The sequence below is a fragment of the Manacus candei genome, unplaced genomic scaffold (genome assembly GCF_025592945.1).
Source record: "Manacus candei isolate 608988 ecotype Guabito, Panama unplaced genomic scaffold, ASM2559294v1 h1tg000113l, whole genome shotgun sequence".
In the NCBI taxonomy this organism is placed as follows: Eukaryota; Metazoa; Chordata; class Aves; order Passeriformes; family Pipridae; genus Manacus; species Manacus candei.
Window position 1 is genome coordinate 3,912,879 of NW_026138161.1, and position 71,208 is coordinate 3,984,086.

General features: G+C 45.7%; 1 protein-coding gene across 9 annotated transcripts; it reads right to left on the reverse strand.

Moving 5' to 3' along the window:
• Positions 1 to 6,580: 6,580 nt before the first annotated feature.
• INF2 (inverted formin 2) lies at positions 6,581 to 51,156 on the reverse strand. 9 transcript variants are annotated; one of them, XM_051769962.1, is made up of 23 exons: positions 51,065 to 51,156; positions 31,121 to 31,529; positions 29,679 to 29,794; positions 28,715 to 28,874; positions 27,882 to 27,915; positions 26,702 to 26,843; positions 26,457 to 26,598; positions 25,007 to 25,936; positions 23,672 to 23,817; positions 23,524 to 23,585; positions 22,806 to 22,908; positions 22,631 to 22,716; positions 21,979 to 22,079; positions 20,564 to 20,634; positions 20,346 to 20,453; positions 19,336 to 19,406; positions 18,576 to 18,696; positions 17,844 to 18,008; positions 17,372 to 17,474; positions 16,435 to 16,593; positions 14,652 to 15,425; positions 13,107 to 13,166; positions 6,581 to 10,066 (listed from the first exon to the last, which is right to left on the reverse strand). In XM_051769962.1, exons 2-22 carry the CDS (start codon positions 31,512 to 31,514, stop codon positions 13,108 to 13,110), a joined length of 4,047 nt encoding a protein of 1,348 aa, XP_051625922.1. In that variant the 5' UTR covers positions 31,515 to 31,529; positions 51,065 to 51,156; the 3' UTR covers positions 6,581 to 10,066; position 13,107. The 9 variants fall into 9 exon arrangements, with proteins under 9 accessions (XP_051625922.1, XP_051625924.1, XP_051625925.1 ...); XM_051769964.1 differs by lacking the exon at positions 51,065 to 51,156 and adding an exon at positions 50,743 to 50,828; XM_051769965.1 differs by lacking the exon at positions 51,065 to 51,156 and adding an exon at positions 49,971 to 50,262 and having other exon boundaries at positions 13,107 to 13,163.
• Positions 51,157 to 71,208: the final 20,052 nt, after the last annotated feature.

Below are 71,208 nucleotides of genomic sequence, written 5' to 3' on the forward strand. Positions count from 1 at the left end.
AAGAAATAAAACCTTTGATTTTTGTTTTCAGTCTTAATTTAGTAAGAATGGCTTACATTAAAAACATTAAATCAAGTAGAAAATAGCCCTTGATTTACTAAATAGTACCAGTTAAAATAACTAAGTGAAAGGCCTATAATAGAAAATTAATATTAACTGTGTTTGCAGTTTACTTGGATTAATTTGTTGTTGGTTTCCATAATGTTTTTTTGCACAAATAAGCACTAACACTTTCCCAAAGGTAAAACAGGCTTACATTTAATTTATGTAAACAACTTAATGTATCCCCTTTAGGACTTCACAATCTTTGTGGTAAACTTGTACAGATGTCTGTAATTACCCTAACAGGACAAGTGAGGGATTCAGCCCTATGAGAAAGCCTAATGAGAAATGAGAAAGCCTAATGAGAAATAAGCCACTTTCTGCTAGAAATATTAGGAGTAAAATGAGCTGATTAAAAAAAAATCTTATTAGAAATGCTCATGTTAAAATTCTGCTGCTTGTTTATTTTAATTAAGCTATTGGGAGAATCAGTAAGACTATTAATTAGGAAGCCTTTTTTTTTTTAAATCAGAGTGCTCATCTAAATTGCTACAGGGTTTGTGTCAAGGAAAGTCTTATTTTTAAAAAGCCTACTAACAAGTAGTACTACACAAGAAACAGCAAATATGCTTTGAATGATAAATAGGCTTATAATAATGTATCTCCAAAGATTATACTTTGGAGACTGTGTAGAGAAATCCATGCTCTTAGGAAGATTAAAGCTTTGGTATAACTTCAAGGCAGCTGTAACTTACATTGCTGATACTTTTCAAATGAGCTTGTGGGTATATTTTAAAAGGAAATCTCTGTGTGGCATTTCTCCTCAGAAAGTGCAAACCCTCCCTTCTGGTGAATACATACATAAACACACACATATCTCCATGCAGGCAGACAAGGACTATCATGCTGGGGAAAGCTCCAAAGGCTCAGTAAGTGGCTGGAACGATTTGGGCAGGGCAGGGAACAGAGACTGATTGAATACACCAGCCCAATTCTGATGATCCAGTTGAATCAATTAACTTGCAATTAACTGTGAAGCTGTTTTCAGTGCTCTGCTACTCCACCTTTTGTTTTATTGGGAAAGCTGCTGATGTTTGGGGACCAGGACAATATAGGCTTTCATTTCCATCTGCTTACTGACATGCTAAAAATAGGCACGCTTCTCATTAGCCTAGAAAGAGAAGCTGTATTTTGATGGCACAGGGTTTAGAATTTTAAGTCAGATCCAAAAACTATCTTACCTCTGTGTCTTGGGTCACATAAGAATTCTCAGTTTTTCATTTCTTTTGTTGATCGCAGGCTGCTATGGAATTATGTTAGTTTTTTAAATCTTGATTTTCTTTGTAGTTGGAATTTCATTTATTGGTCATTATTATACTGGAAACAGGGATTTCAATGAATACTCCAGAAGACCTGATATTTCCCCTTGTGTGCTCTTAATACTTAAAGGGGTTTTTTTGAGGGGGAAGCTGTTGTTTAAAAACTGTGCCCCATACACTTTCAAGGTAACCATCAAAAGTGTAAGCACAGAGTCCACGTCTGCAATACAAGATATTTTTGAAGATATGAAGATGTACTGCTTACCATGTGGCTGGAGGTGAGTGACAGGATGTATAACCCAACTGGGGAGAGGGTTAGTCACTTGTTTATGCAGACAGGTGTTCCCTGACTAGTACAAAGCTGTTGTTACCTCTCAGTGGGCTCCACTTTCTCTGGTTTGGATTCAGGGACTGGCTTGCATTGAGATGCTCCCACTGTGATATTCCTCACTGTTGACTTTTCAGGTGTAATTTATTCTTGATGATTATGATTCTTACAAGGATAAAAATAAGAAGTAGAAGAAATTAGAGATCTTAATCCTTTCTTGCACAAGCAATCTTCTTGGTATAAGGTTCACTCTCTTCCTTTGAAATACATTCCTAGGGGTTTCCAAGGTCTTTCTACAAGCTGAGTTCAGAGAGGCCTTAGGAGAACAGTAATTCCTTGAAAGTTCCCCTCTTCCTTTTGTTTTGACTCTAATATGGCTACAAACATATGTTATGATGTCAAAAAATAGAAGAAGAGCAGAATTATTTTTGTTTGTTTGTTTGTTTTGGTTTTGTTTACAGCTAACAATATTTCTTTCATGGTATTTTACATCAATTGTTGTCAAAGTGTTTCAAAGGAAGCCATTGTCCCCATTTTACAGATGTGGAAAACAAGGCACGGGAAAATGGCTTGCCTACAGCCTCTTAGGAAGCCAGTGGCAGAAAATGAGTGATCTCAGTAGCCCAAGTTCACAGCATTTCCTGCACTTCAAAGAGAGCTTTGGCTGTCAAAAATCTGTTTAGTCTTTTTACAATCCACCTCTCCCTTATTAAGATCCAGCTACTGCTGTACCTTCATTTTCTCATATCAAAAAACTGGAAGCAGTTGGAAAAGCTTGGAAACAAAGTGAAAGCACTCACTTCTCACTCTGTAACTGTTCCTGCTGCAGGCAAGAGTATGGCTGTGTGCTTAATGCCTGTGGGCTCAATCCTAGTGATGGAGTTAATGAAAAAGCCCTCTAAGGCAACTAGCTCCACTTTTTGGCAGCTGCTGGGATGGCAAGAGCCTTGGGATCTGCTGCAGGTGGAGCCTGGGCCAGCAGCAGCAGCAGTGGGTGGCAGATGTGGGTGGCAGTGCTGCTAAGACCTCTTTGCTGGTCTCTGTGCCCTGCAGCAAAACAGTGAGGCAGTTCCACCAAGGAACCATGTGAAGGTGTATGTGAAGTATGGAGATGAACTGTGAAAGGTAGGAGGCTGGGAGAAGGTGTGTCGTAGGATCAGTTTATAGAGACTAGGGGAAAAGTCCTCAAAACGGAAAGGAATTTTAAGAGTTACTTCAATTTGGGCTTGTATAGCTGAAGGGATTAGAGACAGGATATAATAGCTTTAATCTCTGGATATTTGCTAGGTTTGAGATAGGTCATGGTTGGGAAGAGATTACCGTGGTGGCTGCCATTTCATCTACATGCAGTTGTGCTGTGGTTTGCACTCAGGCCTTTGCAGGCAGCTGTAAGTACCACAGAACATGCCTTGTGGAGGTCAGGGTCCAGGTTTCTAAAAGCAAAGTAAAGCAGTTGAAAATACCTGAAGGGAGAAAACCCCCTTCTGTTCTGTTCTCCCTGGGGTCTCTTCAGTTAAAGAGATATTTTTAGAAAAACAAACCATTTGTCTGTTGTGGTAGGTTGACCTTGACTGGACGCCAAGTGCCCACCCAGCTGCTTTATTGCTCCCCTTCCCAGCTGGACAGGAGAGAGAGTAAGGTGGGTAGGGATAAGGCAGTTTATTTAAAGCAAAAAGTAAAGTGGAGCTTGCGTGCACAAAAGCGAAAGATAGCAGGGTTTATTCTCTACTTCCCACGAGCAGCGATGGTTGGCCATTCCTGAGCAGCAGGGCTTCAGCATGTGTGAGAGTTTCTCAGCAGGCAGCCACTGGAAACAATCAATGCCCTTCCTGCTCCTTGCTTCAGCTTTTATATCTGAGCTGATGTCATATGGTATGGAATATCCCTTTGGTCAGTTTGGGTCAGCTGGCCTACTTGGGTCCCCTCCCAGGATCTTGCTCTCAACTGAAGGAGGAATGTTACAGTGCTGATGCTGTGCTCAGCAGCAGCCAAAACAACGGTGTGTTATCAACATCCTTCTGGCTGCCAATGCAAAGCACAGCACTGTGAGAGCTACTGTGGGAAACGAACTCCAGCTCAGCCAGACCCAACACAACCTCTCCCAGCTTCCACCCCTGCCTCTGTGAATCCCATATTTAAGAATTTTAAATTCCACATTCATCACACAACCTTCCCTTACATAAACAAGGATAACAACCAACCAAAACAGAATATAACGAAAATTCCCCCCACCAAAAATCAAAATAACATCATCATAACACAGTGGACAATTTACAGAAAATTCACACCTTCTACCTTTACCATAATTACAGCAAAAATTCCCCACGATCATTTAATTCTCTAATATTGTTCAGTACTTATTTTGCCCATTACCTCTCCCAGTCACTATCCTTATCTCAAAATCCTCATGACTTCCCCATGTGGGCCACCAAAAAGACTGTAGTGGGTTGACCCTGGCTGGATACCAGTTACCCACTAAAGCCACTCTCTCACTCTCCCTCTGCAACTGGACAGAGGAGAGAGGAAAAAAACTAAACAGCTAAGGATTCATGAATTGAGATAAGAGCTGGGAGAAGTCAGTGACTGATTACCTTCAGGGGCAAAACAGACTCAAAGGGGGGATAATACTTAAACTTATTACTAACAGGATAAGAGCCAATGAGTGAGAAATAAAAGTCTTTAAAAAAACACCTTCCCCCCACCCCTCCTTCCTTCCATGTTCTCCCTCCTCCCCCCCAGTGGTGCAGGGGGACAGGGAATGTCTGTAATCAGGGGTTACGATCAGTTGTTATTTCTACCACTGCTCAGGGAGAGGAGTCCTTCCCCTGCTCCTGTGGGGTCCCTCCCACAGGAGACAGTCCTTGATGGACCTCTCCAGCGTGAGTCCATCCCTCGGGCAGCAGTTCTTCCCAAACTGCTGTCCCATGGCTCACTCCTCCATGGGGTGCAGTCCTTCACAAATGAGCTGTACTGACGTGGGTCCCCCACAGGGGCCACAAGTCCTACCCAGGAAAAACCTGCTTCAGCACGGGCTTCCCTCTCCAGCAGGACCCTGATCCATCTTGGGCCTCCCGCGGGGTCACAGCCTCCTTCCTGCATCCACCTGTTCCAGCATGGGCTCCCCCATGGGCTGCAGAGGCACAGCTTCTCCACCATGGTCTGCACCAGGGGCTGCAGGGCCACAGTTCCAGTGCCTGGAGCACCTCCTGCCCCTCCTTCTGCACTGACCTTGGGGTCTACTTTGTTGTTCTCACTCTGCTCTTCCTTGGCTGGAATTCTTTCTGTGCAACAACCTTCTTTTCCTAAATATGTTATCACAGAGGCATTACTATCACTCCTAATTGTCTCGGCCTTGGCCAGTGGCAGGAAGTCCATCCTGGAGCTGGCTGGCATTGGCTCTATGGGACAGGGGAAGCTTCTAACAGAAGCTACTCTTGTAGCCCTCACTCCCTCCCCCCCCCGCTACCAAAACCCAGCCACAGAAACCCACTACATTTGTGGTTCAGGATGGATTTGTAGACTGCTGGTACGGTCTGCAAAAACCTTGAGCTGTGAAAACCTGAAAGAATGGAGATTAAAAAATGTGGTGAAATGCATAGAAAAACCTGTTGGTCTCAAAGGATCACTCCTTTGTGTGCTATTGGGGGTTTCATTTAGGTTACAAAATTGAGTAGTGGGTTTCAAAGGTTTGAAAGAACCCAGACTTTGTAGAGCTATTGCCCTTTTTGCATGTGCTGCCTCTGCTTCTCCTCTTTCTCCATCTATTCTGACTGATGGATTTGGTAATTAATTGTCACCAATTCATGAGTAAACTCATAGCAGATTATGCTGTATGAAGCTGCATAAGTACTAAACAAACACATCAAGTTCTGCATGCCCAGAGCAGGGCAAATCAACCATAACTGTAATGTAGGTGTCATCAGTGAGGACTGCTGATCCTAGAAAAAACCCCCTTCTTTGACAGGCTGGGCATTTATCTAAACTGACTTGATAGGAGCTGACTGCCACAGAGTGATTCTTGTCTCCTGACTTTGAGTAATGCAAGCTGAGCCTGCTTAAAGTCTCCATTAAGGAAGCGCAGGGCTCCTGCTAATTCCTACCGACATCTGGCTCTGTATGAATTGTCACACACAGTTCTTGCAGGAGCTGTTTATGCTGCACCAAAGTGAGCATTAGAGAGTCCCTAATGTGAATTAAGTGCCAGCACAGCACGGATGAAGGGGTGAGTTACTCACAGTGCTGAATATGTTGAATAACTTCCAGTGATCAAAATCTCTGCTGCTAATTTAAGGTCTGGTACCTGCTCTGAACTAAGGACTCGGAGACCTTTTCTTGTACTATGGACCTAATTTCCATTGCAAATCCTGCAAATCATGTGGTTATTTTGCAAGATTGTCACTATGCAGTAATTGTGAACACCTAGAGAGGTCCTGTCACTATCTCTGCCCCATTTTTAACCCTCTGTAGTTACGCTTCTAGACACGGGAAAGCTGTTTATCACATCCTACCCACAGCTTGGTTGTGAGGTGACCAAACAAAATGTGGTTTGTGATGGAGCTGTTTCATGACTGTATTTGCTTTCAGATACATTATGTGGACTAACACATTCACCCATATTTTGTGGCAATGACTGTTACCACACAGACAGAGCGAGCTAGGGTTTGTACAGTGCTAATGTTTAGCATTGGTAAATTTGTATGTTGTACTTGGTTGACCACTGTGTACAACAGCAATATGATGCCATAGATCCAGGTTTGATGTTTAGACGGAATGAAAACTGGTTAATTTTGATGAAACTTTTGCATTTTTCTTTTAAATTTATCTTCTCTCTTTCTAACTGGAACAGAGAGTGTTTCTCAGCCCCCTCTGCTCTACAGAATGTAGGGGAGGACTAAATGGTATGCTCAACCCAAAAGATACTGGCATAGCTTTAAGAATTCAGCCATGCTCTAAGTACAGTCCAATGTTGTGGTGGTGCTCCATTTATATGTCTCTGTTTCACAGAATCATTAAGGTTGGAGAAGACCTTCAAGATCATTGAGTCCACCCTTTGACCAAACACCGTGTCAGCTAAACCATAGCACTAAGTGTCACACTGAGTCCTTTCTTAAACACTTCCAGAGATGGTGATGTCACGTAGAGAGAAAATTAGAAAGGTAAAATCTCAGCTAGAACTCAATCTGCTGTGAAAAATAATAAAAAAGTGTTTTTATAAATACATCAACAACAAGAGAGGGCCAAGGAAAACCTGCACCCTTTATAAGATGTGGAGGGGAACACTGTCACCATGGATGAGGAAAGTGCTGAAGTACTCAATGCCTTCTTTGCCTCAGTCTTTAACAGTAAGACTGGTTATCTTCAGGGCAATCAGGTAGACAGGGACAGAGAGCAGAACAGACCCCTGCAATCCAGAAGGAGTTAGTGACCTGCTGCACCACTTAGACACTCACAAGTCTATGGGGCTGGGTGGGATCCACCTGAGAGCGCTGAGTGAGCTGGCAGAAGAGCAAAACAATTGGTAATTTTTACTAAGTATATAGAAGAACTACATGCTTAGGTGTTCTGTATCCTGTGTGGGAAATATAGGACTTAGATGTACAAATTCTTGTGAATCACAGGTCTTCTCCATCCCCACCAGAGAAAGGAAACTCATCAAGTACTTATTTTATTCTAAACTTTGAAATATTTTCAATATTGAAATAAAAAAAAAACAAACGAAGAACCAAAAGTCCCCAAAAACTAACACTGAAAATCCATCTCATTAAACATATCTCATTTTTTATGTCAAATACTTGGAAAAGACTTTTGCTGATTCCTCTCATACTTTCATTTTATCACATAGCCAATGCTAATTAAGGAATATGCATTTATTTGGCAGCAAGAAGCTTGTGGTGGTCACAGCCTGGTTTATGTACTAGAGTCCATGTGCAGTTGTTGTAATATACCACAAGAATTCTTTTTTGAGGTCCAAACTCACTGTTGGCTTAAATGACCACAGTCCTGTTAAAGTAGCTATGAGTGATTTTTTCTTTTATGGGCAATTAATTTGGCCTTGCAACCACTGAAAAATCTTCAGGATTATGAGCTTTATTTCAAGCTCACAAATGGAGTAAAACTGCACATCTCAGTTGAGCATCAGTCTTTGGCCCGCTCTGATTCTGTTCCCCTGCTTTTCTTAAATAACCACTGTAATGGAAGCAGAGCTGCTCTGGAGTAATAAATTATAAATACTGTGCTTGAGTCTGCTTATTGGGATGTGACTGAATAGATAATTTAATATAGTTTTCACAGATGACTGTTGAACAAAGAGCCTCCAGTGGCTCAAAATTACCCATTTCTCTGTAAACTCTTAAAGCAGTGGGAAAATAATGCCAAACATTCTCTCTTTGAAGGCCAAGGTAAGAACACAGAGCAATAAAAACTGGCTGTGGAAATGAGTAGCTCTCTCTGAGTGGAAATGGGTGGGGGAAGCTGAAAGATCCAGGTGGAGAAATGGACACATGCTGCAGCATCTGAAGCAAGCAGCTTTTGAGTCCATCAGCAGGCAAGGTTCCCTAGGTAACATAGAAAACCTGTGTTGTTACATAGACCAAAAAACCTGTTTGTTACACAAAAATCTGTTTGTTCCCCAGTCCTGCATCTCCAAATGGTGTTGTTCCTGTTGATAAACCAGTGGGGTGGTGAGGAGAAGGCTGGCTGTGCACTGCTAGCCTGGGCTGCAGGCTCTTGCTGGAAACCTGGAGGTTGCAAAGCTGCTGGGAAAATGCATTTCATACTCAGATTTTTGTAGCCTGGGGTCTAGTCTGTGAGCAGAGGAGCTAGATTGAAGAGCAAAAGGATGATGCTTGAGTGATGTGCTCTGAGACTGGAAAAGAGGGGAAAAAAGTGGAAACCTGTAAATGTGATGGAGACAATCCTGCAAGTCAAACCTGGAGTGAGTGCCATGGTTCTGCAGGGAATAGTGGGAGTATGCCTGTTTCTGCCAGCAGGAGTGGGTTTTCTGCTGCAATGGGGCTGTGCTGCTCTGCAGGTTCTCCTGCACTGAACCTGCCCATGTGTCTGCTCCCAATTCATCTCTGCTTTTGTTGACCAATTCTCAGTATGCTCATAGCGATGCTTTGGTTAAAGCAAATCAGTCATTTAATTCTTGGTTTCATTTCTAAGTTTCCAGCGTTACAAGGACATTACAAGTCCTATTGAGCAAAGCCTGCACATTAGTCTAGCCACAGTGAGTTGCAATATAAAAGAATAGTTCTGAAATGTACCGAGCTCTTCCACTTGATTCATGTTTCAGCACAGTATCACACTATAGTTCAACAAACATAGATCATTTAAAATGGACAGGTATGTACAAAACTATGATACAGTGTTATTACAAAACTTGAGAAATAAAGCTCTGTATTTTGAAAACACAATACTGCACAGTCCCAGTTTTAAAGCCAAAGTAACATGACTCAAAACGTTCTGCAGTTTGGACATAGACTCTTGAGTGCAAGCAGCTGACAACAGAAGTCAAACCCAGAGACTTACTAAGGGATAAGCTGAAAATGTGTCTGGCAGAGCACTCTGGAAAACATCTTCCTGTTGCTTTAATAAGAGAAACTAGGCCCCTGGTTCTCCAAAAGTTGATGGACACATCAGTGTGTGTGACAAGACTACTTAAGACTACTGACGTGCTTCAACTCAATTGCACATAAGTATCATGTAGGAACCAGACACTGTTTATATGGCCATATGCCTACTAAAACATATCTTTTTTCTTTTACATGTTTTTTTTTTCTCGCTGTAACTGATTTCCCTTGCTTTAAATGACTGAGAGTAAAAATACATTTGTCTCATCTGGGTCTCGGACCTGATCCAATATAAATCGTCAGTGGGCGATGAGAGGAGGGAGTTAACACACTTCCACCTGTGGTGGTACAGCCACTGCTTAATTTATACCCTTAATTTAGTTGAGGCACTGCTATTTTTAACATTTCTCTGAGGGCTAAACACTGCAGTCCGTTCTTAGGCCACACTCAGCTGTCATTTCAAGAAGAGTTTGGCCTAAGAGCAGGTTGAAAGACTCAGCTTCCAGGATGGTGGATGACAGGTCTGACCCTTTCACTGCTGCCATGTGCAGAACTGTCCCCCATTTCCCAGATGCCCAGTGTAAGGCATGGGCTGAGGGGTCCAAAGTCTCTGAGGAGGCTCTTTAGGTCCTCGGGAGGGGAGGGAAAGGCTGCAGGAGGAGAAGTGGTGCATCTAGGTGGGGCAGAAGGTGTCCATGGTGGCATTTCGTTGATGCAGAACCTCGTTTCTGACAAGCTGGCAGCACTCCAGGGGCATGAGAGTGGTTCACTTGGTCCCTCTTATACCTTCTGCCTTGCTGTGACACCTGCAGGAGGAGGGGGAAATGCAAATTATTTGGAACTATGAACAGAAGCATCTTTTTGCATGCATGTGTATCTAATGGGGCACTACTAGGGAAACCAGTTTAATCTGTTCTTCAGATAACCTAAAAACACGTAGAGTTTTATGTATTTAATAAAAACCTCATGTTTCCAGAACCAATCCTAATGTTCAAGAGTTTTGGCAACTTTGCTTTCAAGCTGGGTGCTAGTTCAGTCCAACAACATATATTTTTCTAGATATTAAATCGCTGAACTTACTAAATCCAGAGGATTTAGCAGGACTGTCAGAAGGCTGGGGCAGCACACTGACACTTTTAAGAGCCTGTCTTACTCCATAACCAAACCAAATACCATTTCTAATGGCAGACATGAAGGCAAAGGCCAAACAGGAGGATGAGCATTAGCTCGATGACATCCTCGTGGTCCATTTAAAAACTGCCCACAGACAATATTGGGTCTGCAGAAGGGGAGGTGAAGCATTTGTTCCTCTAGAATTAAAGAAAGACCTTGACTCTCAAACACTTCTGTCTCTTTGCAAGGGTTGATGTGCTGCTGTGCCATGTGCATGTCAAAGCTGCCCTTCTGCCCCTTCCCTCCCTCCTCACCAAGCTGCGGTCTCTGAGTGCTGGCCTGTGCTCCTGATTTGGTTTTTCTTTTATTTTCTAGGGAATAAATCAAGTAGATTTGTGAGCAGGGAAATTGCCAAAGCCCAGTTGCTTATGGACTTATGTTTTCAAGGCTTTTCTTTCTCCTAACTTTTCCGAGTAACATACAGATAGGAGGAGAGGAATAGGGAAGCTGCACAAACAGACAAGAGCATTTGTCAGTAGGAATTCTCTAGAGTCTAAGCAAGGAAACTTAAACAGCAGCTCTCCTGAGTTCAGGCATTGTTACAGTCTCTGTTCTGTTTGACTATCACCTTTGTTAAATGGCCCTTCTTCCAGCTCTTTCTGAATTTGGTTGGAAATGAGTTCAGATGTTACCAGTGTACACACAAACACAGTATACCCACCTGTACATTGATTTCAGAGGAAAACCAACTAAACCGTTTCTTTCAGGAATATGAAGATAATGTGGGATACTAATCCTTGGGTGAAAAAGCTGACATTTAAGGAACATCAGCATTACCACAGAAATTTCTGCATAACAAGATATAGTCAAGGTGAGGCCAGAACTCAATATCTGCAATATCTTGTACCAAGATGGTGACTTGAACAGATCAGGTGTGCTTGTGCCAAAACATAGAATAAAATAAAAAAAGTCAGGTGGAACATCCTAGTTAAAAAGATTGAATGGGAGCACTCCAGGCTTGCTGAGTCTGTCATATGAAGAGGGATGGACCTGATCTGCATTTGGGAGAGGAAGCACTGTGGTGGGAGACAAAGAGAAGCAAATGGTTTTTTTTTTCCTGCTGACCTTGTTGTGTGACATAGAGATAGGAGGAGTGGAAAAAGAGAATTGTAGATTTCAAGGTGCAGCTCATCTCTGCCCTCTTGGCATTGAAGCCCATGTAGATGCTCCTGGTGTGATGCCAGGTGCTGCATTCCAAAGATGCATTGAAACTCCTGCCTCACTTGGCCACTTCATAAAGGCACTGTTTGTCCAAGCCTTCCTCTGTGTTGCATTCCTATGTCTTCTTAAGGACAAAGCAAAGCTGTCTGTGGTTTTTTTGTTCTTTTTCTTTTTTTTTTTTTTTAATTTTTCAAAGACTACGTTTTTAAGACTGCATGCTGGAACCCCAGAGCTTGAAAAGATACATAATTTGTATTATGTATTAATACATATAATTCTAATATGTATTAATAAGCTTAACTCACAGTTCCAGCTGCCCTCCCAGTGTAGCACAATCACTGGTCCTGATGTACTTCCCACCTATGCTTCACTGCTACTATTTTCTGCTCCTGCAGTAAATCTTCCTTAGGATTTTTAAATCCACAGAGCTACTTCCACTTAATGTGATCCTGTGGTACTGCACAGAAAGGGCCGAGAGGAGGGCAGGAGTAGTCAGGACTGTAACTACCCAACGCATATCCCATTTTCTTCTGCTAGAAATGATAATCCAGGTGCAGGAACAAAAGCAGTTCTGTGGGGAAATCCTGCACAGATTCCTCTGTTCTGCCATCCCAGGGGCTGGGGCTGATGGGCTGTGTGGGAGCAGGGCTCCCAGCTGGGCTCCCAGCCCCAGGGAACTGGGCATGCTGGAGAATAAATACATTCCTTTGAGGAAATGAGACAAAGAGCAATTTGACAATATTGATTTAGTTCATAAGAGATGCTCATCAGCATGGAAAGGGCAATGCGTAACTATGCAATTTCAGTACAGTGGGTGTTTTGGTTGTTTCTTTTTCTTGCTTTTCTTTCCACTTGCTGTAAAAACAGACAAAGTTTTGCAAAGGAGTCTCATCCTGAAACTGCTCTTGAGGGGCAACCATATGTTGGCAGCATCAGTGGAGGATGCAGGGAACTTGTGTGCAACTCTGGAGTCGTATTTAGCTTTGAGTGGGAGCTGGTATCTTGCCCCAACAGGTACTTGTTCCTGAGTCCAGTGTTTTATCCCCTTTTCCAGATACCCGTATTTAAATGGTGTTACAGAAAGTGGTTACCCACAAGCAAACCAACCATTCTTTGCTGGAGGTAGGTACTGAAATTGCATTTTTACAGTTTTTGAGAAAATAATGGGATCAAAGCAAGGACTTTGTTCATCATGTGAAGTTTGATTATTTGGTTAGAATAATTATTCTAGACTTTTAATTATTTGCAGGGAAAGGCAGTTTGGCTGCTGCTGACACAGAGGATGAACATGAGGGCTGTGATCTTGTGTTGAAGGGAGGTCAGCACTGACTCCACTCAATGCAAGATCAACACCCTGGAGAGTAAAAATCAGAGTAACAAATTTATTTCACATGTATTCGTGATTAGACACAAAGACAAAAAGCTTAGCTGATATGCTGAATACTGATTAGGTCTGTGAAGTCCCAATGCTGTGGTTAGTTCACACAAAAACACCTTTGTGAGTTTACATACCTCATTGTGTCACACAACCTTTTTTTGTTTTATTATCTCCAGTATCACTCTCAACCTCTGCTTTTAAACAAAAGAGAGACACTAAATATATCTGATCATGGCAAGGCAAAGGCAACAACAGGGAACTTTTGATGATGAAAATGCTGTCTAATAGCAGAGACGTTCCCAGGAACATGGAATCATTGAATGGTTTGTGTTGCGAGGGACTTTAAAGATAATCTGGTTCCAACCCCTCTGATGCCATCCCTGGATGCCCCAGGGAACCCTGTAGCTTTTGCAGGATGGGGGCAGTTCTTAAGCTAGAAGTACTAATTTCAGGTGTCAGGAAAACATCACCAGGTCTGGGAGCATGGGATGCTCCCATTGCTGCAGCTCCTGCCTCCTGGGAAGCAAGTTTGGATACCACTGTTCTAGGAAACCACTTCTGTTTTGTGGCTTGTTTTTAACTAGGGGAAAGAGGCAGGTTTAGAAAGGTAAATAACTACAGCCTTGGGCCATGCTGCATTAAAAGGGTAAGTCCCTCTGTGGTCGCTGCTTGACCCATGCTGTCTTTCTCAGAAATGGATGCTCAAACCCTCCTTTCCTTTCTCTTCCATTTTCCTTGGAAGGAAAAACATTAAACATTGATAAAAAGAGACTTTCCCACTTTCCTGCCCATTTGTTTGACCCCAGGATCTTGCAGAAAACAGGTTTTGGACAGTATACTGTATCTTTCTAAAGGCTGACAGACCCACGTCTTCCCTATGAGTCATCTCTAATTTGGGACTAATTAGCCACCCAAAGGTGGCTTCAGCTCGGTAGAGTCTAAAGGATTGGGACATTCTTCCCAGTTTTTGGACTGGGTGTGGACTTCTGCTGTGAGGTGGAGACCTGTGTGGCTCCAGCAGCCGAGCCCTCTCCTGACACCAGCAGGGCAGCCCAATTCGGGGGCAGAAGCATCAGCAAGATGCTCTTTTTTAATGATTTTTAATGACTTTGTCCCCTCACCCTGCAGTAATGGTTTGAGGGCCTGATGTTTAGGAGCTACCTAAAGTACCCCTGGGGCAGGCTGTCAGGCAAAGTGCTCTTTCAAGGAGGCTTAGCAGGGGAAAAACCAAACAACCCCACGGCAGCACTGATGTTGCTGCCTTTATGTGTTTATAAGTAGTTCAGAGGGGGTGATCGCTGATTAAGTACCGAGTATTAACTGCTCTTAATCACTGCTCTGGAGCCTAATGGAGCTCTTGTTTGCACATAACCATGCCTTGTAGCTGTCTTTAGCACACTTGACAGATGTGCTTATTGCCATCCTTACTGCGTATGTGTAATGGGCTTTTTAATTATTGATTCATCATTACCCGTTTATAAACTACTTATAAATGTCACACGAATGAACTATGCTTGGGTTTTTCAGGTTTAAAAAAATAATAAGCTCTGTGAAACAGTGTGGCTCTAGAGGCAGGTGGCATTGGGCCTTGAAGTGGGGAGGAACATCTATATGCAAATATATGAGGAGGGCTCCCACACTTAAGTCAGTTCCCAAGGGCTATTTATGACATAGGCTACCTGAGTAGCTTTTGCTGTGCCTCTTCTTCTTCTTCCGTTTCCCAGGTGGCCTCTGCTTTTCCCTGTCGGTGTGAGTTTGCTCTGGGGTGAGTGTTGCCGAACAAGAGGAGTCAGTGGCTGGCTCCTCTGAGAAGGACTTCTCCTGAGAGGTGTCCAACAGCGAGTCTGTACCAGGGTCTTCATTTTCTTTTGTCATCTCTTTTGACTCTGCCTGATGAGGCTCATTGCAGGGAGCAGACTGAGCGCTGCCGGGGTCCATTCTGGTCTTGCTCAGCTGGGGTTCTGGCTCCTGGGCCAGCCTGTAGCTCTCTGAGCCATCAGATGGGCATTCCTTGTCCTGGCCTTCTGAGAGGGACCCATTAGTCCAGCTGAGCTGGTCTCTCAGAGCAGTGGCTGAACTGCTGCTCACAAACCTTATCCTTGAGCCTGTGTCAGCCAAAGAGAAGGCAAGGGAGCTGCCCTTTGTGCTCGGCTGGAGGCTTGCCCAGTTGTCTGTCTGCTCCATCCCAGTGCCAGGCATGAGCTGAGCAGCCCCATCAGCTTCCACCAAGCTCACGGATGGACTTTTGGTCTGGGACTCCAATGGCAAACTTCCTCCAGCGCTGTTTTTAGGTAACACCTGGTCTGAAGGTGAAGCATCTGTAACACCTCCGCCCATCTCCGTCAGGGCAGTGGCTGAGGGGGGAGCGCTTTCTGAGGGATGACCATCCTTGTTTTGTTTGGTCTCATCACTGATCTGCTTCCCGGCTGCTTGTGGATCCTTAATGCTCTTTCCTTTAAACAAAAAACATGCAATCAGCCACAGCTGCAGAGCTGCACCAGGGATCAACCAAGATGCTTCTGCCACTGGGAGAGGTTACAGGTGAGCAGCTGCCTGCAGAGGGAGCACTGACCCTGAAGCAGCTATGCAGAGCAGCACTAGTTTATCCTCCCTGTACCTCTCCCCGCCTTATACCCACGTGGTCGCCCTGGCTGGACTACAAGGCTCCAGCTCAGCAAAGCCCCTGCTTTGTCTTCAGCAGGTGTGTTTTGCTGCCAACTGAGTGATTTCCATGGAAACTCCTGGACTTGCAAGGAGGCCTGAAGGTCTATGGCAGGAAGAGAGAACCTGCAAGGTCCTGAACCAGGTTGGACTGCTGGCTTGGCTGTGTGAGGACTTCAGAGCTGCCCATTAACCAGTCTAATCCTGCTCTTGCAGAACAGGTCAAGGAAAGCCATGGGCTCTGTGGTAGACCAATGTCCTTGGACTTACCTAGTGTGCACTAACACTGAGGTCAAGAGACCAAAGAAAAAGCTAAACCCACGGGCTGTCTCCTCACAAACACCTGAAGAACTTGGGTGCTTCTGCAAATAGGGTTTCTAATCTTTTCTGAAGGGCTTCTTCAGATTCCCAAGCATAGACTAAGATGGGGTGCAGCAGACTCCAAGGCAGTGACACACTGTGCTACTGAGACTCAACAGCACGGAGGGGACTTGTGTGGGGATAACACCAGTGCCCCATCAGCATGGTGCTGTGGCTGACACATGGGTCAAGCATCTCAGAGGGCTTATCAGCACAGGTGCAAGGCCATACTGCTCCAAGTTCCTGCTAATACTGGAACAGATCTGTCTGGCAACAGCTCAAGGCTCTCTGCTCCTCTTCTCCTCAGCACTGGCTGCAAAGCTTTCTTAAATAAAATGCCCCAAATGCAAACGCAGAGGCTTCTTGCTGGTGCTTGCTTGGCTCAGGCTCAGAGGCAGATGGGAATGAATAACAGCAGTACAGTCAGGTCTGTGCCCTTACCAGACTGGCTTTCCTCCGGGCTCTCCTCAGACAAGGGTTTAGGAATTGCATCCGACTCGTGCCTGTTCTTTGTCTTTCTCAGTGTGAACCCTTTCCTGATGTCGGCCAGCAGTGCATCGATGACACACACCTCGTCCTGCTTCCCCAAACCCTTCTTAACTGGGAGAGAGAGAGAGATGAGTGTTAAATCTGCCCATGGGGTGGGTACTGCTGTCCCAGTACAAGCAACCACTGGGCAAGAGCAAGGCACCAATATCAGGCCTGGGAGCAGCTCATGCTCTGTAACCCCACAACAGTGTGTACGAGCTGAAGAAAAGGCATTTACTCCAAAGTTTCAGTGCTACAGGCTGGCACCAGTGGTACCAGCTCAGCCCAGATGTGTCCCTGGTTGTGCTACGACCTTGAAATATGCCCTGTTTCTTATCCATGTTAGTAGGGGACTTTTTTTTTTGGAGGGAAAATACTTTTGATTTTTCTATCCTCTCAGCTTCTTCAAATCATATTTTGCAGTCTTTTGCTTTCATCCAGAGATGAAAGTTATAAGTTATATGCAAGATTTTTGGGACATCAGTAGCCTGTGATAAAGAGAAATTATTCAAGTGTGTACAAGGTTCTTGGAGGAGAAGACAAATATCTTGTTAGATTTGGTATTCATAAGTTATGTTTAGAAACTGAAAAAGTTAACTGAAATGTTTTAATTTCTGGTGGTTTTTTTTCTTCTGCTGTTCAGTCAGCAAACCTAAAATTAACTTCTTTGCCCAGCTGCAACTGCGGAAAGTCAATTCTTAGCTATGGCTCTAAGACACCTAAAAGCCTTTAGTCAGCTGGCACCTGGAAACCCACAAAATAGATTACCACTACTGGTCCATTAAAGCAGGACCAGCAAAGAGCTCCTTTGGCTCCATATCTCTTTTTTGAAGCCATTTCAGATACTCACTGACTTTTCCATTTTCTCCCTTTTGTCTCTTCCCCTCTTCCTCTTCCAGCTGTTTTTTCCTCTTCTCTGCTTTGGCAGCTTGCTCCTTTCTGTCCTTGTTTTCCTGCAGTGAGGTAACAGGGGCATGAGAAGGTTGGCTAAATGTCTGCTAGAAGCTGATGAAGAGAAAGAAGATCTATAGATGAAGTAGGAAAAATTCTGGCCTTATCCTGTGCAATAAATATAACGGGCACTGGGAATAAGGGCTGTCTTGCCAAGAGGGTGAGAGGGGCCAGGTCAGGAGCACCACCCCTGCACGAGGATGCAGTGGAGAAGGGTTAAGACAGTGCTTCACTGGGTGCCTCATGCCAAGTGCCAAAAGGAGGAGCCCATAACCAGCATCTTTCCCCCACCAGATTCCAGTGCCCATCCCATCCCTGCCTATTGGAGTGGAGGATGTGCCAGTACTAGGGATGCTCATCATCATTCCAACCTTCAGAGCTCGGATGAAGAGATCTCTGAAGGTCTTCATGATGCTAAATATGTCCTCTAAGGACAACTTGCTTGGGTCTTCACAGAGATAATTTGCAAGTTCTTCTCTCTTCCTTTCAATGGTTTCAAATTCTTCTTCCAGCTTTTTGGAGGCATCGATGCTATCCTGAAATGCATTAAACACACACAGTAAAACACCATCCAGAGGACAAGGAGTGAAGTGCACTTACAGAGAAAGGATGTAAGAGCTTGGAGCAGGACTCTGGGTCCTGGCTTTTAACTGAAGCAGAGCTTATTGGAAGCAGGTAGGAAGAAATGAAGATTTACAGATGATCTTTGCTCCTGGCAACCATCCTGTGCCAGTTTAAAGGGGTGGCTTGAGCAAGACATGGAAAGCTCCATGCAGAGCTTAATCCTGAGCAAAGGGCTTTACTCTGGTGATCCCCACAGCGGGTGAACATCTTCACTTAAAGTGAGGAGTTACACAAAAGCATGGAGAGAGCAGCTGGGACATACACCTCAAGAAATGGCCTCACCAAAGTTATGTAGTTTTGGAGTGGAGCTAGCAACTGCACAACAACAGTTTGTGTGGCATTGCAGCCTATTTCCACATCTGAGAGCATGTCTTGTGGCAATATTTTCCCTCCTGTCTTGAGCCTCCTCAGCTGCAAATGTAGCACACGCAGCTTCTGAGTGCGTAATGAGGGAGACCTAAGTGAGCTCCATTACTGACCTGGATTGGCTTCTCGTACTGTTGTTTCACATCATCATTTGATGATAAGACTTTCCGCTGAAGCTCCAGCAACTTCTTTAAATTGGTACCGGACTCCGTGCGTATAATATCAAGATTAATTCTGAAATCATACAGAACCCTACCGTTAGTTGACACTCCAGCATCTTGTGCTGACCAAAGAGTGGGCAAGTCTGAGCTCATGGTTTGGATGTCCCTCTGCTTCCCACCACTTCACTGAACTGGAACATGAGCTCTGAACTCTCTGTACAGTCCAAGCTTGCAGAAAACAGCTTCCTTCCACAGACCTTATGGAAAGGCTGTCAGGTCTACCTAAAACTTTGTGTATTGGATAGATGAAGGCCAAAAAAAGTCCACCTGTTCACAAAACTGTTATCCACCTGGAGTGCTCAGCATTAGCTCACTTTCCCTGTCCGAAGGCACTTCAGAAATGCTTCTGGGTAGCTGGCCTTCACAAGCTCCTGCCACCACAAAGGCAGTGCATATTTTGGAAGGGTCTGGAAGGCAGCTTTAACTGAATGCTCTGCAAATTTCAGCCCTAAGTGTTGCCAGCTGTAGTAGAATTATTATATATTAAAGGGCTTTCAACATTCATCAACCAAATCTTTTGGTTCAAACTATATAAGATGCCATCTTGTTAATATGCTATGCCAGCTGTGTGTGTCCTAATTTCTGGTATATTGTTGATGTTCATGCGATTTATTTTTGTTTTTAATTCAAAGGAAGTGACACACAATTTTACCCTGCTGCTTTTGAAACATATTCAAGATCCTTTGGCAGTTCCAGTAGGTCCTTGTGGCTGTTTTCTACTTCCTGAAGAGGAAGAGAGAAAGAAGAGTTATTTGCTGTGTGGCAGGAACTGGGGGGAAGCTGGGGGGAAGGAACATGGCCAGAAGTGTCCAGGAAGGATAACTGTGCCATGACCTGCTGCTGCCCAGCTGTCTGTAGTTTGCACATTTGGAGAGGAAAAGCATCTCTCTGGGCTATAAAAACATACAAGAGGACTGAACCCTGAGAAATACTCATAGTTCAAAGCAAAGCTAAGCTCTTCTTTTGCCCTTTTTTGAGACACCTACTCTTGAGGATGGGAGGAGGCAGGACTTTGATGCAGTCTGACACTTCCTACAGTCTCAGGAGGGTACTAAAAGGCCTTGAATCTTATTTGCATTCTTTACTTTCTCAGCTGTCCTTGCTGAAGCTACTGCCAGCTAAAGTGGTGCTTGAACATGCATAACCAGAACAGAGGGACCTTGATGAATGAAAGTGGCAGAGCAGAGCATTCAGAAAAAAGGTAAAAACAGCATTGCAGGGAGAAAGAAAGCCACAGGGGCTTAGGAAATAGCATGAAAAGCTCAAGCATAATCTGGTGGAAAAGGGAGAGGCCATGGAAAGGCAGAAAGGCTGAATGGGTACAGAGCAGCCAGGACAGCTTTGGTAGTCACACGCTCTGTGGTTTGCAGCTGCTGATGTGCAGATTGCACAAATATGAAAAAGGAAGTTCCAGACATTGTAGGGAAAGATTATGGAGGGAAGCAGAGCAAGTCTTAAAATAAGGAGATTCCTGAGTAGTGACAACAAGCAACCTCCCCCAGCCAAAGTGATTCAAACACTCCTGACCTGTGACACTCTGTGGGTAGCCGGGGAGGGTATGAGTATGAGCATGTGGCATTAACTGGAAGTAGAGTAGGAGAAATGGTTTGTCCATAATAAAACCCTCCCTCTTCCCTATCATGCAGGACTTGGCAGTGGTACCTCTAGAATATGGTGGAGCAGTGTGATACGGGTCTGGTTTGCTTTGGTTTCTGTTAGTTTGAGCAAAGTGCTGATCTTAAACCCATCGGCATCGCCTGTGTGACTCCCCTACAAGAGAGAAAGAAAGCACATGTAACTCGTGTCCACCCAAATTACAACCCTAAAGGAGATCAATCACAGACTGTAATGGGCGAGGGCAAGACAAAATAAGCCCTTACATAGTTCAGGAAGTTTCCAACTTTGAGAATCAGTTGACAAAAGAGTGGCAGGCGATGACTGGTCAGAAGATCTGAAAAACATAAAGGACTTTTAAGTAAAAGCCTCTGTTACACCAGAACGTTTCCTAAACTGAAACTGGGATTCTGAATTCCACCAAATCAAATCTGGTATTTCAGCTTTGCAGCCCAATGGCACAACCTCCAGAGAAACTGGTTTAAATAGATTCAATTCCACAAGTTGTACAAGCTTCTGTTGACTTATGTTTCTGTCTTCAATCTGGTCTCTCATTCCTAACAGCAAATAACCTGGAGTTGGACCCTCCTCGCTTACAGGCTTCAACTCACCACCTTCCTTGGAAGTGCCCCAGTGTGGGTGAGGGTAACTGGGCTGCAAATTTAATCCTGCCAACTTCATTCAGCTGTGCGGTGAAGCCAGTTCTGACAGCCCTGTGATTATCTACCAGCTGGTAAAACAAGACACTCTCACCCTGTTCTTGGTCTTGCATGGTGGAGGTGATTATCATCGGGGTGTGAAGGGTACAGTCCCTGTCCTCGCGCTTATGACAGGGTGCTGCAGTGGTGTGCTCTCTGAAGCACTCAGCTTTGAGTCAAGAACAGCTCCAAAAGGACAACTGGGCTGCTGGGAAGACACTTTTTGGGAGAGCTTCAATTTATCCCAGCAAGCAGCTGTAATGCCAGCTGGAGAAACCCACAGCAGGAGTTGGCGGAACCGGCTCTGTAGGACAGGTAACACCTGACAGTGCCAAAAAGAGCATCCTGCTCTCAGTGGAGTGGGACCAGAGGTTTCTGCCATAGGAAGCCAAAACCTATTGCCTAATCTCCCTGTGTACTCACCAAATTTGAGCATCAGCAGTTTTATAACCCAAAATAACAAGCTTATTCTTCTGGTTCCATTTGTAGGCAGGGAAATATTAAAGCACCACTACTTTCTGGGGGAAGTTTGGGGTGGACTTTTCTGGCAGCAGAGAAAATTGCTCTATGAAGGTCTTAACTTGGCAAATAATGCTGGATGGATGAATTAGCTGCAATGGGGCCAGCTCTGCTGTCTAAATTCAGCTCCTTTGAAAGGGCTGATGAGTTTCCAGCGCTTCACCATTGTTTCAGAGGAATACATCTGCTGCAGAAAAAGAGGGCTGAGGGTAAGGGAAAATGATCTTTGGTTCTGTTAATGGCCTTAACCATCACTGGAAATACCTACAGCTGCACCTCATGTGCTGCAACAAACCAGTGAATGGACCATAGGGGAGTTCTTTGGGGATTTGGGGATTGGGTAGTAATATTGCAGAGCTCCAGGGCAGTTTTGGGGTTAACAGTGCAGTGCTCCAGGGGAGTTTGGGTGGGGATTAAAGCTTCCTGTCATAAATCAGATCCAGAAATAAGCTCAGGTCACTTACCTTCGCAGGCTCTCCGGATGGCTTCAGCTTTAGGCTGGATCATGTCCAGCACGACGATGGTCTCTTCACAGATCAGCATACACTCAATGCGCAGCTGATAGCTGAGGATGGAGATTGATTCACAGTGTAAAGGAACTGGGATCTTGGCCACCACAGCAGCCCTCTTCCCACAACACCAGCAAGTCCGTGCCAGCCCACAGCACTGCTGCCCACCACATCCACATCAAACCACTGTCTGTGGCTTGTGGAGGGAGGCGAAGGGCTGCCTCTCGCCCTGAGGGCCAGGGGGGATGTAGGTTCTGCTGACACACTGTGATCAGCAAAGAGAAGACTGACCACTGTGTGAGAGGTGGGCTCCCCCTTCTTGGCACTGCATTTGGCACTGCCTTTTGGTAGGTTATGGAGCCTCCTCGGGCAGATCTGACCTTGCGTCTGGATCAGCTTCTGCTACTTCAGAGGGAGAGGAGGTGCTGGAGCAGGAATAGCCCTCCATCTAAGGCTAACAGGGAAAGGGACAGCTCTAAGGTGGAAGAGGGAATCCACCAGTTATACCCATCAGTGTTGGTCTGTCAGGCTCCTATAAACAGAATTAAACTTCCCAGAGGTAAACCAAGAAAAAGACTGGGCTGAAGTTCATGACCAACATCCTTACCTGGGAATCTGAAGGAGGAGAAGATAAAACTGATCTGCGTTTGCTAGCTTTGATTTCTCTTCTTTGAAGGCCTTCAGGTTTTCTATCTAATGGGAAATAAAGAATTAAGACTGCAGGACTGCACTGTGTGTTCAGCTTTGTGAACCTTTGGTAAGGGTACCATTTTCCTCCTGACCTCATGCTTTTCAGGAAGCAGCTTCAGCAACTGCTTCAGAACCTCAACGTCGAACTTGGTCCGGTCTCCATTCCGGATCATGGCAGTCACCTCTTCATTGGAGCTGCAGGAAGGAGGAGAAGAGGCAGCCATCACCCAAAGACCACTCTTTCACTACCAAGACTTTTATCTGTGCAAGCACTCTGTGCTTTCCCTAGTGAGAGTCACAATAATCCAAAAGGAAAGATACCTCCCCACAATTAAATTAGAATCTGGATCTGGATCCCTGCTATGACCCAAATTTTGCTTCTGGCCCTGGTCAAATGACTCCAGATCAGAGATGAATCCTGCAACTCACATCCTGTCTCTGGGCACTTTTTAATCTTAAGATAAAATTTAATTCTTAACTTTTCCATTGGACCTGTTTTGAGGAGGGATTTAACTTCCAGATGCATCTCACAGCCTAAGTCACCCTAAGAATCTGTGCCACAACTTTATCTGTAACATGGAGATGTAATGCCTTTGCCAACATATGGGGATGTTGTATGTAAAAACATAACTAAACCTCTAAACTCAGTATTTTAAAGGCACTGTAGGACCAGCAGGGGAATGTTCAGATGATTCAGTAACATGGACCACCAAAGCACATTGGCTAGAACAGATTTCGTGAGGACCTTCCAGGTACCGCAAAACCTGCTCAAAGTTTTGTCAACTGTCACGAAAACTGGCCATATCTTACCATTTAAATTGCTTCAAAAATATGTTCAAATTGAGACTTTTCTTGGAGTCCAAAAATGTGATCTTCATTAAAGAAAAAGAAGATATCTCACGTTAGATGAGCTGTCTGCAGTGATCTTTACTCAAAAGAATGAGTGGGACCTCCTCACCTCCTTTGGCTCTGCCTTCACTGGGGTGACTGTCTTCTCCTTGGGGGTTGGTTGTGGAAAGCAAAACAGCTGCTCTATGCTGGTGTAGTTGGGCTCTATAGTTTCCTCACTGCTGCTGCTCACCGAAGCCCACATCGAGTGACCCTCTGAAAAAGAGACAAAGTGTTCAGACTGGCTACAGGGACAGCTGAAAACTCCTGGCTCTCGGGGCAAAGTGAGTTGCTAGAAGGGACACTCCTCAGAAGATGAATGAAATAAGAAGGGGCGTATTTACTGTTGGATAAATGGTCATTATTGAGGAGGGGCAATTCCCAAACGTGGGATTCAAAGGGCCTGAAGGGCAATTCAACTTGGTGCTTTACCCCAGGATGTGCTGGTAAGGGGAGGCAGCACTGGGCACACAGAGGCTGTACAGCCCCACCCCTCTCTGTACAACTGCATTTTCCTTCAGGGTGGGCAAACTGGGTCAGCATAAGAGAGAGCTTGGACATTTCTTTTTTAGTCCCCTGGCTGATGTTATTTTTGCTTCCTTGCATGCTAACTGAGGGACTGGGCACAACTTGGACATTTTCTGACTCTGACCTTCTCCATTTATCATTTTATAATTGAGCTTTCTTGTATAATGCTGGCTATGGGACTGCTCGAATGAATTCCCACTGTACTTTCTTAAAATCTATTTAAAAAACAATCAGCACCCTAACATGCCTCTGGAAGTCTCTACTGAAATAATCCCAATAATTTACTGCTCTTGTGATTGAAAACATGGCTTATTTAGATTTCACCTTTGCCTACTTCTATGCACTGGATGCCTTGCTTGTATAGGACAAAGCTGACATTGCTTGTCCTGGCTTCTTCTCACATTTCATGCTCCTCCTTGGATCCACTAGGAGAGGGAAATGTAACCCAAAAATCAAGAGATATGTGATGTGATCCTCAAATGCACTCTTACTCATGACTTTAATATTCCAAGATACAAGTATAGACGAAGTGGGGAATGAAAGTTTGGGGAACTCAGATCAGAGCCTGTTGAGGACTCAGGCATAAGGCATGTCATGGTGGATTAGGAAAATATTCCCATCTCCCTTTCTTTTCTTTTAATTTCTAACTATTTTAGTTATAAACAAGCTATCCCACAGTACTGATTTAGTTGGAATGGTTACTGTATTATACTAGTAGTTTCACACTACTTTTATTTATTTAAGCTCTGCAGGTCAAAAGTAAAGGAAATCAGGAAAGTTCTGTATCTAAATGGAGTCAACCACATTTGACAAACTCAAAGATAGCGTTTCCTCCCCTGGATCACCCCTACAGCAGCTGTGACTTTATGCCACCCACCTCTCACCACGTTGGAGGGCAGCTTCTGCCAGTTCAGCTTCTTCATTCTCAGCGTTGGCGTCTTCACTGCCTTGCGGGGAGGCCGGCCCATGCCAAGAGGGCAGCTGAACTGGGAGGCCACCACAGCTTCTATGTGATCTCCTGCCATGCCAGGCAGGAGGGGTGGAGGGGGTGGAATGCCACCCATGCCAGGCAACGGAGGGGGAGGGGGAGGGATACCACCCATGCCAGGCAATGGTGGTGGAGGAGGTGGGATACCACCTGTGCCAGGCAATGGGGGTGGGGGTGGAGGGATGCCCACCATGCCAGGCAATGGTGGTGGAGGAGGTGGGATACCACCCATGCCAGGCAATGGGGGTGGAGGAGGTGGGATACCACCCATGCCAGGCGATGGGGGTGGAGGAGGTGGGATACCACCCGTGCCAGGCAATGGGGGTGGGGGTGGAGGGATGCCCACCATTCCAGGCAATGGTGGAGGAGGAGGGGGAATACCCTCCATGCCAGGCAGTGAGGGTGGGGGTGGAGGGACGCCAGGGAGTGGAGGGGCTGGAGGTGTATTCGTCATCAGGGATGTGGGGTTCATGGCTGCTGTGCCAGAGGGTGGGGGTGGAGGTGCTGGGGGTGGAGGTGCCGGGGTGGAACCAGTGTTGTGTGGAGGGTTAGACATCTCTGGCAAAGCAGAGCAGCCTGTGAACTGGCAGGATGAGATCTTCTTTTCACTGGCAAGTGGCCCTGAGGACGTTGTCGGTGCCTTGGAGGGGTTTGATGATCCCACTGGACTCCGAGCTGCACGTGCACATGGTTCTGGCTCACCCTGGGCGCCTCCAGCTGCACTCCCAGACAGCCGGTTCTCAGCTCGCTTTTGCTTGTTTGGATGTTTCTTGGTAGACAGCAACCTCTCCATGACTTCTTCAACTGTGTTCCCTTGAACTAGAGAAAGGAGTCAGGGTCAGAGAAGGGAACGGGGCTCCAAGGCTGGTTCGTGCTATTCAACCCTCACCAAGCAGCAGATCTGGAGCCACGGAGCCCACTCCATGGTGTCACTTTACACAATTACACTTTTGGCTTCCAGGCAATTTCCTTCCCATGCTCCCAGCCCACAAACACTGTTTTGAAAAAGTCTGCCAGCAAGACAAGCCAGTGCCAGTGGCAGCATGCCAATGAGGACAGATTCCCAATGACTCCCATGACCCAAAGCTCAGGGATTAACCATGAAAGCAAGACTGTGAATCTGAAGCCCACTCCTAAATGTGGCCATCCCACATGGATGGAGCTTCACATGAAGACTTGACCCTATACAGGAGGTGTAGCTTTGTCCCAGCTTCTGTTCAGCTCATATCAAGTCCCACAGATTATTTCCAGATTATTTGGGAATGACTTTTGTGGGCTGTGGGTGAGACAAGGTAAAACAAGAGGAATGTGCAAAGCTGGATGGATATGACATTCTTACTGTCATTTGCAAGCAAAAGGGCTCTGTTCACTACAGCATCCAAGGACTCCCACAGCAGGAGGCTGGACTGATGAGATGGTTCCAAGTGCAGCAGGCTCTGAAGGATGGACAGCAGCTGGATGGAGACCGGAGAGCGGCTCACCTGGAAGACAGGGCAGCTTTCCATCACAGCAAGGCTGGTTCCAAGCAAAGTGGGTTAACTTTGCCACTGTGTGACTTTGCACCCCATGGGAGAGCCTACTTACTTTATTGAAGAGAGATGAAAAGACCTCATGATGATCATTCATGTTTATGCCATCACACATCTTTAATAATTCCTCATCATCTTCTACCTTGAACTCCTCAAATGTATCACACTGGATAAGCAGATCCTCCTCTTCGATGTCTCTGCAATATTACAGCACTCATTTTCACTGGAGAGCCCTTCACTAATTTTCAGATGATTGTTTTTGTTTAAGTGGTTTTTATCTCTTTGCCTCTCAGACTCAGCCAGTCAGCATTCGAAGCACCCAACTGGGCCTTATATATAAAGGATCAGATGCCATCAGTGCATCCTTTCTTGAACTGAATATACCTCTTCCTACAGTCAACATATACAAACGACTGGGACTTTTCATGGCATAACCTGGCCCAGTGTATGCTTGCTATGGAATTCTCCTTGGAGCTGTAACAACAGAGTGGCATTCCCACCTTTTTGAAACTGGGCCACCTTCTTTCTTCTTTTTTAAAGTCAAGACAAATTGAAAATATTCCAGTGATGTTTCTGCTTGAAAAACTTCCTTCTCTGTTACTCAAAACTGGATTAAAAAAAATCCCAGATACTCTAAAACTAACTTTTTCAACACTCTCGAAACCACCCTGTGTAAGAACTCTACCCTTGCTGCACTATCGAAAGGTCTTCTCTTCCCTGATTTTTATGGTGTTGGATGGAGCAATTTGAGTTACATGGATAACTGCAACTCACATAAAACGCACTCTAGAATTTATCATGGATGTTTCTGACAGAACATAATTTTTAAATTATGCCCAGATATGCACTAGTAAATTGTTTTAGCTGGATGCTTCTGGGACCAACAGCAGCAGTGAAGAGGTTTTGAATACAGTGAGCTGCTCAGTGAGCCCACAGCATTGCTCCAGGCTCAGTCTGGAACACAGCCTCAGTGAGGACATTGCTACTCCATCTGTGCCCAGAGCCTCTCTCTGTGCCATCTGTGCCAACAGCTGTCCCTGTGACACTGTGGCTGGCAAGAGCATCTTAACACTGGCTGAATGCCTTTGGTCCCCCTGTAAGGGGTGCACACAAGAGTGGTCCACTCCACCAGGTGCACTGCACTTCACACAACTGAAGGTTTATAAGTATTAAATTTTCACAGATACCTGACCGTGAATCTCACTTATAAAATAAATGTAACCAGTGATCCTTACCTTAGCTTGTCTAAAACATCCAACAGCTGAAGCCCTGGAAGAACCACAAAAAAAAAAAAAAAGATATATTTGCATTATGACCCATTTGGTACTGATTTATTATGATCTTTATATAATGTTATGCTTATAAATACGTTTTGCAGAGAGAAAAAAAGTGAAAATATCTTCATATGGATCTATCAAAGTGGGTAGGGTCATTTGCTTAATGATGAGACACCTCAATACACATCTGCAGCAACTGTGTGAACCACAATCCCTGTGGAGTTACTGAGGGACACAGGCACTTCTGGGACATGAGTGACCTCAGTCCAGATTAGATATCTAAAATTAGTCATGGTCCAATGTCTCTTGCTCTTCACAGAAAGAAACAGAGCCCAGGATCACCAGCTCAGATGCTCCCATTATGTGAGGTGTATTTCAACAATGGTAACCAGGATCCCAGGATTCAAACAGTTGGAAAGAATTTCTGAGTCACGGGACAGCTTCTGTGGCTCAGCCGAGTAGACACAGAGTGAAGAAACCTCATCAACAGTTACAAGGAGTTGCAACATATGGAAATGTGGCCATATAAGATGGTTGGTTATAGAACTGTTCTGAAGAAGCTCAAGTGAGCTGGGATTCCAGAAAAAATCAAAGCTATGGGAAAGCAGCAAAGTTAAAAAAATCTGGTGACAGAAAGGTTATTGAGAATAGAGGTCAAAAGAAAAAGGAAAATTAGTATTTGCAGTTTTGCTCCCCAGACCTGTTCAGGCACCTTGTGGATGTATCTGAAATAAAAACTGCTTGATAACTGACTTTCTCCAGACAAAGTTAGGTGCAACAAACATGCTTACCTATGAATTCATTTCTGATTTGTGTCCTTGTTCTTAGCTCTTCTTTCCCCAGTATGATGGCATTGATAGCACTCAGCAGTGTCACCATGTATGGCACGTTGTCTGTGTTGGAGAGCTCGTTCATTATGATGCTGAATCGATACTGCTGGTTCTTCACACTCTGTTAATAACACAGGTGATATTATGACAAGAGGGCATGGTCAAGACAAGAGGGCATGGTCTTAAGCTGTGCCAGGGGAGGTTTAGGTTAGATATTAGAAAGAATTTCTTTACAGAGAGGGTAATCAGACATTGGAATGGGCTGCCCAGGGAAATGGTGGATTCTCCATCCCTGGAGGTTTTTAAGAAGAGACTGGATGTGGCATCAGTGCCATGGTCTAGCAATTGCAGCAGCAGTGGATCAAGGGTTGGATTTGATGATCCTGGAGGTCCCTTCCAACCCAGCTGATTCTATGATTCTATGACAAGAATAGTCTATATAGACATAAATGTCTATCACTGTGGTACAGGCTCTCAGATGGAATTAGCACCTTAAAATATCAGTTTATCCCACTGTGGACAGGACAGGAAGACACAGGTAAAAAGCAGCACTCCTCCATTATGGAGCAGGCTCCAGTTGGCAGAGAAAGTCAGTGAAACATCTCTTGGATCTCTTCATGCTTTCTGATAACTGATGCACATACCTGTGCACTTGGGCAGTGAAACCTGTGAATGTGGTACCATTTATTTTGCTGATCTGGTGGTGCTTTTGCTGCCAGAAAGCACATTGTGGTTGGTAGTCATCCATCCAGACAAGTCACAGACCAGCACCCTAGACTTATGCTGACCAGGACTAATTTCCTACAGTTTTCACCTTATAAATTCCTGCTTCTTTTACTAAAATGATGCAAAATAAACTTCATTCCCACCCTTTTCTGCATGGATCAGAGCTGATCCATACCTCCTGCTCCAACCCAACACTTGCCTTGTAATGGTCCAAGGCATCCAGAGCCAAAGCATGGCCATCTGATGAGTAAATGCACAGTGCAGCCAGGAGCTCAAATATTTGCTTTTTGACCATGACATTAGTTGTGTCAAGTGCTGGAAGAAAAACAGAACAAAACAAAGCAGAATTTAAAATTACAATAATGTTCTGAATCTCAGTGTCTTCTGCTGTATGGGTTATGACCAGTGGAAGAAAAAAGACAGAAGGAGGGGACCCACTACATGGAAGATGGGAAGAAAAATATCTCAGTGTCTAGATATCCTATCTCAATAACATTATGTGATAGTAACTTCTAGTGGGAACAGTAAATGCTACAGGTACCCTATTGGCATTTTGGTGCAGCCTGTAGTTGTTCATCTCTTCCATGTCCTAGTGACATGCTGAAACAGCAGCCAAGATCTCAACACTGACAATCACACAATTTAATTCCCATTTTCACATATGGGTGTTTTCTAGAACAGCAGATGAACCATTTTCGTCCATTAATGACTCTTATTTTTAGTGCAGAAGAGACCAATATGCATATCAATTAGACCAATTGTTCTAACCAGTCCTCATGTATTCCCTTTTTCCACTACTCTTTCTCTGTGAGCCTTAGGAGCTGGGAGGGAGTGGATTGGACCATCTTATTTTTTGTTTATTAGTACACAAAGAAGCTCAAACACTGAAAAGCCCAGGATACTCCGCTGCTTTTCACAGCATAAAAAGGCCAGCTCCATATTTCACACAGGTTAAGAAAACGCAGGGTGAAGAGGAAGGAAGGGGACTTCAAAACTGAAGAGGGGAGCAAGACAGCTTTCAGACTAAATGCATTTTAAAAAGATATTAATAAAGGTTTCTGGGTGCAGCTGTGATCTCTGTGGAGCAGCACAGAAGTCATCCTTCTGGCACCAGCACCATCAAGTGCTGTACAAAAAGTTCTAGGAGATGCCCTGATGTGTTTCATACCTAACGACGAGCCAAGTGAATGGCAAGACAATGTAAGTGGTGTTACCTACCATCTTCTAGAAGGAAGAGATGGAGCAGCACAAAAAACAGGCTCTCTTGAGTCTAAACCGTGCCACTTTCCCTCCTCTTTACAAGACTCCAAGCCCTTTCAATTCCTCTCTCTCTGCCCTTGGGGCTCACAAAGCCTGAATAGCAAATGTCTGCTGACAACTGAAGGGTCATACCTGCACACAGCTAAGGCTGGGTTTATCCCCAGCTCTCTCAGTAAACTATGACAATATTTGTGTGGAAACAGCACTGGGTGGCAAAGGCAATGTGATTTCATGGTAGTATTATTTTAAAGAAGAAAACAATCTCATTAGTCCATTGCGACCAACAATTTCCAACAAGCCTGGTACAAGGCAGAAGGATAAGCAACAGGAAGTCCCCCCACCATGCCATGTGATGAATGAAGCAGGAAGATGTCTTCTCACCTTGGAAGAGTTTTCTGACATAGCCCTCGTTGCTCACAATGTATTCGATGCCTTTGTGGGAGTTCATGACGGCTCGCACGCAGCTAATGCAGGTGAGCTGAAGCAAAGCATCGGATATCCTGGCCACTCCTCGCCCAGACAGCCTGTCCAGGGCCTCCAGAAGGAGGTCCAGCCCACACAGCTCCAGGAACTGGACCATCCAGGCATCGTCGCTGTTCTCCAGACGCTTCTTCAGCCCAGAGTAGTTCACCACCGATGGCATTTGCAGGAGACGGATGCACAGCTCTGGCTCTGCATTTTCCAGGTTGGCCTCTGACTGGTCAGTCTCCTGGGGTCCAAGTTTCTCCTTCAGGGCAGCCCACTTCTTGTGGGCACCTTCCTTTTTGATTGACATCGTGAACAGTTTGTTCTGAAAGAAAAAAAGAAGAGACAAAGTGAGATGTTTGTCTGGACTGAGCATAAACCATCCAGTAGCCCTGCTTTTTCTCCAGTTATCAGGATGTGAAGCCCAACTACAGCAGGTCCCAGCTCTTCAGCATGTAGAGAACACACTGGAACCAGCCCTCTATTGAAGAAACTCAATATATCCCCACCTTAAACACACACATTACATTCAGGCTCTGAAAACTCCACGGAGAGACTTTTAGCACATCCAAGCCAGCAAATACAGCTTTAAAACTAGCCAATTTAGGCCAGTCAATAGCCACCACCTATTTTCATGCAGTGAAAGGATAAGGTTGGTAGTGGCATTATCAGTTCTAAACTCCTAATGCCCATTAAACCACTTCAAAATCTCACTGTGCTGGAGAGGCTGTGCAGTTTCTAAGCATTTGTAATGGGATGGAGAAGTAATTCTGAGCATATCCTGCTCATAAGAGCATCTAATTACCCTGTTCTCTTTTGCTTTTGTTTCTTTTGACTGATGTTGAGGTTAATTTTATAGCACTCACTTAAATCACTTCCTGTCTGCTGTAATAACAAATATGTTTGCAAACGTGGTGTTTGTGCATGATTATGTGAGAGCCCGACAGGTTGTGAGCGCAGGGACAGCAGAGGGAGGCTGAGAAAACAGCAGAGCACCTTTTTGGAGATGGGCAGTATAGTGGATTTCTGTGGCTGGGTTTTGGTAGCGGGGGGGGGCACTACAGGGGTGGCTTCTGTTAGAAGCTGCTAGAAGCTTCCCCTGTTCCATGGAGCCAATGCCAGCCAGCTCCAGGACAGACTTCCAAGGCCGAGCCAATTAGGAGTGATAGTAACACCTCTGTGATAACATATCTAGGAAAAGAAGGCTGTTGCACAGAAGAAATTCCAGCCAGGGGAGAGTGTAGTGAGAACACGGGAACAACAAAGTAGACCCCAAGGTCAGTGCAGAAGGAGGGGTAGGAGGTGCTCCAGGCACTGGAGCTGTGGCCCTGCAGCCCCTGGTGCAGACCATGGTGGGGCAGCTGTGCCCCTGCAGCCCATGGAGGAGCCCATGCTGGAACAGGTGGATGCAGGAAGGAGGCTGTGACCCCATAGGAGGCCCAAGATGGATCAGGGTCCTGCTGGAGACCTGCATCCCATGGAGAGAGAAGCCTGTGCTGGAGCAGGTTTTTCCTGGGTAGGACTTGTGGCCCCTGTGGGGGACCCACGTCAGTACAGCTCACCTGTGAAGGACTGCACCCCATGGAGGAGTGAGCCATGGGACAGCAGTTTGGGAAGAACTGCTGCCTGAGCGATGGACTCATGTTGGAGAGGTCCATCAAGGACTGTCTCCTGTGGGAGGGACCTCACAGGAGCAGGGGAAGGACTCCTCTCCCTGAGCAGCGGCAGAAACAACAACTGATCATAACCCCCATTCCCTGTCCCCCTGCACCACTGGGGGGGAGGAGGGAGAACATGGAAGGAGGGGTGGGGTAAGCTGCTTTTAAAACTGTTTTATTTCTCACTCTTTGGCTCTTATCCTGTTAGTAATAAATATAAGTACTATCCCCACTTTGAGTTTTGTTTTGCCCGTGAAGGTAATCAGTCACTGACCTCTCCCAGCTCTTAGCTCTCATCAGTTCTTAGCTGTTTTTTTTCTCTCTCCTCTGTCCAGTTGCAGAGGGAGAATGAGAGCGGCCTTAGTGGGTACCTGGTATCTGTCCAGGGTCAACCCACTACAGGCTGCAATGGCTCATCTCCCTGGAGGGCATGGCCTGCTCAGCCAGGTTGTTACAGCAGCAAGGAGGGTCAGGAGCTGATTCAGCACAGAGAAACTGTAAAGCCAAGTGTAAGTCTTGATGCCAGATTTTATGGTTTTAGGCAGGATTGTTATTTTTCAGACCCACAGCGATTAAGTTATACAATGCAAGTCCTTTTCAAAGCTGCATGCAATCGTTTCAAAGCTGAATTGCTCCCAGGGACAACAGTTTGCCCAACAAGAAGGGGATAAACCTGGTGGACCCAAAGCCATGTATGGACGTGACTTCTCCTCCCTGCCATGCCCCCAGGACCTCTGTTCTCCTGGGCTGCTAAGCCTGCACAGGGCTCAAAAATAACCTGGGGGCCAATTGGTGCCCAAAACTCAGCACTTAGGGGACTGAAGGGATCATGGGAGAGTCTCGTTTTTCCTTCCCAGCTCCAGCACAAGGGTTTCTAGCCCTGCAGTGAGTAGAGAAAAGGCTGGAAAAACCTAAACTGAGTAATCTCTGGAAGGTTTTATTTGCCAGACAGCCAAGACAAAGGAGGGACCATTTACACATGGTTGGAAGTAATCTCATTTTAAAGCCTACCTTGTGATTTTTCCTGGGGACTGCACTGTTGGGAAAGGTCCTGGCTGCTTCCCCACAGCTGAGTCACATGGCTTCTGCTTTACCCAGAAACCCATTTTGGCAGTCACACCTTGGCAAATATACAGACAAAGGGTTTGCTCACTGATTTGTGTTAGGCATGATATTATAAGCCTAAACATGCCTCTTGGAAAGATGCAAAGCGTGATGGGACAGGATATTTGAACAATTTCCCTGAGAGAAGGTGATGGTGGGACTCTCTGGCAGGGGCACTCAGCTCACAGCATCAAAGTCTGCATTGAGAGGTCAGAGGAGTGGAGGAGTTAGCAGGATATGGCGACAGAAAATCCCTTTAGAGAGCTTTGGAGAAACTCTCTTGCAGAGTTTCCTTTTGCTTCAATGGGAAAGGAGCTGGCCAACTGCCCAGTTGTTCCCTACTCTGTTGGCTGAAAAAATGATGGCCACAATTGAAAAACATGAAGTTGTGGATATACCATCTGAGAACACACTGTACAGCTGAAAAGTGATAAAAAGACCATAAAAGAAAAAAAAAAACCAACCAACCAAATCCCAAACAACAAACTCTCCTGCCAAAGCACAGGCTTGAGTTTCTAAGATTTGTCATCACTGTCTGCAGCCCAGAGCCCTTACTCACTCTTGGTAAAATTCTTATTGGGATTAGTCAACCCCAGTCCCTCCCTTGTACCCAAGCTCAGGTATTTGGGTTAGGCTCGATGCAAAGAAGAAGAAAGATCCTCCCTCCCTGGAGGGAGAGAAGTGAGAGTGCCCTGCCTCAGGTCACTGATGAGGTAGTGTCTGAAACCTCTCACCACAGTGAATTTACAGTCATGGGGCCGGAGAGGTGCTCCTACAGACCTGTCAAATCCTGCTCCATGATGTGTATTGAGCCCAGCCACCCCTTCCCAGTGCCTGGGGTCAAGCCTGGACCTTTGGTGAGGGCAGTGCTGAGGACCATCTGACCTGGGTGCTGGTCAGCCCGAGGGGCTGCAGAAGTGGCTGCCAACTGCAAGCTTCCTCTCTCTCGTGTGACTTCTTTTTTATACTCAGCAAATCACTTTTTAAATTTGAGCATGTCTAAACATTTCTTATCAAATCAGATAACAAAGCAGGCTGGCTTTTTGCTCCCAGGTGTATAAATACTTCACCATACTGTATTTGTATTGTATTATATTGTATCAGCTACAGCAAGTCAGAGAAATTATAATAGCATTACTGACCTGAGGCTTAGCTGATTCCTGAAAATTAAGCTCCACCAGTGCAACAGGAGACAGGAAATACGGACAGAGCATCCTGTTTACCAGTGCATTTGTTCTGAATTATCCTTCCCTCCCACCTGCTCCACACAGATGTGAAGAGATGAGAAACAGAACCAGGCAGGTACCTCTCCAAACAGTCCTGGCTTGTGTTTTTATGCACTAGACTGAAAAAATCGGATTGACTAAATATTCTTCCCCACAGAGAGTGTACACTTTTTGTAGGGAAGAAAAAGAGATGCCTAATGTATCTAGTTGTAAAAAGGGAATAAAATAAATAGGAGCTGTACTATATAAATGGAAAGGAAATTAATATGGAGGAGAGGAGACAGCAGTACGATTCTGCAGATGGTGTGACAAATCTGTTTACAAACATAGATATGAGTGATATATTATGAATGAAACATCTTTCCATATTTTTCATGAAGCAAAGTGCTGCAAAGATGTTCAGATACATCCTTAAAGGGCTGGTAGTTTCACCTTTTATCTCTGACCACAGGAGCTTATCAGCAGGTAAATGATCTCAGCAGAGTGAGACGGACAAGGATTAAAATGGAACACATCTATCTGGCTGGCTCAGAGAGGCCATTTAGACTGTGTTGGCTGAGGGAAGGACAGTCCCCTGACACAACCAGGCAAGATGCTCTACTTCAGTGGCTGAATACACCTCACCTCTTGCCAGTAGACAGGCATGGGGAGCTTTGCTTTTTGCTGCCCAGGCCATAGAAAAGGATGTGATGGTGGGAGCAATGTCCTCAGACTCTGTGTCCAATCATTCCTGCAGCATCCATTCTCTGCTCTCCCCAGCTGTGTGCTCAGCATGGGTGCTGGGTGTGCTGCTCCCTTGGGCACATCCTGACAGTGTGTCTGTGCTTACTGCTGTGGGGACACCCACAGCCACAGCAAAGAATCATGGAATAGTTTAGGTTGGAAAAGACCTTTAAGGTCATTGAGTCCAACCATTAAGCCACTGTTGCCAAGCCCACCACTAAACCGTGTCCCCAAGTGCCACATCTACATGTCTTAAATACAACATTCTCCTCATCTTCTTCTCTCCCTCAGAGGTTGGTCAGGCCTGATGGGTAAGGACAACTGAAGAAGCATCAACGCAAAAATATTCTTAATTTTGGAATATTCCTTTTGGAAACATAAAGTCATCCTAAAGGCTTGCCCTCGTGCTCCCGGCCACAGCAAGACTGGTTCATGGTGCTGACTTCTTGGATCATTGGGTTTGCAAAGCTATAATATTCCCTGCATCCATCCAACCCAGTTCATAAAATTTCCTCCTCCTTTCTTTCTGAATCAGGTGCTACCCAGATTGAGTTTTCTGTGCCCCTCTGTCCTTCAAGTCAGCTCCTAGGGAGATGACATCTGTGAGAGATGAATCAGGGCACGTCAATACTTTCTCCATCCTGTGAAGCTGTGGAGAACAGAGCTGCACAGCACACAGTCTAAATTATTGCATGCCTCCAGGACGACATGGATCACAGCAAGGACTGGGGAGGACATGTAAAAAGAGATTTCTCAGGGCAGCTAAGTATAACTGAGTGAAAACAACAGGGAGAAAAACTGCAGATCAAAACTGGTCTGATTTTTTTGGAGCAAACTCGCTGCCTGTGCTAAAGAACAGGGGTGCATGAGGGGGAACAGTAGTTCCTTGCTGCCCTTCGAAGTCTGGGAGCATCCCTATCCCACGTTCTGCCCTCACAGCCCTCTGCAAGGCTGCTGGGGCACATTGCTGGCCCCTGAGAAAAGCTGCTCAGCCCCTCCTTCCTTCTGTGCCTGTTCCTGGCACTCAGGAGCCCGTTCTGCCTGGCTGACTGCTAATGACAGGTTTTGCTTCTGGGTAGTTCCAGCTTTCACTCTGCTGCTGGGAATATGCTGAGCCTTTGTATTTTGCAACATGTCAGACTACTCAGTCACTAAAAAGAAAAAACATCCTGGCTAAATCACTTTTAGAAGCGTGACGGGTTTTCTCCACCTCTCCTTTTGCTTTCATTTGTACTGCTGTGTTTTCCCGTGCAGAGTCGGAACAGCTCGCGTACATACAGACTAACAAAACCATCCTCCCACACACCAAGACTAGTTGGGAGGAACCACAGATCTCTATTTTAGAAACCAACCTGAGCCCCTGGTGTGGGCCCATTAGCCTCTGTAGGAAGCTGCAGTGTTCTCAGTCTCCCAGGGGAGCTGAGGGTAAGGGTACAGTGGGAAATGCAGGCGGGTAAGACAAAGGTATTGGTTTGCCCAACCGTCCTCGGTTCAGCACGCAAACCTAGTGCTGCTCCACACTTCAGCTGCCATGGCCAGTAGCCACAGTAGCCTTTAGCTTTACATATTCTTTATCCTCACCCGTATCAGAAGCCAGAATGTGCGATTTATGCTCAAAAAATGAAAAGGTCTTGGAATGAGTGCCCAATCTTGTTCTTCAATACTGAAGAAGCTCATGGGGTCTCTAGCACACTATGCTTTGCTGTGGCACACCCCTCATGTGAGGCACACAGGAGTTCTCACAACACAGTGCAGGGCTGTCTGTGCCCACAGCAGTGCCACACCTTTACAGGGAGTGCTCTGTCTTTAGGAAATGAGAGAGCATGGATACACAGCCTGCTGCAGCTGGGCAGGAGCTGTGCCATCCACATGCTGACTGGGCCTGGCATGGGGCTGGCAGTGGCTTCTTCTGGCAGCAAACTTGCAAAGCAGGACTTCAGTGCATAGACAAAAAGTGGCCATACTGATATAAATTTGTATGTATTTTGCCAGTATAGCTTATTCTTTCACAAATAAAGGAAAAACACGTTGTCCTGATTCAGTCCCATCCACCACTATCAGGATGCTGTGTGCCAGCAGAACTTTTCTCTCCTGGGCAAATACAAGCTACAGTATTGTGTGATGTCTCCCACAGAGGGTAAATGTGTCCATTCAGTATGTCTTGGTAGTGGTGGGGTTACACCAGGTTTAACCACACTGCGAAATAAAAGTCACCAGTGCCTTCTTCCTCACAGTAAATAAACAAATACATAAATCATCAGGCTGCTACAGGTACCACACACAAATCAAGCTTAAGTGAGATGCTCAAGGATGTTTATGTCAGGATATTCAGTGACATCTAAACCCTTATTTATATACTGAAAGGTTCCATGAGCTTTGCTTTAAATGGGTTTAAAACCACTCATTGTTAATATGATGACACTGTGTGAAGACACTCAATAACCATATCCCTTGACCTGGTGAGCCAGGTTTAAACCAGACTGGTGCAGATCTCAGACCTTTGCTTTGGTAATGGCCACTGCCACTGGGGAGACCTGGCCAGAAGCAAGGCACCAGCCTTCCCCATCTATATGAGTGCCCAGTCAGACAAACCAATATAAGAAGCTTTCCATGGTGGGTATGAGCCCTGGGCATCCTCACGCTCCCGCAGGCCTTGGGAGGCATGGTGGATTTTGTGCTGGAGTGATGTGAGGTGGTAGCCAGCACTTGCCCCATGAAGACAGAGGGTGTCAGCACCCAGCTGTGCTGCAGCAAATTGGACCACCAATGCTTCATCTCAGCCTCACTGGAGCTTCCCCCCTGCTATCATCAGCAGATCCACGGGAGCCTCGGACCCCAGCTGGAAAGAAACAGGACTTAGGTCCAGATCCCAGGAAAACACTGATTGGGAGTAAGGCAGGTCTGGAGGACCCCCTGCTCCAGTGCCCCCATGCTCAGGCAGCACCTCCACCTGCTAGCAATCCCAGCATCATTCAGCTTTTCCGGATGCAATTTATTATTCCAATTTGGGGGTCATGCGAGAAGCAGGAGCTGTTACCCAGCAACATGGACAGTGCAGTGGTAACTTTCTAAGACTTCCAGCTTCCGCTCTGTGGGAAGCTGTCACACAAGCAGATATTATGAGTGGCAAAACCCTATTATTGCTTTTTTTGTTGTTGATGTTTTTAAACACCTCCACAGGATGCCAAGAAGACAGAGAAAACTGTCAGAGAGAAGAATTCCTACCTCAGAGCTGAAGCCAAATAACTCCCTTGTCTCTCTCACATCGAAGGATCTTTCTGTACCAGTTGTGCAAGCCTTCCCTTCCCCAGCCAGCTCCTTTTCTCCTTCTCTGCCAAGCAACCTTCAGTCAATAAAGTCTAAATCCCCAAACGAGCACATCTACAAATCGAACACTCTAAGAAAGTTCAACAGGATGTCAGTGTCTAATAGTATGCAAATACCAGCCTTCGGAAAGGTGTGAGGAAGTGACTTTTCTGTAGCCTCCAGGGAAGGCATTTGCATGTCATTTGTCACCCCTCTCATTCACACTGCACCGGGAGGGTGACACTTCCCCATGGGCTGGGAAGGCGGGAGCCTTGCACCCACTCCAAGTCCATCTGCCAGCATCAGAAAGCAGTCCTGCCATGGGGTGACTTAGAGGAGGGAAATGACCAAAGCAGGGAAATGATCTGGCAAAGGAAAGGGAAAAAAATAGAAAAGAAAAAAAGAGGATGCAGGATGGCCAGGGTGGTGGGATGGAGAGCATGGGAGTGGGTGGGGACAGCCCCTTGCATCTTTCATGAGCTGCACTGGGTTTTCTGGCTTTGTGACACCGGAGCTTTTAAACACTGTAAGATCTCAGGGCTCTTTGCAATACTGGAAGAGCCAGGACAGTTAAAAATACTGAGGATGTCTAACCCAAGGCTGCCCATCGTGGGAGCTGGGAGAGGATCAGCAAAGCAAAGATCGAGGGCTCAGGCAGTGTCCTCTGAGCAGGGGCTCAATGACGAGAATCCTGCCCTCGCTGGGCACCTCTGAAGTCCTGCTGAACTTCAGTCAAGCCCAGTTTTTACAGGCTGAGCAGGCTCTGAAGATATTAAAAGCTCTTTTTAACAGAAAATATCTCTGTGCCTTTCTGGTTGACATTTCACGTGGAAACTAGTTTGTGAGCCACAGCTGCCAAGTGCATCCATTCAGCCTCTCGGGAGGTGTTAACTGAAACCCAGTCATTATTAAATTGTGAATATTTCAACATGGCCCATTTTAGCATAGGCCTCCTGCCCGGCTCAGGGTAGCAGCCTTCAAATACTGCTTATTTCTTACTCTGTGAGGTTCTACCCTGAAATGAATCTCCTAGATCAAAAGTTGGAGCCCACAGCAAGAGTCTTCCTGCCTTAGGTGGGAAACTCAACCCTTGTGTACATGAGCACAACTCCACCAGTATTAGAAATCCACTGATCTGTCTGCCCTTTAGTCCAAATTCAGCTGGCCTTTCAGAGACCAACTACCACGTGCTTTCTAATTAAAACAGTTTCACCACAACAATTTAATGTCCAAGGAAATGACTCCACATAATTCCCCATCCTGCCACAGGAAACACTCTGGGGGTGTGTCTATACAATCCAAGACTAATGTTAATTCAAGATGGGTTTTACAACAGCAAGTGAATGTCCCTATACATAGCATTCACTCCTGAAGTTTAATCCTCAAGTCCTCAGAAGATTAGTTGCTAATCGGTTTCCTAGGAGCAGGACCAGGCTCAGAGCAGGTTTTAGGGAACAAAAAAAAAAAATTAAGGGAAAAAAAAGTCCTGCAAAGAAAGGATTGTGATGGTGCAACATTCCTGTCCCTGAAAACCATGGAAGAAATGTAAAAGGCTATCAGTCAGCTCCCATCAGATTTCATCTGAAGCCTGGATCTGTGAGAAATGCCAGAAATGCTTCTCTTCTTAGAAAGGCTGCATCATTTCCCACATAAAAATGAAAAAGAAAAAGCAGAAGCAGAGAAGTTCGGCTGAAAAGCAGAAAAAACAGCTCTAGAGCTGCAGTGGCTGTCTGTGGGCCCCAAGGACATGAACAGCAGCAGCAGTGGGCAGCATCTGAGAAAAATGAGGTCATTTGGAACCCAGCTCTTGCTCCCAAGAAGCCAAGCATCACTCTTGCTGCTTCCAGATGTTTGCTGCTCTGCCTGCTGCAGACAGCTGCCCACACCCTCACCATGCTCTAATGCCAGCCTGAGTGGGAGCACCTCGTGGAAAGATGGATGTTCCTGCACCCCGCTGAGCTCAGCTCTGGCCAAAGTCCATCAACCTGACTGTCTGTAACTTGGCCCCAGCAAAGGTGTTTGCTTTTCACTGCATGACTAGAAAGAATCCAGGCATGGGGTTGTGTCTCTGATGGAATGTTCTGGGCACTGCCTGGGGAGAGAGGGTTTCCTCAGCACATCTGGCCTATTCTTCCTCTAGAGGAAGCAGCGGCAGCCCCAAGCTGATGTGCTCGGAGAGGGGTGCCAGTGGGAGTCCAAAGGCTTATCTTCCAGGAGAGCTGAGTGCTAACCTGGGGAGTGAAGCTTTGCCCCCAAACCACAAGGATGTAGGGTGTTAAGGGCATAAATCCTTTTATGGATCCATTCCCTCATGTCTGAGCTTCCATCCTACCAACTTTACTTTCAAGTCACTCAGAGAGAGGGCTAATGGTTTTTCCCCAGCAAATCAGCCCAATTTTACCCCAGTTTTAGCAGATGATTTGGTGGTCCTCTGAATAGTAACTACACCAAAATCAGACAGATTATATCAAGAACTAAGAGTTTAGTCCCATGTTAGGTAAGGCAGAGCTGAGATCCTCTACACGTCAAGTATCGCTCTGCTGCCTCTGAAGCACAGTGCAATGGCTTCACTGCCCACACAGTAGGTCCACAAAATGCAGGAATCCAATTAAACAGACATAAATACAGCCCATTTGCCTTTAGGAATTAGATTATTCCTAATTACAGCAATCAGTGTCTTCTCACTGCTCTGCACTTCTGTGACAAACCCATTCCCGTACCAGTGGCTTTTCAAGCAAGACGTGTGAAGGGTTTTGGAAAGGAGACACCCAGCTCATTTCTGGCTGGCAGGGACAGATGCCAGCCAGAGGTCTGCTGAGTTGGCTCTTTTTAGGTGATCCTGCCTAAAATGCCTAGTATCACTTGCTACTAAATTACTAAACATCAGCATAGGCAGTATTCAGGAATTATAGGTGTAATTCGCCTCTGTATCTCTGGGACCAGATTACTGGCTATTGTGGTACCTATGTGGCCAGTGAAGACAACCACACATTTTTATAGGGGAAAAATTAGGGTACTGGAAAGAAATGTGGATAATTCAACTTCTCTGTTCATCTGAGAACTGAGCTCTGAGTTAAGTAACCAGAAGTACCAGTGTCAAAGAGAGTGCTGAAATGGCACTGAAAAGGGATTTGGCCAGGTGAGGATATATAAATTTAGGGGGAGAGCCAAATCTCCCCCTTCACTGACAAGATGTCTGGCCTTTGCAACATGACCCTGTGCCATGGGGAAAGCAGGAGATGCCAGAAGAACTGCTGGGAAGCAGATGGGGTGAACGAACGCTGACCTTCCCAGGTACAGAAAGAGCACAGTGACAGCAGCTGGTTTGCTCCCTCCTTAGGGAGCAGAGACATCTGAGCATCCTCAGGAAGCCACAGAAGCAAGACAGGAACTGCAAATCTGGCTGCTGCTGGCTCTTCTGCTTACTGAATTTCTCTACTCTCCTCAGAGACTGATATCCATCCATCCCTCTTGCCACAGACCAGCTCTCTGACTGCTTTTCTGCTGAATACATTCACTTTAGAGGATGTTAAAAGGAAGAAAAAAAAGCCCTCTGAAGTAGTCTTTATTTAATGGATACTTCAGATAACAAAAATAAAAGACTTTGCTACTGCCAGCACATGCATATTTCCGGGAACTCTGTATTTAATGGGGTCGATCTGCTTAAAACATCCACAAAACTTGCTCTGCAGTTCTTCTGGTAGGAAGCTTCTGCAACAAAGAAACATCCTGTTTTGGGGAGGGTGCTTCCAGCTGGGGAGATGAAAGCATTAACTGTGGGGAACTCGGTGCTTTCTTTGGGCAGGTGATGGCAAAAATCTCTGCCAAATCCCAAACCGCACTAGCAGTTCTGCCCAGAGCAAAGGGCACAGACCCATGTACAGGTTTCTAAAGGATGTATGTGCACCTAAGCACAGGCTGAGGAAGGAGCCTGATATTTATACAGTTTATTTATCCTGCATACAGATATTGCACATGTACTAAGGCTGCAGGGGAACCGCTTAGGCACTGCCAGGATGAAGGTTGCCACGGCAGATGAACTCTGCTCCCCTGTACAAACACTGGTGCTGCAGCAGCAAGAAGATGTAATTACAGAAGAAAGACCATCCAAGACTTGCCCACAGGGAGAGAGGCAGGCAGGTCCTGTCCTCTGTACTCTTTCAGCACAAACACAAGCCCTCCTCACTTGCACAAGGATGAAGACCTTCAGGGAGAGAATAGCTCTTCCTTAGAAACCAGTTTGATGTCAGAGGTCTGAAGGGGAAAAGGCTGAGGGCACCACTAAGCCAAAGAGCTACACAGATCCATATCAACCTTTAAAGACATCAGTTCTGGAAAAAAGCTACCAAGACACCAGAATGGTACAGAAGGGAGAAGCATTTTTCCAGCTGTTCTCCAAAAGGGCTGCAAACATAATTCCCTCCTATAGAAATCAGCTTTTCCATTCAACTGCTGATGAATCACGGTGGCTGGTATCTCATCTGGTGAACAGCCCAAAAGCAAACATTCTGAATGTTTTTGTTCAGATAAGGTTGACCCTAGTCAGGATTCCTAATGGCCTGGGCGAAGCACATATTTCACACATTAAGGAGCACAGCCTCAGATACTGCCAGGTACTTTTCTGCGAGATTGTGAGAATGTGAATGCTAAGAGTAACCAGAAAGCATGCTCAGTTGCTAATTCAAGAAGTTAAGCATTTGAGCAGTTTAAAATAAATTCTTGAAGAAGGGCAGCTTAGCATGATTTCAACATAATCCAAAAGATTATGTTGAAATCAAAAGATACCTTCAGAGTATTTGCTCTTCCATTGGGTGAAAAAGTCTGAAGAGCCTGTTTTATAACGCAGTAATCCTAAAACATTGACTGGCTTAACCCCTCATTTTGCTACAGTACTTGGTCCAGCTGTTTTGAGAGGACCTAAAGTTGTCCTCCTTGATATTATCTTTCCAGTTCTAAGTCAATCTTGGAATTAATGCAAACAGATTTTAATATGGCCCAACCAACTGGAGGTTGATCCTGGGAATTTCTCATGCTGTGGCAAAATGACCTTACTGTACATGCAGGATACCTTATACTGACATTTTGATCTCTTTCAGTTTTTCCTGCAGTATAATTTAAATCACTTTAGAAATAAGTGATACCCTTTTGCTGTTTGCAAAGAAATCACTTGTTCAGTCATATCCTCAGGTTTGCATAGTCTAAAGAGCTGCAGTGCTTTATGCCAGCTGAACTTGCGCTGTCATTAATCTTCAAGAGGAAAATCACTGTATTTATCTAATAAATTAATACACAATTAATATTAGGATATCATTTTATAAGTGATTCATCTCTACACATATGGCTTGCCCCAACACTTGCTTACAAGTGTTATCAGAACAGGAGTTTGAGAATTGCAGGCTTGTAAATCAATTTAGCTTTGTGTTAGTCCTTTCCCTTCCTTTCTAGATAAATAGAGGCCTTATTTAAGGCTTGGTAATGTTTGTGAAGGTTCAGTCCATTTCCAGTAATGGAAACAACAAAACCCAGAATTTATCCCCAGGCTTACAAAAGAAGCCTCAGAACTGGGTAAATATAAAATAACTCATGAATATTGGACAGCTTGTTCTGAAATGGGGAACTACAGCCCATCAGTGCATAAACAAGTGAGCAGAGCCAGGCAGGCTGGAAAGCTGCCTTTCGAGGGAGAAATGGAGCAGCTCAGCCAGGCTTCAGATGCGAGCTACTCAGGGAGCCGGCTGCCACATCAGCGTGATGTAAACCAGAAGGGAAACAAGCTATAAAATGTATCAGGGAATAAAAATATTTGTTCCCCAGTTCACCTTCACGGTGGGCTCAGATTTGCACTGTTTGTCATATCAGTCAAGAAGAAGACACATTCACAAATACTTCCTAAATTGCAGAGCCCACTGCTGACATACCAGGTAAATACTGCAACACCCAGTTTCTTATTCCTTGCGAACTTTCATGCTCTGGCTCAGAGCACACTTGCTTTACTGTATTGTGCACACAGTTGAAAGTTAAGCTGACCAATTCTAAAGGATTTATCTTTTTTTTTTTTTTTTTTTTTTTTTTTTAAATAGCAGAAGTAATTAATCTGCTTCAGAGAATGAATCAGCCTTTTCTGAGCTAGAAGCACACAAAGGAGAAGATTGTGGCTGTTTCTGGGGCGGGAGGGAGGCTTACTCACACAGACGATGCAGTGGAGGCGGCTGCCCAGAGTCCACAGCTGTGGGCAGTGAGGGGGGCAAAACCCCAAAGCTGGACCCCAAAACCCCCTGGTGCCACCTGGGGCCCCCAAGGGACCCGCTGGGACAGAGGGAAAGATCTCGGAGCTGGGCACTGCAGTGCTGATGGAAGAAATGGGCCAGTGCACAAGGAATGGCCCAGGGAGGGTTGTGTGGCTTTGCCTCTCCTCCTGCATCCCTCTGGGTTGCACACCCAGTCCATGAGGGGCTGCACCCACTCCTTGGAGTAAATCCTTTGGCAGCAGGGATCATCCTTTTATTTAGGTGAAGTACCTTGATCTTGGCCAGACAGTGGAATGAGTTGATTTGCCACAATTTGACTTCTTGGCAGGGTGTGGGAAGAAAAGCATCACCCACAAAAACCTGCTGCCTTGTACAATGGGAACTTCTGTTTCCACTTGGGGCCTCTGTCAGAAAATAAAGCTAATGCTTAGCTCACTGCTTCCAGAGAATGCTGGGCAATGACTTAACAGAAAAGCAGGATGGATGAGGAGCAGACACTTCCCAGATAGGGGAAACCAGCAGAACAGAAGCAGTATGGAGATAGCTGCCTCATTAAAAATAATGCAATTTAACCGACAGAGCGGAGGGTAACAAAGTTATTCCTTAGCTACATTGACACAAGCAGAGATGCTCACCAAAGTTATAAATAAAGAAAGAAAGATGATGCCAACCTCATTCATTGATCTGGAGAGAGGAAAGGGGCTCTGCTGCTTCTCTCCCTTCATCTCCTCTGCTTACCAAGGTACACTGGGGAGAGGCTGTGCCTCCAGCAAGAGATGAGCTCACCGTGCAGTCCCTGGGACAGGGACAAGGCTGGATGTCCCTACCTCTGGGGAGCACAGTGGGGGGACAGGTGGCCATGACTCCCCATGCAGAGGCTCCGTGCAAAACAGATCTGTGGGTCTCCAGACTCATTTGACCTCTGCAACCGCAAAATCCATTTTAAAGTACAACTAAATATAGAGGTTTTATGGCTGCAGGGTGACTCCTTTCCCACACTTTCCTGGAGTGATCTCCAAATTCCTCTGCTGTTCTCGCTTGTTAAAATGTGACTCAGCTCTCCCAGCTGGAAAAGTGGAGACCCACTTAGTCCCAAAGTGGCCAGCTGCCACTAGTGATGTCCTATGTTGGCGTTAACCACAGCTTGGGAGCAGCAGAGGCAACAGAAGGCTTTGCAAGTTGGATTTGGGGTGAAATCAATATTACTGAACCTGTGGGTACTCTGAGAGCAGCTACACAAACCATCAACTGAAATTTCCTTTGTGTCCCTTTTGGGCAATTCCTCTCAGCACCAAGGGGTGACTGAGGACACCTGCTCAACAGACTCTAATGGAGCAGCAATGCAAAGAGCAAATCCCTCCTCTGCCCTCAGACATTCCCCCAAATTAATACCATTTACACCTCAGCTGAGGCAAAATAATGGCTGTGGTAAGAAAAACAAATGGGAAGTCAATGCCAAGTAGCAGGACCTGGTGATTCCCACTACAGCCTTGCCAAGTTCAACATCCTGCCTTACCAGCTACAGCATCTGGCAGTTCTTCATTTGCCTGTACTTGTTTTCCTGGACATAGTGCTGGAGCAACGTCCCTTCTGAAGTGACTTGTTTCTTTTAGGGTAGTTAAACATTTTGGAATCAGCCGAGTGACTCCAATGCTGGGATGAGGACTTCATCCACCAGCTCTCAGTCCTCCTTTCTGGCTTTGCCTGATGTCCTTTATCTGGCTCACTCTTTTTTTGGAGCACCTTGAAATACACCATCAAATGCTAAAGAGGTTTTGCAACCACTATTGCTTGCTTAAGATTCTCATTGATCTGTGGCTTCAGCATTCCCAGGGCTTTGAAATGCCAGCTCAGGTATCAAACCAGTAGAAACAGCTGAATCTGGGAACAATATGTGTTCGTTATATCAAACAGAAAAACCATCATGCTGTTAGATGCTCTCCTGATGATTTCTGCAGATGTGAGAGGCTGGCTGGCAAAACAGCAACAAATGTTCACCTGCCACATCACACAACCACTTACTTAACTGCGGGCACTCCTGTAGATTCCAGGCTATGACTCAGGGGCTCATGCAGGAACCCCACACCCCTATTTGTTTCCACATTCAGTTCCATTAAACCAGCTCATCTACCGCTGACGTTATCTGGTAGTAATTATAAGGCTTGGCTGTTGCTCACTAGTAATTTTTTTCCTAGGAAAAAAAGATGATACTAGCCCTTGACAAGAATCTTGAGAGGCACAGAGAAGTTGCCCAAACGCAGAGAACCCTTTTTCGAAGCATTCCCGTTTTGTGCTTCTCTCCAGCTCTTAAAGCATGCCTGCAGAACTGGAACAACTGGGATGCTGTGACAAACCCCACACCAGACCTACAAGTACGATGCTGGCCTTCATTAGAAGGAGAAAGTCAAAGCTCAAAATTCGACACGGCTTTTTTCCTTCCCCCAATTTGTCCTTAGCACTTCAGTTGACAGCACAGAACCCAAGAGGTCTCTGTATAATTAAAATACAGATTGTTTGCCTGCTCTGTTGCAGCACTTGGTGCTCTCAGTGCTTTTTCTGGCCACTGGGAAATGAAAGCAGGCTCTGCAGCAGCACACTCATGAGCACTGTGTGATAAACTGCTGCACATGCAGTGCTGAGAAACACTGGAATAAACTTGAGTTTGGTGGATAACACCAAAGGGCTTATAATATATTAGGTCAGAAGCAGGTAGTCATGCACTGAACACGAGGAGCATCATCCTGCAGAACTGCATCTAGCTTCTGCAAAATATTTGGGGTTTTTTCATCTGGTTATATAAAAAGCCATGTCCAATGTTAATGAACAGAACAGGGATAACTCCTTGTGAAGTGTTTATCTGCACATACTGGCTGTGGTATTTTGGACCGAGCAGAGCTGGATTTGTTCAGTACCTTGTGAGCTGACTTTGTTGATTCAGTGGGTGGTACTTCCTCTGAATCACTATTGATAGACCTTACTGCAAATATTAAGAGCGAGGACATTCGACTGGGAGCTAAATCTGAGCTCAGATATGAGCACTGAGTTTGTCTGAAGTTCCCGCAGCTGTTTCAGCTCTATGAATATTGTTCACTGCCCAGTCTACAGCACTGTGTTGATACCCACTGCTGAACTACACCCGTCTTCTACTCACGGCTGGTTACAGCACAATGGTGGGATTAAACATCCCTCATCAACAGAATAATTGTTGCAGAAAAAAAACACCCTAATAACTGATGCCATGGAAGTAAACAGGGGGAAAGGAGGACAAAATGCAACTTAGCTAGCTTCGGTAAGAAAAATTTTCTACTCAGCTACTTTGGGAAACCTACCCAGAGTACCCGGCACACAAGACAGGGGCAAAATTCAGCTTCAAACACATCTGAAGCACATACAGCCACTTGCTGTGCAGCTCAGTAAAATCAGGACTTAACAAACAAAAGATGAAAAATCATAATAAATAGGGTACAGACCTAAAAGGATTGGACAGACAATCAAATGGAAGGGGTCAGTCTGAATTTGGCAGGGGTCACTACAAACTTAAGTTCCCCCTTCATGATGGAACAAGTAGGAGAAAGCTGGGGGAATACTGTACCAGCACAGAACATGGGGATATGCAATAAAAAAAGGATTAATAAGAGGCCTGGAGTAAGATGAGAGCTGACAGCAGAAAACAAGTCAGATGGACATCTGAGGAAGAAAATCACAGTTTCCCACCCCCATCACAGGACAGGAGGAACCTGAGGAGGAGGTTAATTGCAGTACCTACCAGCTGAGGGATTTATTTCCAGGTGAGATGTCAAAACACGAGAGGCACAGGACAGACCTCTGAGCCTGGTAGCTCTGCTCATCCACAGGGAAGTCAGAGAATAAGAAGGCCAGCTCATGACTGCCAGGGAGCAGCATAAGCTGGAGCCCGCTTCATGAAAGCAGACAGCAAGTTCTATCTTGCATGGCATGACACAATGAAAAGCATTCAACTCCTATTTCTATATTGATAAGAGAGAAAAGCATCTATACTGGGAGAACTAAGCAGTCACAGTGCAAATACAAAGTAAGAGAAAACCATATATTGGAGAAAAAATTACGGTGTCAGTTCAGTAAAGTTGTGAAACTTCCCCTTCCCAGGAGACCAGGGACAAATGAATTACAGTGGTGTGCAATAAGGCATAATATCATTCTGTGTTTAGATTTGCTGACCTGCCAGGTCCCTTCCTGTCCTACATTTAGATTATCTTTTATACAATGGGTCTTGTACACTGCTTGCATTTTTTGAGCAATATACTTGGATGACAGCCTAGAAATGGGATTATTAACTTATAATAGGACAAAAAAAATCACATATTCTCATAGGTTCCTATGATCCTCTCCTCCCCCCCGCCCCCCCAGTTTTGCCAGCCTCTGTGTAGCAGAAAAACAAGTTTAAGTGGATGGCAGAGAAAAGAGATTAGTGGCCAGACAGCCCAAATTCTGAGCAAGTTCAGTAGGACGATGGCAACCTTACCGTAACTCTGCTGACTCCAACTTTTCTTTTCAACTGACTTAGGCCAGAAGTTTCCTTGCAATTTACCAGGGAGCCTCAGGTCGTTTCCCACTGTGTTTACCCTGAGAAATTCTTCAGAAATCCGAGAAAAGCAATGTACATTTCACAGTGTCGATCTGGTACTGGGAGGGATGACCACGAACACCGTTTTGGGGTATTCTTCCTAAGATCAGTGTGTCTGAGCACTCCTTCCCCGCCCCCGAGCTCTGGAATTCAGCTCTGCGTGCTGATGTTGCAAGAAGCCATTTCATCATTGCAGAGTTATTGAGCAAAAGGGAGGATGAGGCTGGAGAGAAGTATGTGGGAAAAGTGGGCAGGACTTGGGAGACGTCCGAAAACCACTGGATAGGAGAATATTTCAAAATAAAAGCCTGAAAGTTGCCCAGCCCGGACACAGGCACAGCAGCCATACACTCTATGCTAGGAGATGCTCAGTCACCCCCCGGCACAGCAGGACCACATCCCACCTGCACATCACACCTGCAACCCGCACCACGTTGCACCTACACGTGCAATCTGGACCACGTCATACCTAAACACGGTGTAGCTGCACCTGCGATCCAAACCACATCCAGTACCTGAGATTCATATCACATCCAGCCCGTACACGGTATGTTTGCAGCTGCAATCCGGACCAGCTCCCACCTGTATGCTCCACCGTCGCACCTGCATTCTGGTCCAGGTCCCACCTATCCACCGCTCTGTTGCATCTGCAACCCAGACCGGCTCTTACCTCTCCCACGTCCCAGCGGGGACCACGTCCCAGCGATGCGCCCTGCGGCCACACCTGCAGCCCAGACGGGGTCCTACCTACACCTCCCTGCTCCTGTCGCGCCTCCATCCCCCCTGCGCTCAGCCATCCCTCCCTGCAGCTCCGAGCCGCCCGCCGAGCTCCGGCCCGCCGAGCTCCTTCCTCCCCGGTCTCCGGGGCTGGGACCGGGGGGACGCCAGCGGCGGGAGGGGGAGATGCTCAGCCGGGCTGCAGCCCCGGGAGGGGGGTTCAGCCCAACTTGTCCCGGCTGAGAGGATCCCGCGATCGCGGAGCTCGGCCTTACCGCGGCGCTTTCCTGCGGCGGGCACCGACCCTGCGGCGGGCAAGGACCCTCCGCCGGCGCCCGCAGCCTTCGGGCTCTGCCCGCCCGCAGCAGCCTCGCCCCGTTCCGGGGCGGGGCGCGGGCGGAGCGGGGGGTCCGGACCGGCCCCGCTGGGGAAGTTTCTTCCCACCCGGCCGGGGGGTCCCGCTGCGCCGCCCCCGCCCCGCGTCCTGCCGGGGATGTCACCGCGGCAGCGCCGGTCCTCTCTCCTGGTATCGCCCTGGCAGAGCATCCCCGGAGGAAGAGCCCTCCCCGGAGCCAACATCCCCCTCGCCGCTCCTCTCGCCGCAGAGAGGTCCTGAGCCCCCCGCAATGTACCCCTTCCTCCTGTGGCCCGTGGGCGCCCTGGAGGCGAGCGCTGCCCTCCCGCCCCAGCCAGAACCGTCTGAGAGCCCTGCTGTGCCCTGGCGTGTGCGGGTGCGCCCCGTCCCCGGTGGGGGGACCCTCTCTGTCCAGCCATGGGGACAGGCTACCCAGGCAGTCAGAGACCATGCACCTTCCTCTAGGCACCCCAGCACCCTTGTCTCCGCAATTTAAGCGCCTCAATTTTGACATGGAATCGTAGAAACATGGCATCTATTAGGTTGGAAAAGACCTCTAAGTCAATCAAGTCCAATCATTAACCCAGCACTGCCAAGTCCACCACTAAACCATGTCTCCAAGTGCCACATCTACACACCATTTAAATAGCTCCAGGGATGGTGCTTCAACCACTTCCCTGGGAAGCCTGTTCCAATGCTTGAATCTTGTACTTGGCACCAGGTTAGTAAAGGTGATATTTGAGCGTTTTTCCACAGATTTTGAGTGTGTCATCATGTAAACATCCAGAGAGATACAGCCTAAAGCTGAAATCAATACAAGTTCAATATCTTGCAGTACTTCAGATCAATGGGCACACCCAACCAAGCCCTCAGAGGGGAAGGATTCCTTTTCCCTTAGCGAAACGCATCAGCTCTAGAGATGAGCACTGAAACAGTGGAGTTAAATTAAATATTATCAGCCAGTGGGGAGAATTTGGTGGAAAAGTTTGTTTCCCTTTGTGGGTCAGAAGTGCTGTCTCCTATAGGCATTAGGGGCCAGAGTCAGTTTTGATTTCAGGCAGAGCCACTCAGCTTCACCATCCAGAGAAAATCTGGCAGGGAAAATTAAGGAGCAGGAAGAAGGGGATAGCTGATGTAAAAATCATGATGAAGTGTTTTGCAAAGGGCTGCTGCAAGCTGATGAGAGCTGAGCTTAGACCACTGAGTGTGATTACAGGAGACTGGAGGATAGTTACAGGGTAAGAACATAGGGCTGTGCATCTCTGAGACTCCAAATTGGAAAATGGGACCTGAGGTTTTACTGCTTGGCGTAAAACACTCCTCTGTTTTTAGTGGAAGAGGAGACAAATGGAAAAAGACTGCCTCTCTGAGACATGGCAGTTAACCAGAGTGGCTCATCGGTTTTTCTTTTACCCAAAATAAATGTTCCTAATTGGTATCTTATGCAATACTCAGGTGAGCATGTACTTAGCTTTACAAATCTACATAATAGGCAAAATGGATGTGTCCCCTGCAATCTTTCTCTGAAGGGTATAAACCCGATTTTGAAAGAGCTGTTTGTTGTTTAGGAAATAGTAATTGCCTTTGCCTGCTGCTGCTGTTCTTGCTTTAGCCTTTTTTCCATTCTCTGCAAGTTTTTCTAATTTGATGTATGAAGAATAACAGGGAACTCAAATGTTTCCTGCTCGAGCGCATTTTTCTTCTTCTTTGCTTTTGTCTGCTCCCTTTGCACTCTGGGGCAGCCCTGTCAGGGCTGGCCATGCAGAAGGCAGTTAGGCAGAACTAGATGTGGCCCATGGGTCTTCCCCTCATGATGCCTCAGTCATAAGCCCATTTCAGGTATTTTCAGCGTCAGGTTTGTGGCCTCTGTCCCATATGGTGTGTGCTGGGGCAGTTGGCCAGTGGATCCTTTAAGCCACTTATCAGCAGTGTTTGTAGGACCAGGGGGTAGCAGGGAGGCTGTGGAGCTGGGTTACATGCAGGAGACCTACAGTTCACACAGTGACCTTGTACTTGGGGCAGATAAGAGACAGCAAGGGAGTTCTTCTCCTTCCTCTGTGTGTCACTCATTCTTACCCAAATGCTTGATGCGTGTCAGTCCTGCTTTCTGACGTGGACATGAGAAGGACACATGGCCCTAAAAACTGCTCATGGAAGACCAATTATACCTGCTGTACTATAAAGGCTCTCACCATCTGATGTAGGAGTGAGGAGCAAAACTCAGAAAAGACAGGGCAAGGAGAAAAAATGAAACTCTGTGTAAAAACCCCTCATTTTTGCCAAAATCCCTTTTGACCAAAGCAGATATGACTGCGGGGGTGAACAGTGAACACACAAATGCTCCTTTGTTGGGATAAAGCCACATTGTGCATGTATGTCCAGAGTATGTGGTGTGGCCGAGGGGATGCAGTAGCTGGTTTGCTTCCCCGGACCTGTATCTGCAGTGTGTGTGCTTTGCACCTTGAAACCTTGCACTCTTGAAAAGCAGGCTGAACTCTCCTTAGGCTCTCCATCTGCCTGCCTGGAGGGGCTGTGATCACTGAAGGTGCTGTTGAATGTCTGAATTGCCATTTCTATTTGATGCTATCACTGTCAGTTATGTCAGAAATGTGTAAATAGAACTCCACCACATGGTTCAAATTCTTCTTCAGTTACAACACAAGCCGCTTTTTTCTCTTCTAACCTTCCAGCTGGTCACTTTTTTCTTTGCTGCATGCAAAAGAGCTGATAGCAAATCCAGTTTTGTTCAGCAACATCCTTGTGCTTGGTTGTTTGGTCCCACAGTAAAAGGGATGGAAAGAAACATCACTGCAGCTGGAAGATGGGGCTTTGAGCTTCAGGGGGATTATTGCTCTGGCTGAACTGAGCTCTTATAAAGCAACTTTTTCAGTGGAACAAGCTACTTCCAAATAGTTCTTAGCTTGTATTGCTCTGTGTTCTCACTTCCTGCACTAATATAGAATAGAATAAAATAGAACAGAATAGAATAGGAATAGAATAATTTCAGTTGGAAGGGACCTACAATGACTATCTAGTCCAAATGGATCAAAGTTTTTTTTCTTCTGTTCTCTTTTTCTTGCTGTCCAGAGTTCCTTATTTTTTACCTGCAGTTGTGCCCTGCCCCTCAGGGGAGCTGAAACATTTTTTGGGGGGCCTATGACATGAAGGCAAGGCTGCAGTAGAGCTCAGGAATGTAAAGACTTGAATGTTTGTGCAGACATTCCTTTTCCTACTAATGGACTGAGTTTTAGATAGAGATCTGCCACGCTGAGAATGTCATTACTGCACATCTGCAGGAATTGTTGTCCCAAGGTCTCATGATGAGAGCTGGTTTTGTGTTTGTCCCACTCAGATTAAAGTGGGCCTCGTTTCCAGCAGTGGAGGTTAAGAGCATGTACTGCACAGAAGGATTCTTGATCTTTTGTTTCTTCCCTTCAGCGCTTCACAATGTTTGCAGCGAAGGTCAGAGCACAGAAGAAAAGTGCTTTTTGGTTTTGAGTCGCAAAGTGGTGGCAGCAGTTGAATTTTCCTGAGGGGGAGGTCCCAGGAGAGTCGAGAACCTCAAAGACAAAGATATTATCTGTAATATCAAGCGCACAATAATCTTTGTGTTTTAGTGTTCCCTAACCACAGGAGATTAAGTAAGAACACTGGGAAGCAATGTAGTATTTGTAAGTCAATAATGGAGCATAGATACACAAGGATTTAGACACACATTTTCAGTTGTAATGGGAGGAAGATAAGAAAACCCCCACCATTTAAGAAGCCTAGAGACGCTGGATGGGTGAAATGCCTCAGATTGTGTAATTTAGATAAAGACTCACTGATGTCCTATTATATATTGTAACTAAGCACAGTCAATTTTTCTAAGATGTTTTCAGTCACTTTACTGCTTATTTTGTTTTGTTAGAGACGACACTTGGAGAGCGAGAGAGTCCTTTGTTTCCAAAGAGCTCATCTGCTCCTCTTGCCTACTCCCCACTTGAGAGCATTTTTTTCTTCATGTGCCATCATGTTTATTTCCCCAGCAACAGTGACTACATCTCAAACATGATTTCATAGAAATGAAAAGCTTCCAGAACAAGTGTCCACAGCAGTTAAAAAGCAGAGGCTGAAGTCTCCTTCCCTTCACCCCCAGATTTCTACCTAATCACAGTTTAGGATTAATGACTGTATTTCTCATGTCATGGAGTTTTAAAGCACTGTAGTTCTGGAACTGATTATTCACTCAAAGTGCAGACTAATGGGACATAATTTTTTATTGATTCAGTGCTCTGGCTTTCCTGTAAATCTCTTACTCCTTGTCTTCCTGGTATTCTTCCAGGTACACATCAAAGCCATGCTTGCTGTCACTTGCTATGGATAAGGGAACCAGTTACAAAATCAGGAGAGAATATTTATCCAGGTATCCTGTTCACTGGTGGGATGCACATCTGTCAGCTAGGCTGGGGGTACAGGTGATGTGTGCCTCCCTGCTCCTACCTCTTATCCAGATGATGTAAAAAATCTTTAAGTCTTCTAGAGCTTGGAAATGTTTCCAGTTCTGGCAGGAAAGCCTTCTGCTTTTATGTCCGGCTTGCTGGAGTTCAGGTCCCCATTGCTAATAACTCAGCTAGGAGCATCCTTTGAAATGCTGTGTGTAATTCTAGATAATTCCCAGAATGGTGAATTTAAAGTGGAACAGATGCTGAGAAGGGGGGTGCTAGTGGTGGTTTACAGCATGAGATTAAAAGACTCTGGCTGACAAAGAGTAACAAAATGAGGGTTGAGAGGGGATGTGATCATCTCTGAGTATTTCAGGAAAGGTGTCAGTGCCACGCAGGAGCAAAATATCCCCAACTATTAAAGTGTGTGAATTATATTGGCACAAGAAAAAATGGGTATTAATAAGAAATAAACACCTTTACACTGGAGAGGAGAACAAGGGTTTTAATGGTCAGAAAAGTGATGTGTTTGTTAGGAGATGAAAGGCCAAAATTCTAGGCTGAGTTAAAAGGGACCTTAATTGCTCCATGAAAAGTGATTGAAGAGGGGTTTGCCTGCAACCGCAGATGCTGGTTTCAGTGACCACAAAAGAGTTTGGTCCTAAATGCTCCTTTCCTTTTACTTAAATATCTGTCTATAGCCTGAAGGAATGAAGAAAGGCTGTGATATTGAATTTGCCCTCCCATTTTGTAGTGATCAAGGACAACCGCTCTCACAACATGAAGGATGCTTCTGGGTAAGTCACCCCTCCTTTGGCTTCCTCCTCGTTCCTCTCATGTCAGGCTTAGCCTACATCTCCTACTTTGGTTGTGGTTCACATCACAAGGTTTTTCCCTTCATATCCTGCATGCCTGGAGTGTTTCATATGCTTTGAGACAGAAGGTGAAGGGTTATGGGCTCTGTAGGTTTGCCTGTCTTGTGTAATGGAAACTTCCTCCATCAGCTTTTGGATGGGCAATCCACAGCCACAGGAAGAAAGACCAACCAGCTCAAGACGTGTTACAAGTCATAGCCAAATTACTTTGTTAATGACACATCTCCTACCTCTTTGCCCTTACCAGAATACTGGAGGTGCAGATATGGCAAAAAAAATATTACACTTCTGGGAAAGGATTTTTACAAATGCTTGGGCCCTACAATATGTTAGGCACTGGGACTGGATCCAGCAAAACACAATCCAACTCTTTAGTGTCTTCTCCAGCAAAGATTTAGAACTTCAGAAAAAAACCCAGCAAACTAGAAGACACGTTCAAAGTAAACCACAAGAGCTTATCCCTCACATTAGATGACACAAGTTCTGAAACTGCCTGCTGCAGGATGTTGTGACAGTAAAAATCAGGGAAGACCAATCCATGAAAGGAAAATAGTCTGAGGGCTACTGAGATAATACTTAGGGACTTCTGGCTCTGGAAGTCCCTAAGGTGCAAAATGTTGGAGACTGAGGAGGTGTTATGGATGGGTATGACTATATACTATAATTAATTATGGCATAATTGTTTGTTATTAGCTTGGTATTATCAATTGTTAGACAGGACTAACAATTATGAGGCATCCGGTTTGGTCACTTACAGAGAATAAATGTAGGTCTAGTTGGATGGAGACTTTGGTGTGGTCTAGTACAGCTTGTCTTGTATTTTGGGCTTTCTTCCAGCCTGCCCTTTATAGGTGGAGGTAGCCCCTCTACCCCCTGCAGAGCCTGGTTCACTTCCCATTCTTTGAAACAACGCCTGCAAAAGTTTTAGCCAAGTAACTTAATTAAAAATATATCTGCAAAAAGCTGTCACTGATTCCCCAGAAGGTCTTTGTTCTGGTTTGAGCAAGACATGGGGTTTTTTGTTTCCAGAGGCAGCTTGGTCCTAAGCTAGCACTGACTTAGCCAGGTTGCCTGAGCTGGTGGAAGGATGGAAGTACCGTGGCAGGACAAGGCATGGCTCCTTCTCCTCTAGGATCTACTTCCACTCTCCTAGCTTGCCGAGAAGCAGCATGCTCTGCATGTTAAGTATCAACATGGCACCAAATTTCATGCGCGGTTTTGATAAATAAAATCTGTGTTCTAAGCAAAGGCACCCAGACAAAGCCCCTTTGTGAAAGCAAGACTTAGACCTAGTGTATGTCTTTGGGAGAAATGCAGAATTCATTTTGGGGAGGGAAACTGATACGAACAGCAGGCCATTTTCCTCTACAAAGGCTCTCTTTCAAAGCTGGTGCATGCAGCAGAACAAAGGCTGACCCCACAATAGCTTGGAATATTTGATAATTTGGCTATTGTACATGCATACATCATGCCTGGCTGTAAATAAAAAAGGCCATGGTTGGATCCACTTTGAGGATAAAGTCAGCCTGTTCCCCATTAGCATTCTGGTTTCAAGGAAATCCTTATTTTGTGTCTCTGCATTCTCTTGGCCAGGGTATGTCCATCTTGCCACCAAGGCCAAAGGGTCTCAGTTTCAAGCCCAATAACCAAGACACAAAAAGTTTTGCCACCATTTTAGAGGCAACTTCTTTACTGATGCTAGACTGGTTCATTACTTCTCTCTCCTATTCCTGTAACTTCTCTTTTTTCTTAATGACCTTTTCTTGGCTGAATTAATGGCCAACCAATAAGTAGCCCAATAAGAACTTTTGTCTTACAGGCAACTTGAGGCCCATGAGGTAAATATATAGACTAACTCTCCACTTCTGTTGTTCCTTGTGTGTAAAAAGGAGGAAGATACAACTGCCAAAGCCTATCCTTAGGTGCCTGAGATACTCCAACAATAGAAGAGTGTCTCTTGCTCAAGCATGTAAAGCAGTGATAGTGTGCAGATTAGTGATGGTTCTTATAAGTTGTCCACAAAGTTTTATGGGGATGAAACATATTTGCTCAGAGCATTTTGTGGTTACGCTCATAATGCAAGGAAAATTTTGGTTGCTGCACTGGAAACATAGCAAACCACATTGCATTTACAATGTAAACATTTGAGCTTTTGTTAATATAATTGTAACTGGGGAACAAAACAAGCAGGGTGAGACTCTTGAATAGTCATCAGTTGTTTTACTGGATGAAACAATTTTTACTTGGACATTTTGATCCCATTCAGTTCATTGACTGGCATTAGGCAAGAGTTTTTGCAGCCATAGTTGTCAGAGCCTGGCATGAATGATTTGTCTCCTATGACATAATGTCACATGGCATAACAGCACATAAACATTTTCTAATATCGTTAAAGTCTTTGCACATGTTTTAATATTCAGGCCAAGAACACAGAGATCTGTTCCAGAAGAAGAGCTGATGACATGTATGACTCAGTACATGGAGTTGCCTCTAAATACACAAGGACTTGACTATCATCATCATTTACTCTCTGAGAATTTGTGGCATTCCTATAAATTGAGTTTTGTTTTTTTTTTTTTTTTAGTATTTACTATTTGCATTCCTCAAATATTGTGAAGACACGTAGTGATGAAGGGGCAGAAAAGTACCAGAAAACTACATGGGGAAACTTCAGACTGTGGAAAATCGGTAGAAAAGAATAACAGAGTACTAAGTTAGTAGGGGGGGTAAATATGAAGCCACTTCCACGAATTAAGCCTGGTTAAAGCAGATGAAATGGATAAGGAATGGACTAACAGCTGGTTCAACCTGGAGGAGAAGAGACTAAGGGGAGACCTCAGTCTACAGCTACCTGCAGTCTACAACTTCCTCATGAGGGGAAGTGTAGGGGTAGGCATTGATCTCTTCTCTCTGATGACCAGTGACAGAACTCGAGGGGGTGGCCTGAAGCTGTGTCAGAGGAGGTTTAGTTTGGAAAAAGGTTCCCCACCCAGGCAGTGGCTGGGCACTGAACAGGCTCCCCAGAGCAGTGGTCACAGCACCAAGCCTGACAGAGCTCAAGAAGCATTTGGGCAATACTCTCGGGCACATGGTGGGATCCTTCAGGTTGTCCTGTGCAGGGCCAGGAGTAGGACTTGATGATCTTTTTGGGTCCCTTCCAAATCAGGATATTCTATAATTCTAACAGACTGCTATAGTGGTTTATCTTGGGTTGCTTTTCTGCATATTCATAAGCAATCTGGAAGAGGAGTGATGTAGTGGTTTAGGCCTCTTTCCTGGCAACCAGGTCAAAACTAAGGAAGTATCCATATACCACAAATGAATAAAGAAGTGACAGCAGTTCCTGATGATGCAGAGTTGACTGAGAATAATAAAAATTAAAACTGACAGTAGAGATTAACAGAAGGATCTCACAAAAGTTATTGGCAGAATGGTAGAATATCAGATGCAATTCATGTACTTAAGGAAAACAAAACAATCCTAACCATGCACAGCGGTAAGATCTAAAATTAGCTATTGCCACTCAGAAAGAAGAGCTTCGACTCATCCTGTATAACCCTGTGAAAATGTCAATTCAATGCTCAGCAGAGAGAAAATGGCAAATCAGATATCAAGTATTGTTCAAACAGGAAAAGTGCACAAAAAAGAGAAAACATAACAAGCTACTCTAGAAATATTTTTCACTCACGGCTGGGAGGCTGCACACCCAGAGCAGTTCTTAACTCCCTCGCTGAAAAAAAACCCCAAGCTGAAATAGAAAGGATGTGGAGAAAGGCAACAGTAATGGTAACAGGAATAGGACCTCTTCTCATGAGAAGACTTTTTACTGACTAGGAAGAGGACTGATTGAAAGGGTCTGTGTTTGAAGCTGCAATGTCGTAAGTGCAATAGAGGAGGTGAACAGTGAACAAAATTATCTACCTTTTTCCTCCCCAAATGAGAACTTGGGGTCCTAAAATTAACTCTTTTTGTTTTCAGTAACAGAATTTTTAAACAAAACCCAGTTCTTTACACAGTCTAGCATTGAACAGTAGAATTCACTGTAAAAGCTCAAGAATAAAGGGCTTCAAAAAGTGATTATAGAAATTCAAGGGAGAAAAGTCCATTGAGACTTAATTGTAGAGGATCTAGTGTGGATCAGCAAGTCCAAAAGATGCTCATGGATTAGAAAATATTTGGATTAGAATGTCATGTCCTTATTGCCCAAGTGTTCACTGCTGCCAAAGACAGGATATGGTCCCATACCTCACCCATGGGCCAAGTGTGGTCCCACAGTAGGTGTCCTTGAATTTTCCCCAGAGCTGTAAAGAGCTCAGTAAATTTGGTGCCAAATGTCTTTTAAAAACTGGCCTTCAGACTGGTGCTAGACCTCAAAACTCTGACTTTTCCAAAGTTACAAATATGGTAACAGAGTCTGCAAGAGCACTCAGATCTCCCGTGTCTCCACGGGATCATGTACCATAGGATGAGGCAAACCAACCCACCTCCCCTTGTGCACTTCTGCTTCTGTTCTTTGCAATTAAGGCACCATTTAATCATTTGCTAACATTTTCAAAACATTTATCCCATGCCAATGACAGATTTTGAGATAGCTGTAGTACAGAGAAACTGCTTTTTCAGAAACATCTGAAGGCAGTCACAAAGCTGATTTGACAGGGAGTTTCCATTGCTTGCTCTCGCTGCTCAAAGGTTTGCTTCCTATGACTCAGCCACTGATGTGACTTGGTTACTCATCAGAAACCTGCTTTAGGAAAAGACTAATTTTGAGCTGAATTTGATTAATATCTAAACAGTGGAGCAGAGACAGAGGCTCAGAACTGGGGTTAGCAATAGGGTGGGGTAAGGAGGACCAACAGCTTTACGCACTTCACTGGTACAAGCTTCTGCTTCCATAACAAACCTTTCCTTCTTCCAGAGACACAAGAGCTGCACTGAGCCCCAGGGATTTGGGTTAACCTCAGAAAGCAGTGTGTTTAGTCCTGTAGCCTGCTCAAGGGACCTGCCTGCTTGTGTTCTTGGATGTGTATGTGCTGATGTGACCCCTCCTGCAGCTAGGTGAGCTGCATGCCACATCCCCACCCCATGTCTTTGGGACCAGGCAGCTGAGCCAGCATGAGAAAGGCTGTTATTTAACATTGCCATGGGCCAACAGAAAATACTTCTTTCAGTTGCAGGAGGAAACCAGAAAGGGAGTGGTGATTCACGGTGAACCTATGAGTCATAAGAGTTTGAGAGGGTTATATTAGGGTAGGGCAGGATAAACCCTACTCCTTACTTGATGGAAAGCCTTCAAGTCACTGTCTAGCTCGTTTCCCTGCTATAATCAGCTGTGCTGCCTCGTGCTTGTTTGATTTGTACTATATTGCCTTGCCCTTTGCCTGACTGTTTTGATAAAAAGTGAAAATCATTTTCATGCCCTTGGTGTTGTGCAGTGAATTGGTTCAGGCTGGACAAATCTGTTCTCTCTCCCAAGGCCAGGCTCGGAATGAAGGATGGGTCATTGTAGGAGGTTTTTGTTAGCAGCTGCAAAGCCAAAGCCTTGAGAAGCTCATCACTGATACAAGGAAGACCTATGCATCTGGCCCCCTTGATCTCTTCTTTGTCAAATTTTAAATCTCCCTGTCTCCTGCGTGTCTGGTAGACAGAGACCAGAGGGCACCTGAAGCTGATGAAAACAGGAGGGAGAAGTGTGGCTGCAGAGTGTGGCCCTTGCCTTGCCAGCAGCAGAAGCCGGCCTGAGTGGGAAAGCTGGAAAAGCATTTCCAGTGTCATCTTTCTGCACTTGGGATTCACACAGGTTTCAGAGGAATCACACCTGCTGAGGGATTGTAGGTGGGTTGACAGCACTGCAGCCTGCTTTCACCTACAGGACTTCTTGTGTGGCTGGAGCAAACACTGAAGATGGCTCATGTCAGGCTGGCAAATCTGAAGGATGAGCAGTCCATGCCGTGTCTCCCAGTTGCACAGCCCAGATCCTGCAAACCACAGCACTGGTGGCTGTTCTTGGCTGCAGACTTGTAACTCTTCTCCAGAGCAGAGGAAGACCTGAATCCCAAAGGCCATACTGTAGGAAGTCAGACCAGATACTGTCAGGGCTGCTGAAAATTGTTGTGAACCCTTGAATATTCATGTAGTCAATTATTACTGTAGCTGTGACTGCTCTGAGGATGTAATCCGTGTGAGACATGCAGGGAGAGAGATCTTTTGTTATACTGTCTTCAGCTTTCTTTTATTTATTAAGAAATCTGCACAGGGCTTAGGAAAACTGGTCTTTAAATCTGTCATCAGCTTTTAAAAGACAAGCCCCAAAGCTCCAACTTACTATTATCTGAGAAACTTGTGAAATAAAAGCTGGGGAGGCATGTGGGTGCTGATCTCTGTTTTCCAACTCCATGAATGAAGCTGTAAATGAATGGGGAATAGATAGCTCATGTCTCCTCCCTGCATCAACACCTCTGCCAGGAAAGGGCCTGTTTCTCCACTGAGCTCCCCCTACTAGAGGTGATTAGGCTGTTGTTAGACACTACCAAGACAGAACAGCAGATTTGTGTGATCTCCCATGCTGGGCATGGGGTTTACTCATTTGACTTCATCTTTCCATTCTGTCCCTATGGAGGCAGTGTATTCATGGGCAGTATTACACTGTGGTAGCTTCTCTGCATTGGGATTCCATGTGTCTGATGCAGCTGCTTCACTGGGTCTGTGAATTCCTCATCAAATATGTAGAGGCAATCTCAGATGGGAGGGTGGAGTCAGGGTCCCTACAAACACCTTGCAGTCATTTTCACTTCAGAAAGTCCAGATGAGTAAATATCATCCATGAAGTGGTTTCTTATAGAAACAGCATGTTGTTTGCCCTAAAAATGAAGAGCCTTTTCTCATTTCCAGAAGCAGCATGATAAATATTTTCATTTCAGTGTGATTTTTGTTGGGAATCATTTTCATTTAGTTTCTTATCACAGTGACTTGGGGGCTAAGAATAACTAGAGTCTAGCGGTTCCTAGCTGATGAGACACATATTTTGAGAACTAGGTTCAAACTTGCATTACTCATAGGAAGCATAATCTGCTGCTGCACTGTGCTCAGCAACATGCAACTACTCCAGCCTCTTTGCACCGAAGGAGCTTGATAACAAGCAGGACAGTGGTAGCTGCCTCCAGCCCTCTAGCTGGGAATAGCTGATATTTCCCAGATAGCTGCTGCTGCTGGAGATACCCACGCAGAGCTTATTAGTGCCACACTGGCTTCTGTTTTGAAGGTTTCTGAAGATGCTCCATACGCAAACATCTGTATTTGAGTGCAGAGAAGCCTTTTGCAGCCAGCAGGTTTGCAGTTCACTGGGGACATGGCCTGATCCCCTGCTCAAGTCAGGCAGCTGGAGCCTTCCCCCAGCAAGGGGGCTGCCTTGGGCCTGTGGAGAGCCACTCCAGACCAGTGTAGCAGTGTGCAAATGTGCCTGTTTACACTGGCCACCTCTTATCACCTGGCAGTGGTCTAGTGTGTTGTGTCTGGTCTGTGAGAAGACACAGTGGGGTACGGACCACAGAGCACAGGCCACATGAAACCTGTGGTTTGGTGGGTGAGCTGCTTCCTCAGACAGCTGGATTAAAACTGACACAGGTCTCTGGGCTGATGTCTCACTTCTCCTTTACAAGCATGCTCTCCAGTTAGGTACCCTTGTTTGGTCTTGGAGTGGTTTTATTTTGTTTTGTTTTTTTTTTTTTTTATCTTCAGATGGTCAGAGAGGAGAGAAGGGATATAAGGCAAATGCTTTTCAATTAGAGATGCTCAGCAGGGCTCTGTGTGCTCTGGATGCTCCAAGTGTCCAGTACAGGGAGTTGTCCCTGTTGGGGCTTTAACCAGTCAGTGTTATGTGTGCCCTGGAGCTCCACAGCTTGGACATTTGCAAAGCCTTGGGACTGGAGGGAGCAAATGAGGACAGCATGGAAAGGTCTGGGTCGCCTGTAATGTGGGAGGTGAGCAGAAATGCCAGAGGAGTCAGGCACTTGGAATGGGAGGGGGCAGATAAAGCCCGCAGGACTGCCTGGGAGGGGCAGGAGAGAGTGTGGGAGGCTTCACTGCCATGTCAGGGGCAGGGGAACTGTAGAGGACTCCAGTTTTCAGCTTAGAGGTGGGATTGAGAACCTCAATCCCTCTTGCCTTCTTCAGGCCAAAGAAAAGTTTCTGTTAACTTTTTTTTTTCTTTTTTTCTGAAATTCAGATTTTGATGTGAACAGGACATAGAAAGGAAAAATAGCTTGTGTCAAATGAAAAAAAAAAAGGAAGCAGAAGCAAATATGTACACTGAAGTGTCTGAAATATGGTGTGAAATGAGTGGCCAGTTGCTATTTGGAGTTGCAACTGGCTGAAGGCAGTGTCACTGCAGTGAGGTGAATGAAGTTTATTAGATTTCTCTGCAATGGATGAGACTACACTCCCAAGAAGTCAAAAAGGAAGCTGTGAATCTTGGCCATTTTTAGAACCACAAATCATTACAGGGGGAAAGAAATTTGGGATCCGATTTAAAACACAGAATCATAGAGTATCTGTAAGCAAGGACTCATGCAAAGGTGCACAGTGCAGTGGTGACCCAGAAATACGGGTCCGACAGGATGCTCTTGAAATTGGACCACTGCCAGCAAGCTGTGGTGCTCTCCAAGAGGATGCAGGAAGATGCTGATAGTAACCAAAAGCAGAGAAGTCTTAGAAGGTGTTCAAGGTTTTCATCTTGTTTGGTGGAAGTGCTGCCACACTTCCTTCATGTAGTAGGTGTTGATGTGGTGCACCCACTGGGGAAATGATGGGGGCAACCAGGAGGGCCAACATCTGGCCATACCTGCGGACAGTGGTGTGACTGGTTTCAGAGCCCTTTAGGTGCCTGAAGGCCTTTGGAGGTGTTTATATTTGTCCCTATGCCCTTCCCTTGACAAGATACATCCTATTTGCCTGTGTTAAGTGCTTTGAGATCTGCTGAGTTGTTAAGCTCTGAGTTATGATTCCTACCAGTGTCCCTCTGGGATGTGCAAGGGTCCTGTTCACAGACTGTGTGATCATTCTGCTCAAGCCATCACTGGCCCTGGGAGGATCTGGGCATCCATACCTGCCAAGCCAGGCCCCAGGCACCAATGTAAAGATCAGAGAGGGAGATGCACTTTGTCTGGACAAATGACTGACTATTGTTTGAAGGAAGATAAAAAAAGGGCTGCTGGTGGTTACAAAATGAACAGCTATGAGTTGTGGTATCAGGGGGCCTGAGAGGATGCCTGCACAATTTGTCTTTTTTTGTTTTGCTCAGATTTAGTAAATACTAGCTAGGGAGAACTTAAACAATGCCTTCAGTCTCTGCTCTGTGCAGGTCAGATATGAGGTTGGTGGGATCAGCAGAGACTCCAGTAAATTCCCTTCAGAGGATCAATCTAAGAGCAGCAGTAACTCCAGCCATGCTGCCACAGGCCAGGTGGAAATTTCTTGCCACAAATGGAAAAGTGAGCTTGGGAAGAGCTAGGCCATAATTTCTAGCAAGACACAAGCACATGTGCTTATTTATTGTGCCTGTAACTGGATGTGAACTCCCTTCTTGAATTCACACTGATTTAGAGGAAAAAAGCCCCTCTTCTAGCTGTCCTCAACGAACACAACAAAAGCATGCCTTGCCAGCTGATTTAGTTCTTTCATGGGGTGAGATGTGAACAGGCAGCCATGTCTTCTCTGTTTCCAGGTCTTGATGCTGCTCTGAGAAGTCCTGTGAGTACTGTGGGCAGCTGGGGAGGCACAGGATCCACAGGACAGCCCCAGGGGCCCTGCCTGCAGGAGAGACAGGCAGGAGGAAAATCAATGGCACTGAAATTAGGAGGGGTCAGCTTGTGTTAGGCTTGTTGGGAGAGTGGCATGACTGGCTGCCAGGTTCTTTCCTTCTCATTTTGATTGTGGTGCAGGGGCCAGTCATGTTGCAAATGGATGCTGAAGTGGTGAGACCTGGTCTGCAATGACTGTGTCCATGTGTGCAAGGAACAGGTGTGATCAAACGTCCACATGATGTGACCAAATGTGACCAAAACATCCGAATGCAAGACATTGCTGTGCCAGAGCAAAGAGACTAAAGGAGAGATCTGAGGTAACCTGCCTCAGCTACTGACTGATGCTGTGAAGCCAAGTAGCTTCTGCACACACCTACCCTGTGTGTGTGTGTGTGTGTGTGCCCAGTGATGGCAAAGGCAGAGCAGCTTTCCTTTGAAGCACACAATTCATTCACAGTGTTGGGTGCTTTGCTGGAAGGAACCACGGCTGAGTGGTTCACACCAAACTGTGCCTGTCTTGGGGATGCTCAGGGTTATGCCTTTCCTGAGGCTGGATTCAGCGTGGATGGGACTGAGCTGAAGGTGAGGTCCCTGCAGTGTGGGTGTAGGTTGGCATGGTACACTCAAGGCTCTTGTTCAGCGCAGGTAAACCTGGTTCCAGGTTCGGAAACCTCCAGGCAGAGATGTGCAGGTGCTCATTCCTCACTCTCATACCCATCTGCTCTCAGTGACCACACACTGAGCGCTTTCTTTCTACTTCCCATTTTTGCAACTCTGGTTTGATTTCTCATGCAGACCTGACCTTGCTGCAGGTTATGGCTGCTCTAACAAGCTCCAGCTGCTGTTTAGGAAGGGCACCTGGAGCCAGAGCTGCAGGAGGAGGCTGTGTCTATGCAGTTGGTGAGAAGGGTTTTGAGCCCTGGCTCTCACTCTTGTGTGAAAGCTCTTCCTCCTGGAGGATGGGAATGAAGGATGGGGCGTCTTAGGCCTGAACGGGAATGACTGAACACTTGCCTGTGATGCTGGCAGCATGACAGCCCTTTCTCTGTGGCCTGGGTAGAAAAGTGCCTTGGCTTTCTCATAAAAATTATGTTGCATGGGGCAACATAAGCACATAGACCTGTTGGAGCAAGTCCAGGGGAGGACCATGAAAATGATCAGAGGGCTGGAGCACCTCTCCTGTGAAGAAGGACTGAGAGAGTTGGAGGTGTTCTCTTCTGGAGAAAAGAAGGCTTTGGGGAGAACTTATAGCACATTCCAGTACCTAAAGTAGCTACAAGTGTTGGAGATGGACTTTTTGTGAGGGCATATGGTGATAGAACAAGGGTTAATAGCTTCAAATTGAAAGAGGAGAGATTTAAAGTAGATATTAGGAAGAAATTCTTGAGGGTGGTGAGACACTGGTACAGGTTGCCCAGAGAACTTGTGGATGCCCCATCCCTGGGAGTGTTTAAGGCCAGGCTGGATGGGACTTGGAGCAATCTGGTGTAGTGGAAAGTGTCCCTGCCCATGGCAGGGGGTTAGAACTGGATGGTCTTTAAGGTCCCTTCCAACCCAAATCATTCTGTGATTCTATGAAACCTTTCTTATCAGGAGGAAAATGACAAATGTCAAATTTTTGAGAGAAAACATTTCCTTGCTATGAATTTATCTGCACAGAGAGGGAGAGGCTGAGACAATCAACTGAAAGAAGAAGAAAGCCTGGCCCTTGGGGCCCTTGTTGCTGCTCTGTGGTCTGAGTCGGCACTGTCATGCTGGGGCAAAATTGGACAAACCAGCCACAGCCCTATTTCATTTCTCCATTATCTGAGAAAGGGCTGAGTGAGGTCCCTGACCCTGGGCCAACAGCTGAAGAAGCCCTTCTTTTCTCTGCCTCTGGCCTGCTGGGGTGGTTCTCTCCATGGCAGGGTTTTGGTTCGACTCTCTTCCCTAATGTCTGTAACAATGTGGCAGTGCAGGCATGAGGAGATCCAGGCAGTGTCCAGAGGGATGAGAGCCCTGGCCCCACTCACCAGTGAGCTGCCTGCACTGAGGGAGAGGATGGCCTTGTAGTAGTGCTCAGAATGACTGCTATACTAGAGGCACGATGAAATCACTGTCTAAATCCCCCCAGTTGCTATTTAGGGCACATACAGGCTCTATGAGGAAGCTGAGGCACACGTTTTGACCTCAAGTAAACATCCCTTCCAGAGACTTTCCTAGGTAAAGCTGTCAAATGAGGATCTACCCATATGAAGTGCGCCTCAACTTGTCTACCCCTCCTTGGGGTCAACAAGTGAGTGCCCACATCATTTTCCACGCTGCCTTTGTCCCCGTTGATGCAGTGCAGCTCTCTGGGTACCACACTGGAGTACATCTCCCTTTCTCTCATTTGTAAAGGAGTTATTTATTGCCACTGACTGCAAGATGGTGAAGTGGCTCCTGGCAGCCATGTAAAATGCCTTAACAGATCATTGATTGCCACAGATGAGAAGGCAGCAATTACACTATTTACACCACAGTTGTTTTGTTTTACAGCCTAATTCGTATTCATTCCCCTGTAACAAACTTCAAAGAAAAAGCACCCGTTCATTGGTGTTACTCATCTGTATAATTAAACAGTTAGCCCTGTCAAACAGATAAAGGTTCATTCAGGTTTTGCTTGCAACGTGTTTGCTCAGTGGAAGGGTGTAGCCCCTCAGAATTGGCACAGCTGCATTAAAACCAGCTCTGTTAAAGTGATGAATGGGGGTTTGGATAGTTATGCAGGCTGCTCTTACAATGGGAATGGTGTTGATTTTAGACCACAGGGTGTTTGCTTAGGTTTTGGGGCTGTATTATCATCCCAAAGCTTCCTAGGTTGAATAGGCTGAGCATTCAAACCACTTCAGATGAAAACAGAACCAAGCATGTCCCACACCTCCAAATCCTCTCTCTTTCCTAGAGTACTGGAAGGGATATGAGTGTGACTTCTTCCCTTCTTAAATCTGAACATGACAGTTTCCAAATGGGATGATCTTGTAACATCTCTTTACCATCTCTGTCCTTTGCACTGGGATTGCAAATAGGGAGTGAATAACACTGATCACTCCAGATGGCACTGCTATTTGATTTTCTGGTTTATAATTGGCTTACATTTCCTTTTTGCCTGCCTTGTGCTCTTTGCATTTTACAGGGAAAGGATGGAACTATGTGGGCACAGCTCTGTCCCAGATCACCCTGTCCGTGGAACAACCCTGGGGGAGACTGCATTGTCCTGCTCTGACCACCTCTTTGTGGCTTCATTTGAATCCCAAGGAGATGCACCTATGAGGTTCTAATCAATGCTAGCCTGGCTTGCAGGGTCTGATTTATTAGTGTTGGATAAGCTTTGCCTGCCTATGTTGCTTTCCTTTAGGTGGTGTGCCAGACTTGGTGTCTGCATCCCCCACTGAGAGTGAAATTTGTTTTGACCAAGGCTTGAGCTCTTATTCTGCCTCTTCTCAGGTCATTTGGGTGCCAGTGAATTCAATGCAACCATGAAAGACCTTCTAAACTCCTTATAATGACCAGTGCAGTGCTCCATCACTCTGCTTGGTTTGACCACTGCTGTCTGTGTCTACCTTTTTTGCACTTTATCCTGTTGCTGGATTTCACCAGACCAAGGTGAAAGAGAAGATCTGTGCTGGGTTCTGCTCTGGGACCTGTGTGGTCTAGTGACCAGCCTTTGCTGTAAATCAGCCTGGTGACAACTTTTAAGGGTTGTTTTTGTGGTTTTGTTTGTTTGTGTTTTTTGTTTGGTTTGGGGTGTGTGTGTGGGTTTTTGGTTTGGTTTGGGTTTTTTTTGTGTGTGTGTTTTGTTTCTGATTTTTGTTTGTTTGTTGGTTTGGGTTTTTGTTTGTTTGTTTTTGTTTTGGTTTGGTTTGTTTTTTTTTTTTTCCTGAGAATCACTTATCTAGTCCTTTCATGGTTTTAGAGAAGTGATACCTGCTATTCCTGTGCAGGCAACACTGGGGGCATTGGGTAGTGACTTGAAACAGACAAGAATCAGATCTGCTCTGCACTGCTGTGAACTTAGAGGAAGTAAAACCATCAGAGATGGATCAGACCTCTCAATCCTACCCACACACATCCTCCAGACTTCTGGCACCTTGACATATGCTGCTTGCCATGGGTACTGCTGGTGAGTCAGGCACAGAAATGAAGTGCTCTCCCCAGTTTAGGTGCATGTACCCTTAATGCAACAAATATATGTACTTCAGTAGTTTACATGTATAGATCCTTTTACATTTCTATCCTTTCTATCAGGACTTGTTTGTCAGCAACAAGGTGTGTGCCCAGCTTTTAGTTTTGATTCCTAATAAAACATTGGCTTGGGTGTCCAGCATGGGAAAACTAAGCTTTCAGTTGCTTGGAGAGCTATTTTCTACTTTTCTATTCAGAAATGTGGATTATTTGGGTAAATAAATGCCTTTTTGCTGAGAGGAGACAAGAAAAAAAGTCTGGTCACTCTGACCGGACCCTCACTTAGTACATCTCTCTGTCTGTTTGCTTTTTGGGCACCTCAAACCTCCCAGAGCTGCTTTAGGTGAGGGCAAGAGCTCACCATGAGTGCTTAGCAATTCATTCAGATTCTCCCCTCTGCCCACTGTAATAACATTTCCCCAGCTCTCTGCCATGTCTCATTTTGAACAGAAATAGCTCCCGAATGTATTGAGATCGCAGAAGTTTCAAGTTTTTAATGTCCTTCATTTCTTCCAGATGCCCATAGAACCTCCTGCCAATTTGTGTCTTCTTTTTTTTTTTTCCAGGAACTTAGGTTTCATCCAACCAGCATGTCTGCAGCTTCAATTAGGGATTAGGAAGCAATTAGAGTAAGCAAAGAGCAGTACTGGGAAAAGGCCAATGACCTTGAAGTTTTCTCCGGGGAAGCAAGAAACCCACTAAGAGGCAGGACAAGATTTCACTGGCATTACACTGCAAGGTCATCCTAGCATCCCTATTCTTGCT

Bases quoted from the DNA above. Each gene is read 5' to 3' on its own strand.
- INF2 (XM_051769962.1), bottom strand. From the start codon at position 31,514: ATGTCAATCAAAAAGGAAGGTGCCCACAAGAAGTGGGCTGCCCTGAAG. The intron at 29,795-31,120 runs GTGAGAAGACAT...TTTTTCTTCCAG, and splicing joins TGTCAGAAAACTCTTCCAAG to CACTTGACACAACTAATGTC. The intron at 25,937-26,456 runs GTAAGAATGTCA...TCCTTTCTCTAG, and splicing joins CCTTTTGCTTGCAAATGACA to TTCAAGGGAACACAGTTGAA.